The 71,327-nt window shown below is 38.0% G+C and overlaps 4 protein-coding genes, 1 long non-coding RNA gene and 5 other non-coding genes across 16 annotated transcripts in view; 3 read left to right on the top strand and 7 right to left on the bottom strand.

Moving 5' to 3' along the window:
* Positions 1–20,605, bottom strand: part of LOC140941499 (uncharacterized) — a 27,319-nt gene extending 6,714 nt beyond the window's left edge. Inside the window, exons 1-5 of one of the 7 annotated variants that reach the window (XM_073390505.1) lie at positions 20,435–20,605; positions 19,475–19,546; positions 6,328–6,580; positions 3,243–3,553; positions 2,544–2,638 (exon numbers count right to left, since the gene is read on the bottom strand). In XM_073390505.1, coding sequence (XP_073246606.1) covers positions 2,544–2,638; positions 3,243–3,553; positions 6,328–6,553 — 632 coding nt within the window. In that variant the 5' untranslated portion in view covers positions 6,554–6,580; positions 19,475–19,546; positions 20,435–20,605. Of the gene's footprint in view, positions 1–2,543; positions 2,639–3,242; positions 3,554–6,327; positions 6,581–6,683; positions 6,821–9,041; positions 9,097–10,906; positions 11,068–12,438; positions 12,530–13,245; positions 13,378–19,474; positions 19,547–20,434 lie in introns of those variants that run through there. The other 6 variants (XM_073390503.1, XM_073390501.1, XM_073390504.1 and 3 more) reach the window with 6 other exon arrangements.
* Positions 20,606–25,001: 4,396 nt separating this feature from the next.
* Positions 25,002–30,647, bottom strand: LOC140941089 (uncharacterized). Its single transcript, XM_073390055.1, has 4 exons — positions 30,342–30,647; positions 27,331–27,450; positions 26,477–26,599; positions 25,002–25,332 (listed from the first exon to the last, which is right to left on the bottom strand). Exons 2-4 carry the CDS (start codon positions 27,445–27,447, stop codon positions 25,225–25,227), a joined length of 348 nt encoding a protein of 115 aa, XP_073246156.1. The 5' UTR covers positions 27,448–27,450; positions 30,342–30,647; the 3' UTR covers positions 25,002–25,224.
* Positions 30,648–32,781: 2,134 nt separating this feature from the next.
* Positions 32,782–42,264, bottom strand: LOC140941347 (CD151 antigen-like). The gene is made up of 7 exons (XM_073390328.1): positions 42,071–42,264; positions 40,757–40,948; positions 40,024–40,098; positions 38,181–38,276; positions 36,720–36,869; positions 35,272–35,355; positions 32,782–33,940 (listed from the first exon to the last, which is right to left on the bottom strand). Exons 1-7 carry the CDS (start codon positions 42,146–42,148, stop codon positions 33,887–33,889), a joined length of 729 nt encoding a protein of 242 aa, XP_073246429.1. The 5' UTR covers positions 42,149–42,264; the 3' UTR covers positions 32,782–33,886.
* A 1,160-nt stretch (positions 42,265–43,424) lies between these two features.
* Positions 43,425–43,496, top strand: Trnah-gug (transfer RNA histidin (anticodon GUG)). The gene has a single exon. It is a non-coding gene; the product is annotated as a tRNA-His (tRNA).
* Positions 43,497–43,916: 420 nt separating this feature from the next.
* Trnah-gug (transfer RNA histidin (anticodon GUG)) lies at positions 43,917–43,988 on the top strand. The gene has a single exon. It is a non-coding gene; the product is annotated as a tRNA-His (tRNA).
* A 143-nt stretch (positions 43,989–44,131) lies between these two features.
* On the bottom strand, positions 44,132–45,663 carry LOC140940213 (uncharacterized). The gene is made up of 3 exons (XR_012166309.1): positions 45,593–45,663; positions 44,906–44,995; positions 44,132–44,244 (listed from the first exon to the last, which is right to left on the bottom strand). It is a non-coding gene; the product is annotated as an uncharacterized lncRNA (long non-coding RNA).
* A 3,433-nt stretch (positions 45,664–49,096) lies between these two features.
* Trnah-gug (transfer RNA histidin (anticodon GUG)) lies at positions 49,097–49,168 on the bottom strand. The gene has a single exon. It is a non-coding gene; the product is annotated as a tRNA-His (tRNA).
* Positions 49,169–49,711: 543 nt separating this feature from the next.
* On the bottom strand, positions 49,712–49,783 carry Trnah-gug (transfer RNA histidin (anticodon GUG)). The gene has a single exon. It is a non-coding gene; the product is annotated as a tRNA-His (tRNA).
* A 394-nt stretch (positions 49,784–50,177) lies between these two features.
* Trnah-gug (transfer RNA histidin (anticodon GUG)) lies at positions 50,178–50,249 on the bottom strand. Its single transcript has one exon. It is a non-coding gene; the product is annotated as a tRNA-His (tRNA).
* A 2,202-nt stretch (positions 50,250–52,451) lies between these two features.
* Positions 52,452–60,497, top strand: LOC140940761 (CD151 antigen-like). The gene is made up of 7 exons (XM_073389724.1): positions 52,452–52,700; positions 55,352–55,543; positions 55,831–55,905; positions 57,110–57,205; positions 58,185–58,340; positions 59,350–59,433; positions 60,358–60,497. Exons 1-7 carry the CDS (start codon positions 52,581–52,583, stop codon positions 60,409–60,411), a joined length of 777 nt encoding a protein of 258 aa, XP_073245825.1. The 5' UTR covers positions 52,452–52,580; the 3' UTR covers positions 60,412–60,497.
* Positions 60,498–71,327: the final 10,830 nt, after the last annotated feature.

Below are 71,327 nucleotides of genomic sequence, written 5' to 3'. Positions count from 1 at the left end.
CGTAAAGAATTGGTAAAACTATCCTCCCCTCCTCTCCAATTCACTTTTAACAAGAAGAAAATGAAAAGCTTCGAAAAAGTGAAACTTGTATATTTGAGGATGTTGGTACGTTAACAAAAATTAATGTATAGGTAACCGTAAAAGCCAAAGCATTATCTTGCTGGATTTTTGAAAACGTACCGAACGAAAATTGCAGTCTTTTCACTGAGAAAGAGACAAAAAACCGAAGGGAAAATGAGCCTAAGAATCCTCCTAGAAAAGAACAAGGAAAGGAAAAATAGAAAGAGCGAGGAGAAAGAAACGAGGAGAAGAAAGAAGAACAACGGCTGCACTCTTAGTTTTTATGTTGACTTCTTTGGAGATAGTTGTTGAAAGAAAAAAGGGAGGGAGGGGAGAGCTCTATTTTGGCTGTAACGTTATTCAAAAATCCAGCTCTGATATATATTTTTCTTACCCTTGCGGCTAACAGAAATCTGATAAAAAAGATATCTTTTAAAAGCTAATGATTAAGTAACGGCTTTCATTTTTCAGATTTAAAGCCTTACGACTAAATTTGTTGTAGTCTTACAGCCAACAGTTCATTCTATTACTCTGAAAGCCTCATGTTGTTTTGTGGATCCTTGAGTGGAACATGGGCTTCCTGTGCAAAAGCCAACTGTGTTTAATATTTATCCCTTTTGAAAAAAGAAACACTTCGTTTTTATCTGCGAAAACTAGGTAGCAGTTATTCTTTCTTCTTTCACTTTTCCATAAAAGTAACAAACACATTTTGTGCATTTTGTGTTTAACCGTATAATTTCAACTAACGTGGTTGCCCTGTGTTAAAAGCTCAAAATGTTTAACGCTTAATTTTGACATGTTGCGCCGAACGGATTTTGGCGGATTTTTAGTACGTTACTACATAGGCCACCCTTACTTAAATGACGTTGAAAACGATTCTGTTGCAATTAGTTTGATGTTGAGCCTCGAAAATGCCTAGATTGACAGGACTAAAGCTTTTGAAGGGAGAATTTGTCTCAAAGGAGTAATATCTTTTCCAGTGAAGGCCATATTGATTTTCATCGAGTGCCAGAATGGGAAAAAGTTAAGAAAAATAATGATAATTTAAATAATAAAGGGAAAAACAATCTTGACTTCAAACGAGAATTTCTAAAAGGAAGTTAAAACAAGATTGGGCATTGATTTAAGGTTACAATTAACAATTGCGGTTAACCTGCCTGTTTTCAAAAAAATGGTTCTTTGAAAGCTTATTGTAACATCTCGTGGAAAAAATCTATCACACAAAAGGAATACCAGACTTAAAAATTTTCGAGATAGTCACGAAGGTTAGTGAATATTGATTTAAGGGTTTGCTTATCAAAATCGTAAATGAATTGTCTGCCCTTTCCCATTTACCACATCTGATCTCTATATACTGTAGCTTTGAACTGAATTACTACAATTTGCGAGAGATAACTGTTATATCAGTCATTCCAACAGTGTCGGTAACCCGGCCGGAGGGGGGGGGGGGGGGGGTACTCCCATATAAAAGTGACGGGAATGCTCGTCGGAAAATTAAAATTGAACCCCTACGGGAGACCAATGTGTGTGTGGCACAAGCCTGAAACTGACCCCTAAAACAGACATCTTAATAAGAGTTAAGGATCTAAAAAAAAAAGGGCTTGTTGTGTTCTTTTTTAAAAATGAGATTTCTCTGAAGTCAGTGTCACGGCAGTTTTGTACATTTCTTTATGCACAGCTCTAAGCGATGCCTGAATGGGCAAATATAGTGACTTTTCGCCCCAAACACCCTAAGTGAGACCAAAATCTGCAATTACAACCCTAAGAGAGACGACGAGCATCCCTGTCACTTTTATATTGAAATCCTCCCCCCCCCCCCCCGGGTCGGTAATTATTTTACAAGTCACCCCTTTTAGCACAAGTAAATATAAATGTACGTTTTTAGTCAAACCTCCAAAACTTGTCAAGGAAACGAAGCTTATGGGGTAACTGCTTAGCCTGAGGCCTTCCTTAGGAAATATGCAGGTGAGGGGAGGGGGAGGGCTAAATAGGCTTAGGCATGGCATTTGAACACTTCCTCTGTTTCCTCTCTGGGGATTTTGACCTCAAATTTTGCTCCAAACTGAGGCGAAGGGATATTTTATCCAAATTTTACTATTTTCCATTTCCGAGGGTACGGAATTTAGCCAAAATTTTGCAAACAAAAAAAAAATTCACATGCCACACCTTTGCTCGTACTCAGCACCCCCCCCCCCCCCCACCCCCCCCTTGTCCGTCCAAACATTTATACCTGCATAAGGAGACAGGAGCTTAAGGGCTTAAGGTCGGAGGGAGTAATAGCTCTCTACCCTCTTCGCTTCTCTCCTAGCCCTTTATCCCAGAAGCGCCTTATACTCAGTCGCAGGCTCGCAATTACCCAAACCGTGTAACAAACCTTGTAACTTTGCTATTACTTGGTTCTGATTCTGGGTTTGAACGTCTAGTGATATACCTTAGTGGAGCATTAAAAAAAACAAAACAAACAAGAACATACTACAACTTACCCTACTGTGGTCATAGATATGAATGCCCACCAAAAACCTTCCCAAGTTCCTTTAGAAAATGAAGAAGGAAAATTCTCTGAATTTTTCCTTGCCTCCTAAAAAACATGTCCAAAAACGATCAGTTACTTTCAGCTGTTTGTCATAAATTATTTTAAATCATCTTAACGTTAGAAACTAGTAAATATATCGGTCGACGTATACGCCTATAGTATACGGCTTAGACTTGCAATCCAGAGGACCCGAGTTCCATTTCCGCCCTGACGGTAAGACCAGGCTTGCATGTCAATAGCCAACATGTTTGATGTTTGTTTCCGGTCAATTGGGATTCTTAACCTTGTTTTGTTTTTGTTTCGGTAGTTTTCTCGCCCTCACTAACCATGCATTAAGCTTCAAATACTGCCGAGGGTAATTCAAAGAATTATTATGACTATCAGTCATTTGCACAAAACTTAGACTTTCATTGATTCGAGAGCTTAAATTATCGCTTTGGAATATTTTTCACGACCTTAAGACCTCAAATTAAGGCTGGGGTCTCTTTAACTATTCTTGTCTCATGGTTCTGGAATAAACCTCACTTTAAAACTGCACCTATGATATGACCAAATGGGATCTAAAAGTCAATGTTCAGTTCAAAAGACCAAGATATAATACGCCCTAATATTGTTAGGAGCCAAAGGCCGTTTTATTTATTCAACCTACCAATGACCACACAATCATCCCAGCGATCAATGACAAAAAGAGCGTTAGCACAAGAACAGGCCACGTTGCTAAAAGGGATTTCCACATTCCCATCGATTGGTTACTTTTACTGTTCTTAACAACTACGAACGCTATCCCCGTATTTGGCACAATAGGAACAAGATTTGTTGGTTTGTTGGTATTGCAGTCAGCTTCAAGATTGACGATAGTTGGGAGAAATAAATCTGAATCTGAATCAGCTGTGTCAGAATCGTTGTAAACCAAATTGACCCTTTTTCGGCAACACTCAGTCAAAAAGAACTCAAGAAAATCTGCGAAAAAAAATGAAATTAATGAAAATTAATTCAAATTAGTTTTGTGTTTTTTCTGTATGACCATAGTTTTGTTTCAACACTTGTTTACGAACTGAGCATATTTAACAATCTATCTATTGCAAATCGGCCACGACTGGGGCGAAATCACTGCTCGCTAATAACTATTATTTATAATGACGAACATAAACCTACCTCGCCTCGTTAATAACAACAACAACAACAACAATAATAATAACAACAAAAATAATAATAACATTTTTATAGCGCCTATCCAGTAATAGATCTAGGCCCTTAACAAAGTGAAAAAAATAGAATTAAAATTGATTAAAATAAATTTAAATTTAAATAAAACACGCATAAAATCAAATTAATCTTCCTAATGACTAAAACAAAAATTCTTAAAAAGGTAGGTTTTAAGTTAAGATTCTAATGTCACCCTAGAATCATCAATAAAATGTGGTAAGCTTTTCCTTTAACTTGTGAGGGGTTTGGGGACTTTTCAGCGTATCGCGAAGGTTCTCCAAGAAATAATGAGAGATAAGTCAAAGGTGGATCTTATTTACCAAAGAGAGTCACTGATGAAAATTTAAGGGTGGAAAGTCTTCTTACATTTTCTCTAAAAAAGTACAATAAGGTCTAAACTAAAACGCCAGATAGATACATTTGTAAAACAACTAATGAGTAGGATTGATCGATTGTCTGCTGGAACCCAACAGAGGCACGCAATATGCTACTAAATTATTGTTTGCATGAAATTAAAATGCCTAAAAAGCCTTCTTGACGAAACAAACATAAAAAAAGCTGAGGTTACATTTATGCTTGAATTCGCTTAGCTACTTACAATAAAAGGAATAATAAAAGGTTTGTTTCGTCAAGTTGTAATATGTATACGTTTTGTGTGATGTAAATTTAGCTCAAATAATAAATTTAAAAAAATAAAAAATAAAAAAAATAAAAAGTCTTCTTGTCTTTCGACCACTATATTTTATGGACAGAGTTGAAAATTGGAAATTTTGACACTAGATATACAGAAGTTGTAAAAGGGTTTTTTGCAATGATTGAGGCGACGCAAGTCATAATTAAACTGATCTTTGTCAAAAGTGGTATTGCACAGACCACAGATTCCCCATCTGTCTTTGTACGTGGTGCACTCTAACTCTACAACTTGTCGAAAAATGATCTAAAAGTTTAACATCAAACACGACGCAGTGTTTCATCACTTATAAACCACTGAGAAAGAACTGAAACTACGACGCTAGCAATAGCCATTGATGACCATCGAGGTGGTTGATTTTGCAGTTAAACACCCAGTTTCAAGAAAACAAAATTTAACGAGGACATAAGACCCCAAAAAGAGTATTTCATCAGATATCAAAACACGCCACGCAGTCTAATTTGCTTTGTTTTTTACTTTTTATTGTTAGTAACCAATTTGAGAGGTTTGTGGTAAACTAAAAATGCAAAAACTGCCGCAAGTTTCCTTTTATGGTTCCAAATGTTTGATAAATACGTCCCAAAAACTTTCGCTAATAAAGATTCATTTTTGCCAAAATTGAATTTAAAATCCAATATGCATGATTTCCCGTGTCTATAAAAATCATTCTTTTTTCAAATTTGAAAAGGGAAAAATAAACTGTCAGTAGTCTTTATTTCTGTGCTTAGTTTGCTTTACCAGTTACATTTAAGTTGAGCGTGTCGCAATGGACATCTTTTTAAAAAATTACGATCGCAAACATTAGGTGCCTAGACTTGTATTAAATTTACAGTATGAGGATTCACAAAACATCTTTATTTTATATGAAAACGGAAAACACGATGGTTACAGTATGAGCAAAAATCCAGTGCATGTCGCCCCTAAAATATCAACGAATATGTCCGGGCTAAGAATAATTACCTCCCTTTTGTTTTAACTAACAAAATATATCTTTCATAATCGTCATCGAAAGCACAAAAGCATCCTCCATTACAGTAAATGTACTGCTCTGTCTGCAACTGAAAACCCTATAAATACTGAAATAACGCGATCACTGTTTTTTGGGCTTCAAACAGAGTCAATAAGCGCATGCACTCACCACAGATTTTAGATAGATAAAAAAGCTTAAAAAATTTAAAATCGTGTTACCTTTCACGAAAAGCGAGCTGCGGGGAAACATTTTGTCTGATTCTTACTTAATTTAGAAAGTAAACCCCCCTGTGTAGTGTGACCATTCAAATGAAACATGTTGAGTGGTACTTTTTCACTGGGGCACCCAACGACGATTTTCTCCTAAATTGTTGTTGAAATATTGAAAATTTTTAGGCTATCCAGAGTGCTTTTGGATCTCCAGAAATGCATTCTAAGCGGCGCTATAAAATTTATATCTGTTCGGTCGTTCTAGACAAATGTGAGTCTTTTCGAAATTACAAGGGCTTCAGTATTATTTTCCCGAAAATTTTAGATACAATTTAACGTATTAAATAAGTGAGAATTTTCCTGATTCCCCTCTCCATCACATTTTTGAATCCGAAAATTTTAGGTTTCCATTTTTCTACGAAAAAGAGCCTAGCTTTGGGAGAAAAATGTGAAAAATTAAACTTCAAAAACTCGTACGGAATTTGTTACATAAGCTTCGAAGATTGTACATGCATGAATGGAACGATCATCTAGAAATTTTTAGCTGTCCTCAAGTAATAGAAAATTCTAGTCAACATTTGTTTCTCCTCACAGATATTTTACAGAAAAAAGTCGTTAGGTGCCCCTGTTTTTCAGTGTTAAATTTCAAATACTTAACCTGGAAGAATACCACTATAATTACTGGAAATGTTGGATGTTTTATTCACGTAGGGTGGACGAGAGTGATGTGCCTTCCAAACAACAGTCATCTTCTCAGGACAGTCGAGATTCCCATTCCAATCCTTGCGCTCATCTGCTCCTGAAGTGTTTGTGAAAAATCCAAAGAGAGCCAGTACGGCAACAGCAGTCAAACTGCCAGACTTCAAACATCCACAGAAAGCCATTGCTGATGGTTTCAACACTATCACAATCTATGGAATAAAGGAAAAAACGAAATGTAGTTACAAAAGCAACAAAACATTTGTTGCATTTCGTGGCATTTTAAAAACCACGTATGTCGGCCTCATCACTTACGGAAAGTTCTTATTGCCAAGGCGAACGGCCTGATGTAAGTCAATTTATACATTTAATAAGACATTCAATTAGTGGTACTCCAAAATTTATGACGATTTCAGAGAATGTGTTTTTTCATTCAGGCATAATTACAGTTTACAGAACTGGGGGCACAAATGCACAATTTTTTTATACCCCTTAATTGTGTACCCTGATGTGAGCGGAAGGGAGTACTTCCGATAAAAACAATAATCCAAAATACAAATTAAAACGAACTACGCCTGCACTAAAATTGATTTTTGGATTTTTGAAATTGGATACTGTAAGAGCTAAGCAGAAATCATTCGGTTTTCTTGGTGTACTCTAGAAATAGCTGGGGGAAGGAGAGAGAATATATAACAGGGACTCTTATCTGCTGTTCTATTGTTTACGGCTAAAATACATGCTATGAAATCAGAAATCATTCGGTCTTCTCAGGGTAAAAATTGAATACATTTATGAGTTTTATTTCTTGACTTCATATTTCGTAACAGGTCACCTGTTCTTGAAATGCCAGGGGAGGGGGGCTAGAGAAGAATATGTACAGGGAATATCTAATTGCTGTCCAATTTACAGGTAAACAACACGCCATTTTGAATGAAAAATAAAGATGAATTAATTTCCGAAAAAAGGGAAGAAAGTAGACAGAAAAAAAAAATTCTAAATGATGATTTATTTTGGGCAATAAAAACGGTTGTTAAAGGCAAAAATAGTCGATAAAAAGCAAACTATTGTGGAAAAAGAATCTGTCTACTATGACACTGTGGATGAGAAGATAAAAACTTTGGTTTTCGCTCGGTTGTCTTTATGACAAATGTTTTTGAAGTACAATGTTATGACCTTACACATCTGTCAGGGCAGTTTTGGTGCGACCATTTAACTACATTGAAATTCATTTACCAAAATCCATTGCGTTTTAAGCCCCTCTCAATGATAAAAACTAATTCTACTAACAATAGCCCTTATTTGCACAAGAACGAAACAACTAAAGAATATAATCCCTCGGCGAAATAGCCGGTTGTAGGATTGTGTTTACAAGATTGGAAAACCTTGAAGGGGTCAAGATGTCAACCAGACTGTTAAGGAGTCAGTTAATTCCACTCTTTTTCCTTTCTCGTTTTGCGTCAATATATTTATTCCTTTTACGGTTTACATTGTCCTTTCCCCTTTTTTCTTGTTTTCTGTGAACATGCGCTCAAAGCGTTTAAAGCTACTTCACTAACTGGACCCTTTCCAACTGATGTTGGGCAGGAACGAACTTTGGAGCTGTAAAGTATAGTGTAAGCTTTAGTTGCGTTAGTATAAGCGTGTTTGTGTCCCATTCATTATGGTATTTTGGAGTTCATAGTTGACTGAAACGAGTGAATCGATTTACTTCCGTAAAAGGATTGAAAAACAATCGTATCGAGCACTAGCCCGACCACGCGGGCATCTCATTACATATGTGTATCAGTCACTAAATGATCAAAACAAATGGATCGATAAATTGTTGTCTTAAACGAAAAATTGCAAAATGAAGAAATAGATAACTTAAGAACATAAAACTCTTTACCTTGCTGTTATGGCAATGCTAATTTTCGAAAGGCACGCATGCAGCATTTTTGAAATCTGCCACTATGTTATGTTATGTACACAAAGAGAGTCTACTTTATCATTTACATAATGCTCACAATTGGAGTTCTGTATATATTCCGCCCTGCAGAGAAGCAAACAAAAATGGGCCCTGAAAAGCTTGAGCTTAAATTTAAAGTGAATCAATTTCTCTTCGACTTTTGAAAGGTGAAAACCAAATATCTGTCGTATAAAGCCAGAGCATTTTTAACTTGTTATATTGTGTGCTTAAAGAGATGCATTGTGTCTGCCAAAAAATAAATAAAATGAAATAAATACACGTTCCTCTTGACGCTCGATTTTTTCTTAATATTTGCTATAAAAATTAATAACATAAAGAGTTGCCTTATGTTCAAAAAGATAATAATTATTTGTGAAAAAAGATAATTTGTAAACCTATGCATGACTGATTCTATGGAAACATGTCGAGCAATAGAAATCCAGAATCCCCGCAGTTTCTGGATTGTATCAACCAAACAAACAGTGGTTACATGACTGCTAGGACAATATTTCACTAAATAGACGACTGTGCCTCGAAGCGTAAGAGCAGTTACAACACAAAGTCACTGACGCTTAATATCAACTTTGTATTGCAAGATAATTTGCTCAGTGAAAATTTTCCTCTCAGTGGCAATTTTTCAAGGAAAATAGCGATATATATTTTCAAGCGAGGATACTCTAGCTGGTTTTTATAATTTTACCGAAGGGATACAAATGTTTTATACTCACGTTGACTCGAAGGAATACGATCTAACTTACACGCAGACGATGAATAAGTCAATAATCATTCAAAGTCAAATTGTCTTGGCGGTGTAGCCGGAACAAATTGCTGCAAGTATTCATCTTTTCCTGGCAATTTACATTTGACACCTGTCAATCAAGTGTAAAACTTTGAACCAATCCTTAGTGCGTATATAATGTCTGTATTATTGGAATGCCGTAAACCTTTTTCTATATCATTTCATTTAATTTTGCGGCGTCAATAAGACAATAATGTTTCATTTGCCGTTTATTTGTCTGTTATTGTTGTTGACTCCGGCCTGCTTCTTTTTATTGCATTAAATGCGAATGTTGGGTTGCGTCCTCTTGGAAATAAGTATTCGTCTTCACTACCTGTATAACGACAACAACGATAATAATAATAATAATAATAATAATAATAATAACAATAATAATAATAATAATAATAATAATATTTAATATTCATATAGCGCAAATTAACATACAAGAGGATATGATCAAATACGCTTAAATACCTGTTCAAATATAGAAACAAGCCTTTCCTTTTTTTTTTTTCTCGAGAGACGACTTTTAGTAGCAGTAGAATTTCTGGTCGTCTGTTACACAGCCAAATCAAATAAAAAATAAAGACAACAAAAACTAAATTCCCATTTTTTTCTTGATAGCAATGCACTACCGTTGAATTATGCTTCATATCAAAATATAATTACACGTATGAACATCGTTTAATTTCGTTTTTTCATAAGTGAACTTAAAAATAAGAGCTTTAAGGCATCCGTGAAAGAAAAAAAAAACCTAGAGTTTAACTTTGAGAGACCTCTTTTTAATGTTTTAATTCATCCTTTGCATGCAAAATATTTGGCATGATTAAGCCGACATAACAGGGGTACCCAACGACGATTTCCTCCAAAATACCCTTGAAAGCAGTTTTTAGGCTATCCAGAGTACTTTTAGATCTCTAGAAATGCATCCTAGGTGGCGCTATAAAATTTGTATCTGTTCGGTCATCCTAGGGGAAAAAACTTTTCGAAATTTTAAGGGCTTCAGTATTATTTTCCCAAAAATTTTAGATGTAATTTAACGTATTACGAAAGTAAGAATTTTTCTGATTCCTCTTTTCATCACTTTGAATCCGAAAAGTTTAGTTTTCCTTTTTCCTACGAAAAATAGCCCAACCTTGGGTGTGAAATGTGAAAAATTAAAATTCAGAAAATCGTAGGGAATTTATAAGATGAGCTTCGAAAGTTGTAGGTGAATGGAACAGTCATCTAGAAATTTTTAGCCGTCTTCACGTAAAAGAAAATTCTAGGCAATATTTGCCTCTCCGAACAGATATTTTACAGAAAACAGTCATTGGGTGCCCCTAACATAATAAGGTTTTATTTTTTTTCCTTTAATCTTACTGGTATGTTAGATGCAAATAATGTACCGGCTAAAGACAGGAGCATGACTGGTTTTAAATGCAATAAATATCTTAAAGTTCAAGTCATGAAAACCCAAGGTCTTCGAACGTCGATGTGTAAGTTCTGTTTTGTGAGTTGCTGCGGGAAGCCGCCAAGGTTGTTTTTTTTAGCTTACTTCGAATCCATAAATCGTATAATGACACATTCTTATCACATTGCCTAGGGAGGAAACGATAAAATAATACTTTTCTACAACAATCCTACGATCCTTATTTTAATTCAGACAGAAATTTTTCTGGATGTTTTCCTTGTTGTATAAAAAACCTCCACACGAGAATCTCCATGTGTTTGAATTTAAGGCATTTCCACGCACGAAACACAAGATACAAATATCCCCAGTTTGTCTCCAAAATGTCTATCTCAGAAAATAATTAATTTAAATCCACTTACCACAATTAATGCCGTCTTACTCTATATACAGTCAGATGAATACCACATCTTTAACGCTACCAAAACACAAACAGAAAGATACAAATAATCACATCTTTCGATGGCAACTTATATAGCTTTTTAGCCCTGACAGTTTGCATGCTCTTTTACATTTTTATAGAATCGATAACGTAAAGATGCTGTTAAGTATTTCCTTTTGGCATCACGTAAAACATCTTATGAGAATTCGAATCCATCGCCTTAAGCAAGAAAAAAAATTGAGCAAAGTGCAATAGATACGTAAGCATATTATCATATATTTTTCTTGATAGCTTACATACTATGAGGATCACGCTGGCTCGCTATCTTATAATCATGCAATGGACAGTGAGTAGTTAGCCAATCACAGGCAGAACTCTTGATAGTATGCTAGTTGTTTTCTACTTATCTTCAATATATATGCAAATGTAACAGCCAAAAATGCTTCCGTCAGGTAGTTAGGTTCACTATATTCTCGTATGTACTAAGAGAGCCTATTCCATTTCCTGCATGATATCTTTTTAATGAAGGCCACGCAGAGGCACCTTTCTACATGACATGTCAAACATAGAATTTTGTTCGCCTAATAGCGCAAGAATTACTAATTAAAACGACTTATATAGCGGAGCTCCGTTGAACCGTACTCAGCGTGGCCATACACCTAATAAAATCCAGGTAAATCGATCAACTCAAAAGATTGTCCCGGCCAGTAAATACTGCGCTGCCGTCAATTATATAATTACGATCACAAGCAACGAACCTTGAAACACAGAAAGGCACAAAATGGATCGAAATCCACCAATCACAAACCACGACCTTTTAAACTCGTTGAAGAACACTTCTGTTACCTAAGAGGTCTGCTAAGATAATTAACGGCATTGAAGAACGCAAGCGTGACTTGGCTTTTGAATTTCAGAATTCGCGTGTTTTTGAAAAGCACATCAAAGTCAGGAAATATTACGCCACATGACGATGAAGGTTAAAGTATACCTGACATAAACTGCGATTAATTCATATCATATATTAGAATTATAACTGAATACTTTACACAATAAAGTATAAACGAATGTTAGGGTTGATTCCATTAACCCAGTAACGACGGAGACGATTGTTTAGCCCGCACACTTTATTGTTAAATCCCCGGTTTAAGTGAAAGACCTAACTTGTTCTGTATAGTAAGTTTCTATGGCTTGTTATTAAGTGACTGTCGTTCTCCTTTTCTTTCTATTTTTCTTTTCCATCTCGTTTCTTTCTTTTTTTTCCATTTCAAAAATCACTTATTGAACAATTGTTTACTATAATCAATTAAGTATTTATAGACCGATTGTCTTTTTAGTCTCTAACTCAAAGCACGAAGAATAATTTGGCAATAAAAAGTCAATAATGTCTCAGTGTAATTGGCGCACCATCCAGCCCAGTGCCAGTGATGGCAACTGAATCCCTATTCTTATTTAAGCGGTCGCCTCCCTTGTAATAGCAAATCGAATCAGTACTTATTCCAGTTTATTGCTTACCAAGGTCCCAATTGGTCTTATAAATGAAGAACCAGTCTAGAAAATGCCTATCTTGTTGCGGCGCTTTTACATTTGACATCAACGATTAAACGGAAGCTTCAATGAAACTGAATTTATCTCGTTGGCTTTCGTTATTTGCTCAGTTTGTTTTGTTAATTTCCTAAAAGCTCAGGGTCAAATTGCTTGCTTGTAGTCAGCCGGAAATGTTATGAATTTTGATTTAAAAAGTCTTTTCACTAAAAAGACATAACCAGCTGCAGTAGAATTAAATTACTTGTAATTTTTTTTTTTTTTTTTTTTTTTTTATGGTTTAAAATCTTCTTAAGCCGAAACGGACTGGACAATAAAGTGTAGGCCAACCTACATAAAAGAAAGAGGGCGGTCTTTTGAGAGAACTCGTCATTTATACAACAGACAGATGTTCTCTACTTCGCTAAGGAGAACAAGCATTTATAAAAAACTTTACACCGGGAGAGAAACAGAGATGTTTAGGTCCTAGGATACCCGCTGCAAAGGGTTACGTTTAGTGCCGCTCTTCGAAAACCCTCCACCAGAGCCGAAACCGTTTTTAACCTTGGTGATCGGATTCTGAATTATTCGCGTAACTTGAAATAATAAAGTGAAACGAAATTAATAATAAATAAAATAGCTTTTGCGGAAAAACTCGCTTCTAAACAGTTATTGCTGACTGCTATTTAGCTCGTCTCTGCTAATGGAAAACTCCACGACAATAGCTTTTTCACCATACGTAACACCTTTTTTGCACACTTACTTTAAAACAGATAGAGAAAAATATTCGTTACTTACAACAAAGTGCTCATGCGAATAAACTGAGAAGAACGTGGATGATAAAAACTATACGAAGCGAAGGACAGGAGTTAAGCCTAAATTTGGCCTCGATTGTCTACGACGCAACTGAAACCAACCTCGACTTTTCTTCAACCAATTTGGCACAAGATGTCAGTCAAACAAACATAAAAAAAAAAGAAAGAAATATTACGAAAACATCTTATTAGGTAATTGCAATGTAAAGTTCCTTTGACAAAGGCGTGTCTCGTCACCTGGAGCGATATGGATTCCGTTTCCCTTGGAGTTCAATGTCATCGTGGACATCACATACTTTTTTTATTTTAAATTTTTTGGCTCAAAAATTTCTCCCGAGAAGCCAGAAAAAAAGTTAACTTTGGCTTTTAATCTGTTAAACATAAAAAAAATAGATTCAAGGCAAGTGAATAAGCCATGTACGTTGTGTTCACCGGAACTTTATAATTACCTCTTCCTGTTATCTTCTCGATAGCCTTTACTGGCAATCTTATACCTCAAACAGTCTCGGGCGACTGAACCGTATCTATTCAACTTGTCTATTAATTTCGTACTCATAAAAAAGTGTGAAAAAATAGCTAAAAATTAATTATTTTCGATACAAATAGTGGGGTCAAGCCCACCATGAGGGTGTCCAGCTCTTTCAACTAAATCATGAGCGATTGAATTCGAATTTTGATTACGTGCTCTGCGCAAATTGATGATGCTACGGAAAATGCCCACATGGACAGCTTTTGTTAATATGTGTCTTGTCGTCCATGTTGACTTGAAGTAAACTCTGTTGTCCGCCAATAAATGTTAGCTTTTTCTATTCATTTATCAATAACATGATTTCTCATGTAGTAGTATAAAGAAGTTAATTTAACTTATCGAAACTACCGTATTGAAATAAAGGAAATTCCTTCATTCATTCATCCATCCAATGCTGCTTAATTGACCACTCCAGGAAATACCATAACATACCATAATGCTCTTTGTTTGACATCCCAAAATTTTGCATAAGCATTGTTTTCAGTTTCTCTCGGGAGTTAAAATGGCCCCAAGAGAAACTGAAAACAATGCCTATGTAAAATTTTTGGGGGGCCAAACAAAGAGCATTATGGTGTGTTATGGTATTTTCTGTAGTGGTCAATAGCAGGTAAAAAAAAACTCGACATTTTTCGATTTCAAAGCGTTTTGTTCATTGTTGTCATAGTGATATCCATTTACTCTGCACTTAATGATGCGACTAAGTTTAAAACCTGAGAAACCAAGATTATAAACCAAAGAGTTCAGGGATCGGATGTCTAAACACTGGTTAAATTCGACAACAAAAAATCTTACGACACCTGGTAGTATAGTACACCTGGTATGGACAGCTAGTAGTATAGCACACCTGGTATGGACACCTGTTTACACTGGGCCAAAGAGTGGCACAGAAACGTATCAATATATGACGATCCACTTTCAAGATCCGCGCTGCGTAGCTTTGCTCAAAAACAGCGCCGCAATCAGCGTTCTCTGTGTGCACAGAAGCCCCTTATGGTTTTTGTGCCTAGGTCTGAAATGTCATCCGTCTCTTCGCCCAGCCGCCCAACGTGCGTAGAGGGTTTGGTACCACCCATTCGAGGGTGGGACAAAAAGACGGATAGCATTTCAGACTATTCGTGTCTGCGCAAGAGCTACCTGGTTTTTTGTCCAAAAAGGAACTGGATAAGTAAAAGACAAAATTGAAGAAAAACCTTCAAACTGAAACTCGCGGCGAAGAGAGGAAGAAAGTTAATAAAGCAGAACAAGTACTTTCTGTTCGCTCCATGACCTACCATTGTTGTAAGTGTCAAGGCATATACCTAGACCTGTCCCTATCGTTTAAGGAACACATAACTCGGCTTAAAAATAAGATAACTGATCTGAACTTGCTTCTACCTATAACATCGACTTATGTACTTTGCCATGCTAATGTTTTGTCATTCATTGTAAATTAAATAGTTCACAACAAAAACAACATAAATAAAAAAGGAAAACAAAATGATTCAAGCGATTTACGATAATAGAACGTATTTTGACTTATACTAAAGCTTGCTTTCCCGCTCTGTTTATGTTTGCTTGATAAATAAAGTTGTCGATTTTAACTCTGTAGTCTTCTGCTTTCTTACTAATATTTACCTACTTGTCTATCTACAGTCCAGTCAAAAAAGAAAAAGTTATGTGCAGCAGATTTTGAGAAAAAGCAAATCAACACAAAGGGCACCACTCGAATTTGTTTGAGTGCTTCGAACCTGTGCACCAAAATTAATGATTAGAATAAAATTTCACATCGCGTCGCTTTACTGAAAGTCTTTAATCCAATGTAAGTATTCAATTTAGCCATTATTGCATTGCTTTTTATTGTATTATATGGATGTGACATGTTTTGTAATATTAGACTGGAGAAAAATATGTCGCAGAAATATGACTGAAAAAAAAGTATGCAGCAGGTTTTGAGAAAAAGCAAATCAACACAAAAGACACAAGTGTTTGAGTGCTTCGACATTGCGCGCCAAACTTATTAATGAATAAAATTTCACTGCGTCGCTTTACTGAATGTTCTAAATAAAATGAAAATATTCAATGAAGCTATTACTGCATTTGCATGGACGTGAGATGTGCTACTGATATTGGACTACAAAAATATTTACCAGATATTAGACTGAAAAGAAAATTGTATCAGGCTTTTGAGAAAAAGCAATTTTAACACAAAGAGCACCGCTCGGTAATTTGGCCGGACTGCTTCGACCCTGCGTCAAAATTAATGAATAAAATTTCACATTGTCGTTTTACTTTAATCAGTAAATCCAGTGAAAATATTCAATCAAGCCATTACTTAATATACTGCACTGCCTTTATTGCATATGGGCGTAAGATGTGCTTTGATATTGGACTGAAAAAAAAGCTTAGGCATTTGCATATAGTTGGTACGTGTCTACTCAACTAACGCCTGTATTGCCAGCTTAAGCGGTGTGTTGATGGAAATGGTTGAAACAGTTCTCGCCGATATTAAAGTCAAACCTTTTCGGGTGAAACAGGCTAGAATACATAACAGCATACTGATTTAGTTTAGGGCGACATCTGACACAGGATCTAACGTATTGTAATTATCAATTTAAATTGACCATTTTTGCGAGTGCTTCCCTGTAACATTAAATCATTTTGTTGAGGGTGTTGTCGATTTTCGCCATGTTTTAATTAGAGTTTCGATTATAGTCAATTCGAAATGACCAAGCCCTTTAGCACGAAAGTTTTTTTTGCTTTGCAGGGTATACAGTCGAACCTCCACTAACCGCCACCTCTCCACAACGGCCACTTTTTTTTGTCCTGCCGGAAAGTCCATACGTCTCTTTCTTGTTTCATACGACTCTTTCTTAAACCTTCCTACAACGGCCACCTCTCTACAACGGCAACGGCCACTGAAGTATGTCCCCATTTGCCAAAATAACCTCTCGACAACGGCCAGTTTTTTTCAGCGACTGATGAAAAAGTCAGGAATGGTCACGAAATTTGAACCGTAAGGCACGTTGATGATTAATTGCGGCATCGTATTTTGATAGTGTTCCATTATTTTGCTGCAGTAAGTTGTCTACGATACTTGTTCGTTTTGTCGCGTAAACATTTTGATTCAAAACAATATTCACGTTTTTTATGTACCTTATCTCTCTGTATATTATTTATGATTGGATTAACATCATGGTATGCAGTGAGTATGAACTTGCACAATAACCGATGCTGTACTCCCTTAATGAATTTGTCATATGACAGCCCCATCTCCCCATAATGGCCACCTCTAGCCTCCACAACGGCCACTCTCTTCTGTCCCCAAGGTGACCGTTGTAGAGAGGTTCGACTGTAATTTGATATCTGTTTCGCTCGCTTGTGATTCTTAGCAAACTTTTTATCCGCTCATATAATACTTCACGCAGAAATCAAAAACTAAAAAGTCACGCTTCCTCGACTTACCGATGTTGATCACCCTCCGCTGTCGCGCAAATTTACGTTTCTCACTGATTATCAGCAGATTTCAGTAATGAAGGCATCAACTTATTGCTGTACTCTTTTTCAATCTGTCATTGCAAATACTAGTGGGCATTTCATTTTTATAACTCTTCGATGGAGAAGAAGTCGGAATAGAGAGTCGGGATTCGGTAGTCGGATTCAACAACTTTAAGATCAGAAGAAGAAAAGCTTCTGATGAAAAAGCAATTCCATCTGGTTTATTTCTATTATTTAATTATTTGTATTTATTAATTACGTTGATTCGCTCATCCCCCGAAAACCAATATCATAAATTGTAATTCACGACAGAAATCGAAGGACTTATTAAGAATGTCTTAGTTACTACGTAAGCAATTAAAAAATGCTATCGTATTGGAGCTTAATTTCCCTTTCCAGAGCAGATGTCTTGGTTAGGCTTTCAAAGAGTACAGTCTTAACGCACGCAAATTTTCCGCACAAGAATCTCGCATTACTCTTAAACTCCAGATGATTCGACATTAATTCTACAAACTGATTCTTATTCACAAGGCCCGCGACAAGTTGGATTTTACTGAAAATTACATTCGTGTTATTAGACTACATACGAAGGATTTCTCATGCTTAATAAATAAATTGTGTTAAAAGTAATCACTTTGCTACTTTTGACATTGTTCCATTTGTTATAAGGATAAAAAAGAACGAAAAACTCGCATTGTTTGATATAAGGAACGGTGTATATGACATCATATATTATAACCTTAGCAGCTTATTGGCGCAAGATTAATAAGCCAAAAAAGTGTCTGAAACACATTTCAACAGCTGCTACATAGAAGAGTTGCTAGTTTTGCAAAAAAAAAAAAGGAATATAAATTTTTATGTGGCATTTTTTTTTCCAAATTGCCGAAATCCCGCAAGGCCGCACTCTAGAATAATCGCTGCATTTTTAGCTATGTTAAACGGGTACCATTTTTTCAATGGAAGGTATACCAAAAGGGGGGACTTTTCTGTCAAAAATGGTATATGGGGTTGGACTTGGGGTGGAGCTCCCTATATGAAACTTTGTTGAGTAGCTCCCTTGGGGGAAGGTGGTCTATGAGGCTAGTTTGTCATCTTGGCTATTTTTGTTTATTATATAACATAAAATGATTCCATGTTGCTGTGCAATGGATTACAGAAGACATCAAAATATGGTTATAATATCAATGACACAATCACCTGATACGGTGTTTAGTTCTTACCAAATTTTGATGTCATCTATGACTTATTACTGAACACAGGCACTGCAACATTGAATCTGTTTTTTAAACAGATAAACATATTTTTAAATTTCAACCTAGTAATCCAACAGGCCTAAGTAGATCAGAAATTCAGAAATAAATATGTTAACAATTAGTAACACTGGATTTTTACTACCCATCACACTACATAAAAAACGAAAAAAAAATTCAAAGGGAGCTTCTCAGTGGAGAAAACTCAAGCAAGGGGATGGGGGAAGGGATGTCTCACCTCCACAGATAGAGAATAGACCCTTCCATGGTTTTCGTCAACTTTTGATAAGACTGCTGGAAAGAGGGCCATAAAATATGGTAACAATATACTAAGTTTAAAGGTGACATGTCCAAAGACAGAGAAGATATTGCTTGAAAAAGTTGCAAAATTTTACAAACATTTGTATGGTTGATGGCACAAACTTGTACCCCACCATACAAACACTTTAAAATTCTGCACCTTTGGAATTGTGGAGCTATTTCTTTGTTAGTTTTCAACTAAAAACTATCAAAATTCACAACTTTCCGGATTTTAAGGCATTGTTTTCTGCTGTGTTGACAGATTTTTGCTAAATGGTCCCAGTCAAGAGTTGAAAAAACTGTGGAAGGGTCCGTTGACCCAGCAGAAACATTAGACAAGTTAGTCTCCAACTCCTAGAATGGCCAGCCACATGACTTAAACACACTAGACCTGCCTTGGAGCTCTAAAGTGGTGTTTTAAGCTGACTATGACTGCTTTTTACCGCCTGCTATGACTTAAAAACCCCCCAACCCTCTTATGAGGTGTTTTTGGCCAGACCCCTCGGAACATTTGTTCCTTGGTAACCCCCTTCAGAAATTAACACCAATTTATTCTTAGAAGTCCTCAGAAAAAGTATTTTCCTCATTCTGTACCCCTCAGAAAATGTGGAAAAGGAAAAGAGGATTTATAATACTCTTAACAGAACAATTGTACTCACCACCCATCTATGACTAGTATTCACTCCCTCAGAAAACCCTCAGGCGATAGCGAGCCCTTCAGAAGATCTCATCTACAGGGGAGAGGGGATAGAATACAATAAAAGAGAAACATCATATTCAAGATCGTACCTTGGTTAAAGGCCAGGAAGTCAAATCGTTCGGGCCTTTCGCGCTACAAAATCAGCCTCAAACATGCCAATTATGTATTGCGAAGTGCGTTGAGGTACCTCCATGGAAAAAAAGCCAAAGTTTGCCTATGAAAAGGTACCACACTTCACACGGACATCTTCTGTCATCATGAAAACTGTGAAAATCATCGCAGTCTTTTGCACCAATGACTGGCTTTTTGTTTTTCTTTGAAATGTATAGCGTGAAGCCGCGAGTGGGTAGCAGGCTGAGAGAATCATCATAACGACTTGCAAAGTTGTGAGCCGCCATCTTGCTTGATTTTCAAACTTCGTTAGTACTGTTGGCCAGTTGTGTCCCTTTAAGGTTCATGTTTACTCCACAAGGTATAGCACGCAAAAGAGCGACAAAACACTTACCCCCCACCCGTAAGATATTTTTGTTTTGTTTTGTTTCTTTCCATTTTTTTTTTACCCTGGGGAATTAAAATGGAACTTTCAAGTGTCTCCATAATTAATCCGACAGAAAAATCGAATTAAGGAAAATAGATGTGAAATAAACTAAGGAGCGGCTGTAGGGTCACGAAAACTAAGTCCCTCGAAAACTAAGACCTAAGACCAAGAGACTATAGTCTCTTGCCTAAGACCTAAGACCCGTCTTAGTTTTCGAGATTACGAAAACTAAGACCCCCAAAAATCGAATCTGCTGAAATATGAAGTCAAATTGTAACCGAAATAGGTCTAATCTGCAAACATCAATTTTGACTTTCTTTGTTGACTGCATGTTGTCCGCGTTTAACTTAGCCGCACTGATGCAAAAGTTTTTTTACTTACCTCTTCCTTAGCTTCACTTGTTGCCTTATATCATGAGTTCATCGGCAGTTGTTCTCTTCGTTCAGTCCGATCGACTTCATAACACTAAAAGCGTTTTTCTACGACCCAGCAATCGAACCTCTGTTGTAGCTTCTGCCGGTAGTCAATACGGTATTTATTAACCACTCAGTAGGGTTTATTACGGCAACCGTATGAGCACTGAAGGCAATTTTTATCGTGCCGGAAATTCATGTCGGACACATTTGTTTTTCCAACCCAGGCAAAACAAACATTATTGTTCTTTATTGAAGCCTGGTAATTAATTTTGCCGGAAAACTTTTCTTATACTGACATAAATATTAATGAAACTAGTTCAATGGTTAACAAAGAATAACAGTAAAATTAAAATAATCTTGATGAATGGTTTCCCATACTATGTAACTACTTTAACTCAATTACATTTTACGGATATTTTCTGAATTAGCCTAAGGTACATGCAATCATTAAAGCCTGGCTTCCCAAGCAAGACGGTCCCCGATACTTTTTTCCATGCCACCCCGGTCGGGACAATTTTCACGCGCACGTGAAAGATTCTAAAATTAAGAGTGTAATTTGTAATTCGGTTCAATTCTAAGTCGATTTTATTCTCCGCTGATTTTCCTCAAGCAAAGAGGCGGACCAGCTAATTTTCCTGAAGCAAAGAGGCGGACCAGCTGATTTTCCTCAAGCAAAGAGGCCGACCATATGGGCTCCTGGGTAGGCCTTTCTCGATTATGCTAGCATTTTTTTCGGCATTTTTTGGGAAAACGAGCATTTTTTTTCGTTTTTTCTTGAAAAAGAATTGCTAGCATTTTCTGTCATTTTCCATGACTGTGATCCAGATTTCAGCACTCAGAAGGATACTTGTTACTTGTGTGTGTAGATTGTCTGTTTCCGTTACATGACGTACAGTCACGTACTATTGGGTATTAACACCAACGGAAAAAAAGGTATGGGTGGTCAGCGGGTAATTCTTTCTCTTGTTCAGCCAAGATGGCGTCGGCCACGAACATATGAGTTAGAAGTTGAACAGAATTGTGCTGGTCTAGGTTGTGTGTACCCAGCGCATGGTAGTGCTTCAAATATGACTGTTTAGTGGCTGTTGGCTGGAAAAGTTTTAATTCTGACCCCAAGTTTTATAAACAAACAATTATTAAGTATCACCTGTTGTTGATATGAGCATATAATGTAAGAGTTTGTACGTTTTGTTTGAAATAAAACAAAGCATTTTTTGGAATTCAAGTGGCATTTTTTAAAGAAATCAGGCATTATTTTAGCATTTTTTGGGCTTTATGCGAGAATTTCTAGTAGCATTAAATGCCAGATTTACTAGCATAATCGAGAAAGGCCTACTCCTGGGCGGACTCATTAAGTCGTAGCGTGCAAATTGGCCGTTTACGGGCAGACAAATTGAAGCGTTGGTGTGCGAAACCTGCCTTAAGGCATTTCGTCCCTTAAAAGTATTGCCATATTACCAATATCCTGACATATGTTTTAGGCTATGTTAAGACTATACAGGATAGTTTTTGCGCTGCCACGAAAAAAAAACTACCGGATAGGGCTTCTGTTCACACAAACAACAGGTGCACCCAACGACAATTTTCGGAAGAATATCTGTTCGGAAGACGATTGGAGATCTAGAATTTTCGAAACATTTGTTGTAAAATTTCTTGCTTGCCTGCCTCTCCTAGGATTTTCGAACATGTAAAAAATGGTATAATTGCCTATTTTTAACGGATTTTTACCCTAAAAAAGTCACCTAGAATTTTCGGGAGCCTTTTTCTGGCTGAAATTTTCGAAAAAGTAAGTTTTGATCCCTATTATTTTTGGATCACTAGACTTTCAGCTAGGAAATCCGAACAGATGAAAAATTTTTAGGGGATAAAAATATGCCTATATCTACCGTTTAAATACTAAAATACGTTTAACAATGCTATGTTTAAGTGGTTTTGAACTATATTCTCGTTGGGTGCCCCTGAAACAGGCACGGTTGTGGCAGCGCAAAGCTGCGCCGCGCCGATCTCGTATTAGTGGAGCGTCACACATCGGATTAAGATACCGGATACTGTTTTGTGCCATACTCTGGTGCGGTGTGAACACCTCTTCAGCCTGTCGCAGAAGTAAATAAGTTGGAGTGAAGACTGGAACCCACTGAGACGGAAGTAAATATTCTGGAGTTGGGACTGGGATTTAATGAACCAAACCTTCTCGGTCAACTACGCCAGCACGATGTTCCATATGTGTGAACGGCTTGCGCTGCCTCAAGCTGTTTCTGCACATACTCTACCGGATATCTGGTATTATGTAAATGTAGCCTTGGCTTTAACGAAAACGAGTTACCTTAGCCGAGCGTAGGAACATAAATCTGTGCGGAATTTGCAAATAGCATAATCCCAGAGGGCATATATCGTAAATTTGCTAACATCATAATTAAAAGAGTGGAATTGTTATGAAGTTCGTCAAATTCCTTTGTCCGGTCGATCAGAGGAGCACGCGCAATCCTAATCTTAAGGTTGCTATTGCGCATGCGCGGCACTGGTTTTCACTTAAGGGTTTTCACATGACGTCACCAAAAATTGAAAGTAAGAAACTATCGATTCTTCTGAGTTTCCACTTTCATTAGGTCAGTACAGCACCTAAAAACCTTTATTCACAGCAATTTTCGGTTCCAAAGGGTTCCTCGTTTTGCGATAGGAGGCGCTTGAATTTCCAGGCTTTTGCGTGACGCGGGCGGCCGGGAAAGCTCGTATGTGGGTTAAAAACGTTACTGATTCAGTTTTTAGATTTTGCTATCTAAACATTCCTTGGCTTAGAATAAATATTACTTTCATCTTTATGAGTTTCTCAAGAGACGAATTCATGCGTAAGTAGGAAAACTCAAAAACAGATGTTTCGATTGGTTTCCGGCGGCCATAATTGTGACCCTCAAAACATTGCGTCTCCCTACAAAGCCTTGTAAATTGAGGTAAACGCTTTTCCGAATATCCCGCATATGAATTATCGTACAGACCTGATTCTCGGTGAGGCGCTTTGTATCTTCTTTCATTTCCCAGTTTCTGGACTTGCTGTATTGACTAGTTTGCATTTTTATACGTTTTCACCTCCACGTGAAACCTACCCAAAGCACAGTGTTGGAGCCGAGGGAGTATTTGACCTTCGATCGATCTTGCCCGCACTCCATAACCATTGGTTGGTATATGTTTTTGTGGAGCTTTTGTGGACGGTGCACAACACACTGACAACGATCAGAAGCGTTCCTATCAGTTCGATGTTATTGACCAATAAAAACGTCGCGTTCATTTATTCAGTCACAATTTCAAAAGGTACAGAAAACAAAGGATTGTGCACTATCAGGGGGCTTTCAACATAAACTGCAACACTGTCACTTTTATCTCTGATGTTTGCCGTCTTTCATAACCAGTCTCCTCTACTAACTTCATGCTCACCTGTATATTCAACGAGATGAAGTGCTCTGGTTGACTACAGTATCAGAGCTAAGCCTTAAATTTTCTCACATAAATACATTAACGGGTTAATTATTTTGTATGCTGATGGTGGCACGAACATGGATTTTAAAAGTCTATAAGTTCATTAAGATTAAGAAGGGAAAGCTAACTCCAAAAAGATGAATCCTCTTTCCCATATATTCCATTAGATTTTCTTGACCATAAAATCAGTTACATACACTCATTCTCTCATTGCATAATGGAAAAACTGTTTTTGTGGTTCACTAAGACGGATTTAGATTTGTGGGCTTATTACCCTAGCCTGCGAATGAATGTAAGGCCGAGGTCAATCCTGTCAGTACACACCTCCTTTGTTTTCTTATGGAAATTATATACGCTTGAAAAATTCCAATTGGCATAGGAACACAACATGATTTTCAGAAGAAAGGAGGTGGGATTGTACCAAAGCAAGACCAACTTCATCCTCGTTTCCATCTATCTATAATTATAAAATGGGCTCCCATAAAATCTGATTTGCGAGCACATGATGTTTTTGGTGGTTCTGGAGGCGAAGTGCTATGCTCTAAGGTTGCACGCATATAAACGTACGGCAAAATGTTAACCAAAAGATAAACCTCCAACCTGAAATTTTCTTGTAAAGCTAAACATTAATTACAATATAAATTCAACAATTGTCACTGAAAACGAATTTCAAGGGAGCTGAACGAATATTTAACATTCGAAGGCAGGTTCGCCTGTACTTACCGCTAGCTAAGGGTTTGCTCTCTCAGGGTATCATCCCAGAATATCTTTCCTTTTTTTATCACTTTTTCTCTTTCTTGTAAAGTTCATAACAAGGAAGATTCTTAAGTCCACAGAATCGCTAGTGATGCAAATATAATCTGTTTTGCAATTTCCTTCACCAACTCATAACTGTCGCAAAAAATTTAAACTTGAATTCAGCGCGTGGTTAGGAAAATGTTTCCTGGTTGGCTCTGGAAATCGCTCGTGCCAACGTGTCGAGAGACCAAATTGAAGAGGATATTGGTTAAAATCGAACTATTCAATACCGTCCGATAGGAAGAGAGAATGAGCTATTGACGGTGGCTAATTTTGTAGCTTTATTTTGCAATGTTTATTATTATAAATTGCAATGTGTTAAATTATCTCTTTACAAATTACTTAAGCGCCAAGCGAGGAGCTAGACCTTTTCCTCTTTATTTCTAATCGTTTTAAATCAAACAGATCATATTACAATTCTAATTATGACAATTACCGAAATAAAATGCAGTTATTCCTTGAACGCCTTCGGTTGAGCCTTTTTACTTATGCAATTTTACTTTTAACACACTCATTTTCTTCACAAACCAGACGCTTTGTTTTACACGGGCAGTCAGTGTCGGTTACACAGAAGGATTTGTAAACGCTGGGACACTACAGAAACAAAAATTAAATTAAAAATTGTGTCAATAACAAAATACTCGAATCTGATTGGTTCTTAACAGCCCACATTTACTGGTTAATTTTGCTATTGCAACACGAAAATCTCCACTCCGATTTGACCTGTCCGATTAACAGGAGCTTGTGATCGAACAGGACAAATCGAGCAATTAAATATCAGTCAATTAAAATCAAGTAGTAAATGTTACTAGCCAATGAAATTTAACTACATAGCTAGTGATAACCAATCAAAATCAGGGAAAATATACTGAGTGAGCAGGATGTTCAGCTTCAGCTTGAATAGAGAAATTGACGACGCATACTTTGATTCTCGTATTTTGTTAAAATGCGTCTGTGACATTTTAAAAAGTTCATGCGCCGGACCTCAGCACACCGGCCGATTTCACCCAAAGTTGTAAGCGATGTTTTTCTTTAGAAGCTGTAAGCTGATGATGTAATGAAATTCTTGTATTTACATTTAAAAATATATCCCAATACTATTCATGAGACTCTACGCGCTCGGCCGATTTGAAATTACTCGCCCGATTGCCCCCTGAATTATAGTTCACTCAGTCCTACTGCCATTACTAACTAACAATATTTATAACCGACAATGTTATGTCATCAAAGAAGTAAAATTAAGAAATCGACGTCCAACAATAAAGGCAAAATATGGACACAAATGATTAAAAATTTTATGAACTTTCCCTAGCCTATTTCCACACCATAATTATCTTACTCAATATCCAAAATCAAATATCCGTTTTGTCTACTGTTTGCATGCTAGTCAGTGAGTACAACCCATTAGCCGCTGGTCAAATTAAAGCGGAAATTTATCATCATTGTCGGTAAAATATCGTTTCCTTAAGGCCGGAAGGGTTTTCATACTTAAAATAGGTTTTAAAAACGATAAGTTGAGTTAATGAAAAAGCACTATTGCCTTAAGGGTCAACTTCAAGTCATAACCATTAACATATAAAAACAATCTGGCCGCTCTCGGATGAGAATCCTGATGCATCATTTCTGTACAAATATTTCAGCGACGTTTAAAAATCGGCTATCTGGTGAAAATTGTCGATAAATTTCCAAAAGGTTTTGCAAATTCGAGAAAGCAATTACAGACTATCATTGATCTTACCGGAATGTTACGAAAAATAAAGTCGAGGCCGAGAGGAACTGGAACACAGCGGCCTTTTCTGCAATATTCCGAATGTTTCTGACACTGGCAGAAACTAGTAGAATTACAACGCCCTCCGCAAGCCTAAAGGAAGAGAGGGTTTGAAACAGATAAGTCAATCAAGAATTGTTAAATGAAAAACATGAAAAACAGCACCCTACACAGATAAAGCACAATTCAGGGTACTTCAGAGTTTAGAGTATTTAGCGTGGTTTCCATTGTTTTCATCTTTAGAGAGCTTTATATTTGAGGACTAGAACGACTAAGAGTACGAGATCTAACTTCAAGTTTCTTCACGTATTCCCAAAAAACAGACACCCCGGAAAGCTTCATTGTAGTTTTGATTCACCAAAAAAGTTAGCACTGTTATCTTTATTGCAGCAAGGAGCCCAAAAGTCTGACCGCTTTTTCTTTTGTTCAGATTTAATCCAATCAGAAGGCAACTGAAAACTGTCCTCTACTTCTGATTGGTTAATGTCTGCACGAAAGAATGTGAGTTAATTAAAGAGGTCACACTTTTGGGCTCCTTGCTGTAAAGGAGGTTGAGCCCGCTCCCGATCGCAAAATGGTAAAACTTGTAACATTCGAGAACTTATTTCCGCCACTACGACATTTCGCTTAAACTCGTAATGGTATGACGACGGCTATCACGTTTTCCTGGCCAAAATGACGCTGGTTAACGCGCGAGCAATACTCAGTAGCGGCATCACCTCTTGTTTTCAGTGTACTTGGTCTTTGCTGTAGAGTACTGTAGAGCCACCTGAGGAATTTACTGGGATAGTAACTTGGAGTAACGCAAGTTTAGGAAAACTCACCGGCACACCCTTTGTCATCTGTAGGTCATCGTAGTCAAGCATTACTCGTCTTGACATAGCCACACAGCAAACAGCTAGGACCACCAAAGGAAATACAACTTTTGCAATCGTCGCCATGCTCTCAAAAAGAGAAAAAGAAAAGTGCAATAAATTTCCCAAATAAATGTAGCCTGCAGTGCAGGCGTTTTCTTTGAGCGCGCAATTTGCTCGCGAAAGTGCCATGTTGAAACTTCCCGAAGAGAGGAGGAGATAGGGCGAGTCAAAGGGAGCGGGGAGGGGGCGGGGAGAGTATTTTTTCTCCCCTCCCCCTCCCCGCTTTCCTTCTTTCGCCCTCACACCAACCGTAAGGGTTACTATTTGAACTCCTCCCAGTCTTTCACTGTCATAAAATCAAAGATGGCGGCTACAACATATTACGAACACGAACAAGGTTTCGCCCACCCTAAATACGCCTGCGCTGTAGGCTAAAATAAATGTTTGTACGAAGAAATGGTTTCAAAAACGAGCAACACTGTTATCGAGTTTTAAAAACGAAATAAATTCCGCTCTAGACTGATCTCCATACATTTCTCTGAAAAATTAAGAAATTGGTTGAGAGAATTTGTTTTTAGATAAAAAGCATTTTCTCTAAACTGACCGCTTCCTTAATTCTCATAACCTCTTCGCTTGATTATGTATTGATATTGTTGGGAGTGAATTGATGTTGGCCACTCTTGGGACTAGCCCGCGCCACAGACGGAACTAAACTTTTGGTCAAGTCCGTCTGCGAAACATCGCCGTAATCCTTGTTCTGGGTCCCCGACTGTGTACCGGGATTTGAGAACGTGCCATGATTATTGGCTTGTTAAAACTTCCATTGTCGATTTGCCGATCAAGTAGAAGGGAATTCGGAACGCATTTCCGGTAATTCGTTGATTCCCTGGGGCCAAAACAAGGTTATCGGCAGACGCTACAAACCGGGGTTAGATTACGTCTTCAACACAGGCTATCATAGGACTAAAAGGCTTAAATGCAGTGGCGGATCCAGGGGAGGGGCTCGGGGTGCCCGGGCCCCAAAGGGCCTAAAAAATTTTTTTGGAGACCGCCCCCCTCCTTATCTCAAGGTCTGGATCCGGCACTGTAATGTTGCAGCTGGCCCTCGCATAGTCTATACATGCGATGCAGTGTCTGTGACGCAGGCTGTCTGCGATGTCAAAGAGGTTGCATTGTGCAATTTGGCGTAGAGGATTAGGCGGGGTTATCATGGTTAGTTATATGTAATAGTTTGCACGAACGTTTAAAACCGATAGCTTCCTCTGTCGGCAGCTGCAGATCAGAACCTTCTTTTCATACTTTTATCATTCCATATTCAATCATAATGAATTGAATCAATTTTGACCAAAAGGCACGCGTCTTTCAGAGAAAACGTAAGTCTCCTTGGAAAGGTTTCAGCCCGCTCAACAGAACTGAAGAACTGACTAAATCAACCGACATTTTAGTAACCTCCGGGCTGGCTAGCCGCGTTTGATTATTTACAAAGGTGAGAAAGGATGCTTAAGTCAATCGAATTAATCCACATGAACATCCCCACAAAGACACTTCTAAAATATGAGTTTCATTAAATATTTTCTTCACGGATAATGCAATTAATGAATTCATTAAAAACCAAAAACCTGTTTAGTAAATAGACCACTCATACCCCTTTTCTGTTTGGGCTAACGAAAGTTTTCGAGGTTTATCATCAAATACAGACTTAAAAGTCGTGTCTTCGTCCTCAGGATTCTGCGATCTGCTTACAGAAAATTACGAAAAAAGTAAACCTTTGCGCTTCAAATTTCTCCGAAACGCAAGAGTGTTGGTGGGTGTAGAGGAATAAGCTAAGCGGAGGCGTGGCCCGGTCTTTATCCAAAAATGGTGTTGAAATTTGAAATTCTAAGTGAAATTTGTCTTCTGTAGAAACTAACCCTGTCTAAGTTCTTTAACGGCCGCGATAAAAAGGATCATTATACCTCCCCTCTCTTCCTGAATTTCCTGGAACTCCCATTAAAAAATGCAAAGAAAACCGTTGATAGTGCAATGTAAACATGTAAATGAAATCAAATACGTCAAGTAGACAACATGGCTTTGAGTAGTTATGTATAAATACACTCCCATACTTGAAGGAGTGCATCACTTCTTTCCGGAAATTTTTTATCTGATTTTACTTATCGGCGGAGGAGGGATTATCGCCCTAAGGATAACGTTCCAAGTAAAACGAGCCGATCAAAACAGCCGGCCATGTTCTTAAAGCACGCTGACATGGTGACATGCGCAGTTCAGACACAGATTAACCTACTCTTTCCCTGTTTTCTACTTAGGAGGCGTTTAAATTTTACGTTTGTCATAGCTTTTTCCCTCTTGACGATGCCCATGAGGGCCACAACTGCCAACAGAATTAATCTGCCAAAATATGAACGTGAAATTACCTTTACCACCGGCACAATTTGAACGTGAAAGACGATCGAAAAAGGATAGCAAATTACCCCTAGTTCAATTCTGTCATCAGTCATCGTGAATCAACAAGTATGGTCCAAAAAAAAATTGAAAGGCCGCATGAGACTTCAAACATTACAAAATTAGGAAGGATATCTTTTCCCTTAATACGAGCTCTGCAATTAAATATTTTGGTTACGCCTTAACTGACGTTTAGTACGGGCACCTCAACAAAAAGAGATCCGGGGGAGAAATAAGTACCGACTGAGTTTTATTCTTCTTTGCGTTGTTCCCTGCGTTCAAAGTTTTTATATAGAGAGGGCGTTTATAAAAATGCTTAAATCTTTCTACTGAACAATAGACCTCCCATATGTATATAATGTACTTTTTTAACAAGAGGTTGCAATATTGTAGGGAGAACTCCAATTTCAAATAAGGCAGACGACCCCTCAAAAAATAAATCATTTCAGTGATATAAGAAGTAGAGAAAGTCTTTCGATTGGATTTTGATCGAGGAATGTGCGACTGAATCTGTCAACGCATACGGGAACTGAACTTACCCACGAATTTCCACCAAACTTCAACCTTCAACTCCTCGTGGTCAATTTTGAATTTCAACCTGGCAAATTTTCTTATGCTGATTTTGAATACATTGTTTTCCATGAATGACAATGATGGAAGCAAATTCATTTCCTTCAGGATTATGTGTAATGTAAAGACGGAAACCTACTTGAAAAGATAGGATATCCTCATTCATATGCCTTTTTGTGTGACAATTGTTCACCTTCAATGTTTTCAATTACTTTTTTCCTTATCGTTCCACAATAACGCATCCAGCTTGCCTCTGTGCGTACACATCAGACAAAACAGTCCAAAGTATTTTTTAACTGCCTTATTGAGGTGGCTTTTCAACTAATGTTCATCTTTAACTTAAGCACTTAACGTTGAGAAATCAGTTAAAAGGAGGACGTCACCTTTATCTGATTGAACGAGGGTAAAAATTAACAAATTTTAATTTCAAATCCCCTAAAACAGTAACTTTTTCGTGCTCATCTTATGTTAATCCTACACTTTGAGACATTTTAAGCAGTCGGTTAATTCAGTTTGTGGATAAGTCATTTTGTACAGCCAAAACATTTTTTGGTGTTTGTCGCTTTCTATAGTAAACGGATCGGCAGGTGGAGATAAACAAATTTATACAGTCTTACTAAAAGGGTGGTATTTTTGAGATAATAGGTGTTAGGGCAGAAGAAAAAAAAAACAAAAACATACGACAGAACCTTGTATATAAACGGCCAATTGCTAACAACTGTAATGACAAATAAACTCAATCAAATTTTAGTAATTCTTCACTAAAATTTTGGTTTAAACAAGATATAAAACTTTGGCTTCCCAACCAGCACTTTTGACTGCTGTTGTTAAAGGCTTCCAAGGAGAACAAGAAAACTTCGCAAGACTCTAGGGCCTAGAGAATCCTGAATGCCTAAAACCTAAAGGTTGATTAAATAGCAAATAATAATAATAATAATAATAATAATAATAATAATAATAATAATAATAATAATAATTCTAAAAACTAGAACCATTTTAGTACACCAACAAAATATATGCCTTGAAACTATCTTCTTTTTTACAAAATTAAAAAAAAGGTTAAAGCAAAAACTTGGCGAGATGTGCTGGTCAAAATTAAATGATACTCCTCAGGGAACTTACAACACAAAATCTCGATATTCAATAACATATGATAACTGCCGGGGCAAGTTCCAGGCCAAACCATCTCTACCTCGAAGGAAAGATCAAAAGCGAAAACCCAACGAAGGATGAGTGAGCTTTACAGGTGGAGAAAGAGCTAATCCACCGAGGCAACCCTTCGAAAGTCAGTAACGGAATGGAGAGAAATACAGTTTTAAATTTTACAGCGATAACGTTCCCTAGTTTAAAATTGTTTTAATTCATTCACTTTTTTGCCGGTAATTACCGCACAAATTTGTCAGCCAGTTATTATTATTATTACTATTATTATTATTAACATCATTATCACTGATATCATTATCATTATCATCATCATGATCATTGTGGTGCCAATCATAATTGGCACAATAGTTACTGTGCGCAATTTCCAGATCCGTTTCAACTCCCGCTTCAGGTCTTGGTAGTTCTCAATTTTCTCTTTCTCTTTGTCTTTCACTCGGGTGTCAACTAGACAAGCAACATCAATAATCAGACACTTGCGTTCCATCTTATCCAATGACACAATATCACGCTCGATTGTTAATGTTGTTGTATTATTATGCTCCACGTTCTTAGACATAATGAATGACATTGGCATCGACAAAAAGCAGCAACGTTATATAATCAAGAAAATGATAAATATAGCCATTAGAGCAACATATTACATCTTTTGTTGTAGAAATAGGAACTGGGATAGCCCAGACTTAATGCAATTTTGTATTTTTTTTTTGGCTTTTGTTTTGTTTTTGTTTTTTTTTCTTTTTAATAATCCAATCTCAAGCAGCATTTGTAAATTGCCTATACGTAGCGAGATTTACAATTGTACATTCAAAAACACAAACAAAGTTTCCATTATTATTATCATTATTATTATTATTATTATGACTTAATTTAAAATTCTGGACTGCCTGCAAGAGTTATTGACCACATCTGAGCCGCAAGGAATGTATTTGCGAAATCGTTATTGACACAGTGATTGTTATTTTTATGATTTACATAATTCATAATGTTATATTTCTCACTTCAAATATTTCTGTAAATTATGTACATATTTTTTAAAGTTGAATAAAATTATTATTATTATTATTATTATTATTATTATTATTATTATTATTATTATTATTATTATTATTATTATTATTATTATTAAGGGATAATTAATGACCGGCCGAGAGTCTCAAAACTGAAACTCTTAAGAACATTTAAAGGGGACGGAAATGAATCAAGATTAACTTACAATTATGTATTACTGGCGCAACTTGTTATTAGCGAAGTTCTATTGCATTCAGCCAAAGATCTGAATGCAATGAACGGCAAATGAGAAATAACAAAAGGATCTATGATAAAAAGAATTTTATTAATTACAAATTTGGTTTTGACTGTCAACCATTGATAGCGCGGTCGTGTTACTTGTCTTTTATGAAGGTTGTTGTTTGTTTATACTTTGTAGTTTTCAAAAAGGAAACAGCAATGAAAATTTACACACCAGTTGACAACTTTGGAGCTTTAAGTTAAATATTGTCACAGGGACATACTACTGTGCAAGATATTTTAACCTAACATTGCTCTTGTCTACACTTAACAAAAGCTTAAAAACTATAGCAAAAACAGCGCTCGGAAAACGAGGCAAAACGTCCCATGAAATAAACAAAATAATCCTTTTTAAGGTGTAGTCAACACCACACAGCTGCCAAAGATAGCGATAGCAAACCTCTTTCAAGCTAAAATATCAACACAAACAATACAAATACTAAAAAGGCAATACTTGAAGGCTAAAATAAAATACAGCCCAGTCAAAATGTTTTATACAATGGTAAGTAGAATAACCAGACGAGAAGGCAGCAAAAAAAAAAAAAAATTGAGTAGGCGACAAATATTCCGCTGAAAGCGGAAAAATTGCTGGCTGCCATCTCATTTTGAGTGGGCTGAAAATCGACGCTATTTTCAGTACTTTACGTCTTTAGCAAAAAGAAATCCAGTGTAATTTATTTAAAAAAAGAAAGAAAATACAAACTTGAAACATCCGACTTTTTTTCATAATTAGCATACGGTTATGAATGAATAGATTTGTTACCAGCTAGATTCTAAGGAAAAAAATCAAGTATACTTACCATTGCCTGCACTGGCCTTGTTAGCTTTTGTTCGAAACCATAATATTAAAAAATTATAGCAAATAGAAAGTCTTTGTCTTTGTTGTTGTTGTTGTTGTTGTTGCTGCTGTTAATACATTATGTATTCCGTTCAACTTATTCCCTGGGTAAGCAACGCAAACCTAAGGATATATTTTACAAAATTTCAATTTAAAAATTAGCGTTACAGTGTACATATAAGTGTCCATCCCTGCAAATAAACTGAGTTGCGTCTGATACTCGAGTTAATATTCTTCCACAAAACGGAGAATGCAGACTGTCACTAGGATGCCGATCAACTGTGGATGAAAAGAAAAGAACGTTTAATAATATACCGCCTCCTAAAAATACAGTTAAGCCTAACGTTAACAAGTGTAAGCATTTGTCAAGAGTTAGTGGTGGCCGCTTAAAAGATTCGAACCGGTCGCGCAGTAGGTGGTCTCGACTGGGAACAGGTGATTTCGACTTGAATGTACATCACCTTTCCTTCGCTTGCTCGATTTTGGAGTGTTGGAGAATTAAGTAAGATATTACCCTGCGAGCAAACTCTCCGGGGCGCTCTGGCGGCGGGGCGGGAAAAGGAACAAGAGCTTGAACTACGTGTTTTGGAATTTGAATTCCACCTCAAATTCCCCTGTACCTCCCCGTTGAGTGAGCTGTCAATTTCCGCCAATCAGCGCGAAGCAGAAACGAGCGCTAATGTAAACAAACTTTTAAAAACACGTGCCAAGGGTAATGACGTCATTACTAATGTCTTCTCCACCAATCAGCATTTCGCTTCGACTTTTTCGATGCACGTATTAAAATTCCAGAGACGTATTTGCAAGCGCTCCTTCCTTTTCCCGCCGCCGCCAGAGCGCCCAGGAGAGCTTGCTCGCAGGCTAGTAAGATCTTGTTTTCAGCATGCGCTGCATGTTGCTAGGATACAGTTTCAAACCCAGGCCTAATAGCCGGTGTTTACACTCGGTTCTGGCTGCGATGACCTCAAATGCGGAGACTCTGCTTGCAGAGTAACGTACATGTACGTGAAGGAAAATTTATTGCTTGCAATTTCTGAGTAACCATAAGACTTTTACTGGGAAAATCTTGGTGCTTTCAGTAGACGTTCGCTTACGAAAGGTGGTCGAACAGGGCGGTTTGACAGTGCGCACACTCGTGAAATATTTTTCAACACTCGAGGAGAAATTTCATATCTCCAAGCTGCTATGTAATGTCCTGTTTTTCAAACAATCATCAATGAAACACACAAAAAAACATTGCCCTTTATAATATTCCTGCTGCAAAAGGCGCGACTTCTTATGTAACCATAGCGACGGTGATCTTTTCACTGTTATTATCAAATGTGAAGATATCACATTTTCGCGCGAAATGTATTATAATAAAATCAATTTTCAAACAACTTTCCCGGCATCCTGTAGTCGTTTCACCCGGAATGAAATTGATAGGAGGAGCTCTCCCACACTTCTGCAACAGTTTTATTGTTGGTGAATAATACAAAGCATTAATCATGCCGGAAGAATAGATTACGTAGACTGCACGAGTGGCTGTGAGGCCGGAATCGGCCGGGCCCACTAGCGAAACCACCAGTTTCCGTTACTATACATGTAAGTGTACTGTACATACAATATACCTGAATACCAGCAACGCCAATTCCAACAATTGCAAGAATAGTAAAATGTTTGTGAAAGAACTCCTCTACCTCGGTTAAACATCCCTGAAAACGCAAATAAAATTCAATCAATCCCAAAAGTTTAGACTAACAAACTTTGATATCTTCTTAATTTCTGCCGGAATGGTGGCTTGACACGGAGACACACGCGCATCTTATTTTTCAACGCGAGAACCAATTACTGCTCTTGCTCGCGCGAGCACTAAGTAACAGTTAACGATTCCAGTTTGCAATAAATAAACCCTATTCCTCTGCTTACGGTAATGTCAGACTGGATGAAATCTACGAAATTCAACTGGTTAAATTGTACGTCACGAATTGGTGCGAGGACACACTGACTCGGATTTTTAGTTAAATGTGCAAAATGTACTGTATTCAATTCGCTTCACATGACAGCTTGTGTGGTACGGATATGTCCCTAAGTGTGACCCGGCGGCTTGCCTGAAATGAATGTACTTGTAATCGTTGGAAATAAGTAATCGTAATATTACATGTACCCATGAGTTATACGACGCTAAGTCCTATTACCAGTATTAGGGAGCTTAGGCAACGACGACGGCGTCTTTAACGAGTACGGCAAAAAAGCAATAGGTTTAGACTAGTAACAACCAAAGGTTAGGGAGCCTGGGCGACAACGACCGAAGGTCCAAACGCTTTTGCTCCATCGCTGTGCTTCGCGTAAGTTTCAGGTGACAGATGGTCAGAACACGCGCGATCAGATTACGAGGGGTAGAAGGTCGAAAGGCGCATCATCAAATTGCGTTTTGTGCATTCCATTCATTCCTAGTGGACGTCCAAATGAATGCTGGTTACATACATGCGACGCATGCATAATAACAGCCTGGAGATTAGGATTGTGGGCTCCTCTTTTCGCCCGCAATTAGGACAGCAACAACTTTGCATGTGCATCACGCTTTTTGGTACATTTCTTTGCCGTCAGAGAACGACTAAGACGTAAAAATGCCTAATTTAACGTTTTATTGAGGACGTGGACACAAGCCAACGACTTTGTTTTTCTCTTCCAGGACTTCGATATAGTCTATGAGAATTCAACCCAGAAAATTGCCAATATTTGACTAACTGAACGAGATGGAATAAGCGCGATAAAGTTTGAAGCAGGACGAACTAACTTTTTAAATGACGTTTTCGTAGCCGTCACCCTCGTTGGTGCTAAAGCTTCCTATTATCACTCACAATGATAAAGACTCAGTGACTCAGTTATGGGATAAACACGAAAAATAGCCCGGATTACAAGAGCACAACATATAATTGTATTGAACTTGGAAAAATAAAGTACCCGTCTTGCCCGCTCAGATAGCCCATCACAATACAAGATTCCCTTCATCTTACCCACTAGCGGATTATGCCATGTAATAAATAGTATTACATGAACGGACTTTGTGCGTTACCTTATCGTTGATATTTGAAGGATGATCTCTCTTCCCACATCCATCTGTCCGTGTTTTACAGCAGGAATCGGGAACAAGCCTATCCGATTCACCCTGCCGCCAAGCTGTGTCATTCCAGCTGCTTCCTCCAGTAGAGCCACAGCACTTTTTCTAAAATAAATTAACAGAACAGTGTGTATTAACAAAATGTGGTTTTATCATCATTTTTGCAAAATAGATTTGCCAGGGCGTATATGGATAGCCTGTTCCAGGCTCTCAGATGGTAGGGATGACGAGCAAGCGTAAGGCACGCGAAAAGGGGCGGTGCCTCGCATGGGACGTTAGTCCCATTGCACCTACCCCTTTTGGGTTGTTGCTTCTTTTTTTTTTTCTTTTTTTTTGTGTTGTATTACAAATTTATATTGTATATCACTAGAGGAGCACCCAATAAAGCTGTGAAAAAAAAAAATATATATATATATATAAGCGCGTGATCTGGGAAAAGGGGGCGTAGGGATGACGCGTAAGTGTAAGGCACATGTATAAAGTGCACGTTCCCAGTCCATTCTCACAGGACTTTAAGGCTTGAACTGTTTGCTACACTAACCTATCTACATTTCTTCAGTTCACTTGTCTCATTAATAACCAATTATTACATAAAACAAAAATATCGCTTTATGTAAATGACCTTTAACTTCGCTGAGCAATGACTTACAGTATATTCTGTATTGGACAGCCAAAAATCGTTAAAAAAAAAAAACAATTCCCAGGCCACTACATACATTCAAAGTTGAAGAAAATTCAAAAACCTTTCAGGGCTTGCACAGAAATTTAACGACCTTTCAAGGAAAAATGGAATCCAAGGACTTTTCAAGGACTTTCCCTAAAATTCAAGGATTTTTCAAGACTGTGTGAACCCTGTGTAGAGTGAGAGAAGAAATTTGGCAGTGACCAACTCTAAACTTACATGTGCGTTTTTACTTTTATTGTTTCCTCTCATTGTCAAATGTGGTTGATGTGTGGCAGGGACCAGATTCTATGAGCAGTGTAGGTTTTACAAAGTGGAGAAGGGAGTTGTTTCTGTTTCTGAGTTAAAGAAAATGACTGAAGGATGGCGTTGACCAGCTCTATATCCGCATTTGCTCAGGGAGAGATTTACTTCTTAATACGGAAAGACAGAGAAATAAGACGGCAGAAACCAACTTACAGTAGGATGTCCATTAATACAAATGTAGGTAGGTGTCTGTCATACAAAGATGTTCATCAAAATGAAAGTTGAAAGTCCATTTGACTGTTTACTCATTCTGTAATCTCACCAAAATGTGCAGTACAATAAGACAATAGCAACAAAGGTGAAGCAAAAAAACTTCAAAATCAAAGCCAGGAATGTTGTTGTAGAGTGATTTGGTAAAATCCGAGTTCTTCTCGCTCTAATGTAAGCAGGGAAATTAATGCAAGATGTATAATGACGTAGTCTCTCACCTCCTCCTGTACTTTGTCAATAGATTTTGTCACATCATCGTTCACACCATATTGATTCATTTTGTCCTTAATCGTTATCCTTATCTCATCTTTTATCTAATGAAAACGGAAAACAAACAAAATTTTATTACATGTACTCATGAAAGGTTATCTGCAAGTTAGGATCCAGGCTTGGTGGGAGGGACCATCATTGTTTTAACGGATGGGGTGGGGGGGGGGGATTGAAAATTTTCACATGCAAACACTTTTTTTGAAATGTGGCTCCTGCTGCAAACAACTTTTTTGTCTCTGTCTTCCCACAAAAACTGTTTTTTACTTGCATACAATTTATTTCAGTGTTTACAGCCTGTGCAAACAAATTATTTCAAAATTTTCCAACCCCTCCCCTCCCCATCAAAACAATAATGGTCTATCCCTAACATAAATTATTGTGATCATATTAAGTGAAATAAAACGCACTGTATTAACGCATACACCTTTTTCACTCTCAATGGAAAATCAATACATGTAACAATAACAGAAGATGAGATGAGGAGTTTTGATGATTTATTCCAAGTACCTGTTCACTGTACATGTACATGAAAGAATGTGAGATATATATGTAACATACCAGTTACCCTCTACAACCTACAAATATTTGTACCAAGTCATGGCTGCCACAGACAGAGGTTTCTGAAATTCCCTGACTTTTCCCTGATCAACTGAATTAACAATTTCACAAATAAGTCCTAATAATGGACTCAACCCGCCCCTCATAGCACCTTTTCACCTATTTATTTAGGCTTTCAGCAAATCACATGCAGTGTCAGACATGAATTGATAGTTCCTTAACATGACGTGCAAGAACGAAAACCCATCACCAGCTTGTTGTTCAACTTCATGAACAACATGCTACCAAATTGAATAAAAAAATATATTCATGTGCATAAAAATAAAAAATATTATGTCAAAAGAATGTTAAATGTTAGAAAACGATGAAAGCAGAGGGAAAAGAATAAAATTAATATGTACTCTTAAGAATTAATTTCTCTTTTCCCTGACTTCTTTCAAAGACTTTAATTTTCCCTAACTCAAAGTAAAATTCCCTGACTTTTCCCTGACCTTGCAGAATTTTTTTTCCTCACCATTTCCTGAACTGTGGCAGCCATGCAAGTACATTTTAAAAGATTAATTAACAGCAGAAACTTTTAAAATGTCTATTGCATCAATCACATGTTAAATTTAACCTTTGCCAAAGGGTCTTGCATCACAAAGTTTTTAACCTTTAAAAATTGTAATAAACAACACTGTAGTAGACATTTTACATGTACATATGTAGGAGATTCATACTACAGTGTAAAACTTAAGAAAGGTTTAAAATACACTGATCACTAATTAACAGCCTAAGTGACAGTGTATTGCTACTAGTCCTGCCAACTGACACCACTATACATTTAGAAACATTGAGATCAGTAACGTCATTGAAGTGACTACTGTGAAGCAAAATTAATACATTTTGTAAATGAGTAATGCCAATCATACATGTACTAGTTTGAACAATTACATATTCTTTTACATCTTTAATTAGCAAAAATCTCAATCTTAATCATGTCTGGGTGAATGTTTCACCCAATGCAAGGGAATCCGGAATCCAAAAACCCAGAAATTCTGGTTCGTGAAATCTGAAATTATCCGGGAATATTTCACTTGTGGTAGCTCAAGGAATCTGGGATCCTACTAATGATTGGAATCCAGAATCCAATGACAAGAGACCGGAATCCAGTGCCTGAAATCTAGAATCCAAGACTGTCTTGAATTCCCTTACACGAGGCAAAATGTTGGTAAAGCAGAATACATAATGTACCTTATTAGAATATACGAAAGCCAAAATTCCAATTGTCAACTCCAGAATAAAGACCAGGATCACCATCACTAAAAACTGAAAGAAATGGAAATTTACAAACAACAAAAAAATAAAAAAAAATTAGATTTACATGTAAGTTACACTACCACTATAATTGCAATACAATAATTGTTAATGAAGTTAATACCATTTCACAGTAAACCTCCCAGCACAGATTTCGCTCGGTTGAGTGATGACAATCCATAGATACAGTGTACCATTCCTGCCTATGGGTTGTCCCATGGGTTGTAATAGCCAATTGCCCACAATACTTATTTCCAACTTGGCCTTGCATGTGAACCTGGCATTTGTTTTGTGCACAGTGTTACATCAACAAGCAAGGGTTCTTGACAATCATGGAAATTGTCCTTAAAATACTTAATTATCATGCTATACCATAACAAAGGCCCAAAGACACTTTTTACAAAAATTTCTCTTCTACAGGCAGTACATATTTTGTATCTATTGAAACCCCACATTATTTCAATCAAGAATTACAGTTTTGGTATTCATTATGTGGACACCAAGGCACAATCAACAAATCTTGCATTATTTTTACATTTTCTGTTGAACACATTTATCTTGGAAACTGGCGCTTTTACAGGTGTACCCCATTGATCCTAAAGCATGTGCAAAGATGGTGGGTATTGTGAATAAGGTTTACATTTTTAGCGACAGAGATGCATGTACTCACAGAGATCAAGAAAAACCTGTTCTCCTTAATAGCTCCTAAACATCCCACAATTGCAACGATGATGACCACCACGCCTGCCGCAATCATTAGACCTGGCACAATCACATAGATATCGCTGTCCAGCAAACTTTTGTAATCACTTTTGAAGACCATTATCCATATTCCAACACCCAAAATTCCGACACCTGCAAGCTGAAGGAATGTTATAGGAATTAATTTTTTTTGGTCCCCTTGGGTTATGAGTTATAACTGGCTGTGTACTTGTCTATGTATACTTCAACTTATCCACAAGTTTATTATTAAGCTTAGAAATTGGATAATACTGTTCAAATTGGCACAATTACTGGTCACACATGACGGCGGAAAGTTGACCTGGGTAGGTGAGTTATCCCTAGCTGGGTGTTTACAAGGCAGGTAGGGTAACCCCCTAGCACTAGGGTAACCCTACCTGCCTTGTAAGCATGTCGTGTGAGAAAAGAAGAAATAGTGCGAGTGCTAGGGTAACCCTCCTAGTGCTAGGGTCCTTGTAAACAGAAGCCCAAAATATGCACATACTGTACTTTTCTCAAAATCTTGCCAAAACAAAATATCAGTGTTTGAACAGGGACTCAAACAAATAAATTAACCCATTAGATAAATGTTCAGAGGTTTGGTTGACCCAGTGGGAAAACAATATGAAAGCTAACTGTAAAAGCTAAGAGCACATCAAAGTATCCTGTAAAAGCTTTAAAATCATACTAATGGTAGAATATTCTCGATAATTTTAGCAAAAAATATTTTACATAATAATACCTACTTGAGCTGAAAAGGCCCTACCAACAGGAAACTATTTATCTTTGTGAAAGTATGACGAAGATTTAAGTATAAACGTGCATTGTACTACACTGTAAGCTCATTAAAATTCCATAACTTTGACAGAACTCGTCATTAATTCCATGGTTAAAGCTACATTCTAATCGCTCTAAAACTAAAGGTGCCTCAATGTTTCGCTTTAAGGGCATAAAACAAAGAAATAAAGAAGTCATAGAAAGTTGGAAAAGCTTTAAGTGAAATGAATATATTATACTCTAAAGTCGAAAGGCGACAGCTGATAAACTGGTGAAAATTTTACGAACATGATGTTGTGCGACCACATTTATGACAGAAAGAGATCACCGTAACTTTGAAATTAATAATCTGTCTTGGCACACGATGAAACCACGAAAATGTAGTGAAAATAGGTATTTATCCTGCCCTCTTAAATAACACTTTCACCGTTCTCTCAAAACAAAAGTTGGGATTCGTCTGGAAGCTTTTCGCGAGGCTTTCACTCACCCAAAAGATGAAATTAAACACGAAAAACAGTGTCTTCATGCAAACAATATTGCAGAATCCTTCATCTCTGGCCTTCATCGTTTCCGTCGGCGTTAAAAACAGAACAGAAATACCACACGAAGAACAGAAGATCACGGTCGGCAATTTCGAGAAAGAACAATCGATCGATGCTCAACGATATAAACATCGGAAGTGGGTAGGCGTGCGTGCCGCCAAATCATCTATCGACCAATCAATTCACGCTTTTAACACCACGTGATGGAAGCGTGGAACGGAAACGTTTGGGTGTTGGATGGCGGACTTCATACGGAAAATGAATAATGTGAAAAATCCCAGTGGGTTCAAGAAGATTCGTGAGACTTCGAAACTCCTTCTGACATGCAACAAAAAATATTACTTGTTCTAAAGACAGAATACTGGATGACACATCTAGATTTAACCGGCTTAAAAAACTAGTTAATTGGAGCAAGAGATAGTCTAATGACTCAACACGTTGTTTAGTAGTAGACGTCGTCGCGCCTTCAGCGCTCTCTCGCGGTCGACTTATGGCAAGTCTAGTTGTTTAGTTGAGACAGTACAGTACGATACCACGCTCTTGTTAAATTGATCAGTAATCACGAAGATGGTACCTAAAAATTACAAAAAACTGAGAAATTTTTTTCTCGTTCCTGTTACGACATATGTTACGTTAAACACTCATTAAAATCGCTTTTTACGTAGATCGAAGGTAAGTTTCGGCGAAGGGTGGCTAATTTCGAGTTTGCCGTTACTTTCGGTGGGGCCGTTACACTTTCGGGATTCAACCACAGGTAGCCCAAGCTCGAAATATGAGCATCGGCGAGCATCGGCATTCAAAATATAAGGATTTGTATGGGAAAAATAACCTATCAGTGCTGACCTATCGTTTCTGTAACCCACGAAAATGAAAGGATTTCAATAAAAAACAGCTTAACTTACTTAAAATGTGTGTTACGTCTCTCCTGTGTGGTCCAGGGCCGATTTGTGGCCGTTTTATGGGTTTTTAAGTAAACGGTTTTCTCTCTAAACCTTTGATAGACAGATGCTCGCCGATGCTCATATTTCGAGCTTGGGCTACCTGTGATTCAACAGGGAGGTAAAAAATTAAAGTGCTAGTTAACGTTACTTTTTTCGGGGATCCGTTAGTTTCGGGATTTTACGGTAAACATTTGAATTTCAAAATATAAGAGTATCATACTAGACCATAAAGGCGTCTTCGTCTTATCATTTGAATAAAAAAGTACTTTGGATTGTTTTTTTTTTCCACGTGATCCTGCCCCTCATCTCATGAGGTAAATAGTAATAGTTCTTCATTTCAACCCTGTACCTGTAGTTAGCCGTGATCGTCTAGTGGTTAGGACACTGCGTTGTGGCCGCAGTAACCCAGGTTCAAATCCTGGTCACGGCACCTTTTTTCCGTTTTTTTTCTTTATTCTATTTTTCTCATAATTATTTTTTTTATTATCATTTCTTTACTTTGGTTTCTGTTTTTGACAATTAGAATCAAAGACGTTCCCGTAAATTAAGGTGCAAAAACTGCTCTGTCCCGGAGTATTTTTTATTTCAACTTACTGGAAGATCTGAACAAACAAGCCAAATATACAGTACTAACGTAACAAAAAATAAAACTAAAGTTCTCGTCCAACCGGCCATTAGTAAAAGCTCCGCTATTTTAAGCTTAATGGTAATCTCTCTATCTTCAGTATCTATTCATATATAGAACGGGCGTTTCCTTTTCTAAGTGCATTGCAGTTTCACTGCGGTGCACTTCGGGAGTACTCTCAAATGAAAATTTAAAACCAATGAATTTCTACACATTTCTATCCTCGCCGTGATCGTCTAGAGGTTAGGACACTGCGTTGTGGCCGCAGTAACCCAGGTTCAAATCCTGGTCACGGCACTAACGTCCTTTTGTATTTCTCACAATATGAAAAGTATAATATTAAGTCAAACCGTCCAGTATCAGTGTGTGCTCCTATTTAAGATTTCAGCCTCCTTTATAATGCAAAAATGAAGCAATATTATGAACGGCTTTAGTATGAAGCCTAGCAATGTCTTTCGAACACTTTTAACTGATGAAGCCTCTGTAGTTCCCGCTTCCCTCAGGATGGTAAGGTAAGAAGCACGGCAAAATAGGACGCGATTATTCCAACAAGCTGAAACAAAGTAAAAGTTAAAGGTTATTAGTTCGTGAGGCTAGTATGGAAACACGGTCAGTCACAAATACGCTTAGACCTGACTCACTGCAGGAACATAAGTTCAAATGGATGCGTGGCAATTGACACTGCAGCTAAAATTCAAATCAGATCAAGAATTTTTCTCCCTTTCTTCCTTTTACTTTATTTTCCCCTTTCTTCAGTCTTTCTTCCCTCCTCAATTTTTTAACTTTCGTGTGAGTTTAGTTTACTGGATGTAAATTATTTTTGGAGCAAATTTAATGTTGTATATTAATGTTAGGGTTACATGTATTTTTGTTATATGAACATCAGAATCTTGAGCTCAGTCACTTAACTCGTCACCTGGCTGTTTTCTTAGACTTCTTAGACGGAGGAGTTTCCTTTACATTTTACATATCGCTGATGGTAACAAAATGAGATCTCATTAAGGATGGGTACATGGTATCTTAGCTAATGCTCTTAATTTGTCCTGGGGTATCAGCTGTAATTTTGATACTGTATTTTGAAACTTTCCCATGCAAGTCACCCTGAATAACCCTTTGCATGCTACACCAGACTAACTAAACTTGAGTCGCGTTTTAAAACCATTAAATTCCCGTAGCAGACTTCCCAGATAGATAAGAGTTATTTGGTGTCATACCGTGAGAAAGAAAGATTTATTGATCACCGCCAGTCCACCCGCGGAGAAGCCAATACCATCGCCCTGCACATGCGCAAGGAACAGCATCAACTGTGGACAAAGAAAAAGTTATGAAAAGATCGCTTATTTTGTTAATGTCAGTTATGCATGACGTTAGTCTCTCTTTTGAAACTCTGTGCACACTCCAATTAACAAATCGACAGCAATTTTCCGGCATGGTCTATACTCTTATCGACCACAGTAGAAATAACGTCAACACGTTCAAAGCTCAAGTGGGTCCACAAGCCTCAGGCCAGTGGTTTCACTGCAAAGTATTAAACATTTTTTAAAGATGTTTTTGGAATTGCATATCTTGGATGAAGCAGGATAAAGTGTTAGTTAAGGCCCGATTAAACCGCAGTGCTCGAACTCAACGTACTCATTAGCACCAATTACTGCTTAAAGAATAAGGTACAAATTGCTAAAGCACCTACAGTTCGAGTCCAGATGTTATCAGCCATTTATCATCAGGAACTGACATTATGATTAAAATTTATCAATAAGAATTGACTTAAGCTTTTTCTTAAAGCGTTTGAGAGAGAGGAATGGCTTGATGTCATCACTTATATCATTCCAAACTTAAGCACCCTGGAAACTTATGTTAAAAACGTCCATAAAAAATTCTGTAAAAAAGATATATGTACTCACTTCTGAGTTGTCTTCGACGACCTTTGCAGAAACTTGGCACATTTGTAATGTTTCATAAAAACTGTGAGCCTAAAATAAGAATATATAGTTTTTGATTAAAAGCAAATTCTTAACTTTCTCTTATTGACTCGAGCAGTTTTAATTAAAATGAAATATATATTAAATGAATAAAATAGGTACCACGGCATGCAAGCACGATTAGCTTTTGGTTTTGGTACAGTTACTCTAATTTGCTGTAAGATTGTTACGCAATTGAATGTACTATTGTAGCAAATACTTCGCTTCTTTCAACACTAAATTAACAATCGCAACTCAAACAAATACATTTCTACATGCAGCTCTCCAGGGGCGGATCTGGGGGGGGGGGGAGGGTGCAGGGGGTGCTCACCCCACCCCCGCCCCTGAGATGACCTACGGCTTTCTAATACAACTGGTATTCTGCAAAAAAAAAAAAAAACGCTTTGTAGTTTATTGGTGTTGAAGTGAAACATGAGACGAGATTGAAGAGTTTATGTTACACTCCATAGAAATGGTAGGTCCTTAGTGGTGCACCCCCGCTTAAGAAAAATCCTGAATCCGCCTCACTCTCACTATTATATATCATATATACCTTCTCGTTTACTCGACTTCCAAATAGGCACAGCACTCCCAGTATAGATGCTAGAGATATACTCCAACAAAGGTAAACAATAAACGAAACCTTTCCCGCTTCGCTGGACCAATTTTTGGTTGACTGGATGAGCTGGTATAAATTGACGCAGATCAGAGGTATATACAGTATGACCGTTACAAACAAGATAGGTGAAAACACCCTGTCAGCCATCTGAAGAAGCTTGCACAGTCGCATATGCTCTTGGCGCACAAAGGCAATGGTCAAAGGGCGTTCAGTACCGAGACTGGATTCAATTTTCTTTTTTAACGTTTCAAACATTCTTTCCAGAACCAAGCACGTTGCACAGTACAGCTGCACTGGTAGACTCCAGGAAAAGGAACCGTATATCGCGGGTGCGAGCTCGATTACTCTCACTGCTGAGTGACCATTCCACGGTTTGTATCTAGAGATTATGCCGCCATTATAGAGTGAAAAGAGGGCGATACAAACAAAATTCATCACAGCAACAAAACATGCAGTCACTAAACCTTGCAGAGTTTTGCGTTTCACTCCATCGAGATCAGTTGTGGTCATCATGGCGCCAGAGATAAACTGGGAAAATCGGGTATTTTTTCTTTTCACGAGTGGCAGTACCACGGAACAAATAGTGGCGTTGGAAGCACACTGAATATAATAAGTAATTGGGATTAACAAGAATAGGAAAACATTCATGGACGCCAAACCTTGGTAAAAAAGAGTTATCAGCCCCAAAACAACCAGCAACCACTCGGCTAAAACAACAAACGAGCTGTAGAAACGCGAAATGCAGTAAGCCGAGTTTCCCCAGTTCGAATTCAAGTCTCGCGGCTCGGTCAAAGTTGTTTCGCCAAAGAAATCTCCTGCTAGCTTCATTACGAACAAAGTTGGACCGAAGGTTTGCGATAGCTGTTCGGAAAGTTCGTTTCTCGTCTGCTGGTCTCTGTTATTGCTTAAATTAAGCTCGCTCCTGTCTTTTCGGCTTTCCTCTAGCTCGCGTTCTGGATACACTTGTTGAGGCATCTTCCCACAAACAAGTTTGGCCACAGGTTCATGATCAGCTGCTGATCAGTCCTTTTTCTCAGTACTCAAATTTTTCACTCGTCCGAGCAGCTGTTGCGTTGCAATGCAAACTCCATTAACCCAGGGCTAGCTAAATCAAACACGCTGGAAGCAATATAAACTAATGAAAATAACTGTCTGAGATCTACATGAACCTATTCATTCAATGTATTCAACTTTCCTTTTTATTTCTATAATGCATTATTGTGAAAACATTCAGTTGGAAATTAATAATTACATAGCGAACTTCTTATTAACAATTGTATTCGTGCTTGCCATTTCGATTTTAGTAGTTTCCCCTTATTTGATTTGATATTTGACGTTACTGTATTAAAACTGACCATCATAGAATGAAATGTTCACGAAACGCTGTTTTGGTCTACGTTTTTGGGTGATACTTAACAAACTCGCGTTGCAATTTTTCATTACCGGGAAATTAAAAACACAGTAATTAGAAATTGGCTCGTTCGAAGTCCTTCATAATGTTTAGAAAATATGAGAAATTCCCTGCCGGGCTTAACTGCAAATATGCTATCAGCAGAGGAAAGTTTAATTTGTTGACCTACATTATTTTATATTCATTTTCGTTTCAGCACTTCAGGTGGTTACAGGTGTACATTGTAATAATAATATATAGATTTATCCAGGGTTCAATAAAGCGAAGCTCTCCTCTGTATTTGTAGTCTACTAAAACAAAATATGAAATCGTGTAATGCTGAAGATTCAGTGGAGACAACGACAACGGTAAAAAACAACAAGAATAGGTCTCACTGGCCAAAAAAAAAATATGCACGTACATTGTACGTACATTGCTCGTACATTTCTTTGTCGTTGTTTGCACGACAACAACGTGAGACTTCCAGAAACTTCCTAGTTACAAGTTTTATGGATGTTGTGTGTATGTGTTCCTGTTCACGTTTTTCATTTTCACCTTACTGGCCGCTAGCATTCCTCATTTTCTCACCACCGCTAAAAAATTTTAACGTTTTTCTTCCAAAGAAATTGGACCCCGTTGCTTTTTTATTCCTCGCTCTGGCTCTTTCTCAAGTTTCCACTTTAACGTAGATATTAAAATTTAGTTGAAAGAAAGAATCGGCTTTGTTGTTTTTGTTTTCCTTTAAGAGTCCGGGTGGCCATGTGATTTACCGCCGAAACTCGCGGGGTGCTTGAAATACAAGATTTCACCTTGGCCAACTTATTACAGGAACCGGGGTGAACGTACGTAACCAGGTTTTCTTACTAATGGTGCTCCGCTGCGCGCGCTTCGCTACTAACAGTCATTGTTAAGGAGAACTAAACTATGGTCATCTTTTATTATTTTTATTTATTTTATCAGCCAATGGATGAAAAGAACAAAAAATGGACTCTTCGTTTTCCCGCCAAAGAAAACCCTAAAATGGAGAAGGCATTGTTCGATTGACCAATCGCGCTGCAGTATGACGTCAAAGCAATTTCTAGAAAGTTCTTTGGGCATGACGTTTTTTCAGCCGAGCGTTCGCTTAACCAACCAAAAGCCACGCGCGTTTGTATCCGTTCGATAAACCAATCAAATCGCTTTATTTCCGTTCGTTTGTTGTTTTTGTTTTGTTCGCGCGTTTTCACTTCAAGGTCATACGAAAATCGCTCTATGAAGTGAAATGAAACAAGGACATATTTGTCTTGGACTCGGCGTTGGATTTGTGGCTCCTTGGACATCCTTGGACGGTCCGAAACTAACCATTTTGTAATGTTCTCATTTATGGCAAAAGAGAAAGTCCTTTGTTTATGATAAGGCAATTTTAGTCGATACAGAACATAAAAAAAGAACAACACCGTGCCGTGACCAGGATTTGAACCTGGGTTACTGCGGCCACAACGCAGTGTCCTAACCACTAGACGATCACGGCGATGGAATTGAGATAGAAATTTATTGGTTTTTACTTTTCAGCAAAGACCACCCGTCATTTACCTGCTGAGAGCTAACACTAAGAAATCGCATCGCCGTCAAATTGTAAAGTCGTTTTTCTTTTTAATTTTTGTGCCAATAATATAGCACTTTGAAATGGAAACACCCGTAGAAATATTTAAAAACTGTTACTGAAGATAGATATATATATACAGGCAGGTTCCCATTATTCTTACCACTGCTCAAAATAGTGGCATTCTTGCTAATGATATTTTCAGCATAATTTTTGCTGCTTCACCAGCAACATGGTCGCCGTGACGTCACGTGCAATCGTGGACCTGTACCTGAACCTGCCCCGTAGCAACCCTTTCCCTCCATTTGATATTGTTTTCAGATACTAAGCAATAAGAAATAAAAAGTACTCGCCTTTTTGCACCTTTAATAGAAAAGTCTATAGTTCCATTGTCACAAGAGGATATCCTAAGTAAAAATACATATTAAAAGGAAAATAAAATTAAAAAAACAAATAGAAACGGAAAAAAAGTGCCGTGACCAGGATTTGAACCTGGGTTACTGCGGCCACAACGCAGTGTCCTAACCACTAGACGATCACGGCGACGATGGAATTGAGATAGAAATTCATTGGTTTTATTTTCAGAAATGACCACCCGTCATTTACCTGCTGAGAGAATAGATACTGAAGGTAGAAAGATTCCCATAAAGCTCAAAATAGTGAAGTCTGTACTCCTAATGGCCGGTAGGAAAAGATTTGAAGTATAATTTTTGTCATGTTATTATTAGTGCTGTATATCTGGCTTGTTTGTCTGGATCGCGCACCTTTCTGCTATGGTTGAGATGATCTCTTTCTTCCAGTAAGTTGAAATAGTAAAAAGAACTTAGCCTTTGCCTCTTCGTACCTTAATTTATGGAAACGTTTTTGATTCTATTGTCATAAATAGAATCCTAAACAAATAAAGAAAAGAAGAAGAAAAACAAAAAAGAAAGAAAAGTGCCGTGACCAGGATTTGAACCTGGGTTACTGCGGCCACAACGCAGTGTCCTAACCACTAGACGATCACGGCGAACGATATGTGCCAGGTTAAGATTTAACAAATTTGAAAGAAGTTACCTCTCGTCCTCGGGCAGGGAATGGAGGGGGAGGGGTTGGGTGGAGATTTGCTATCATTCGACCATCAAGCCTCTAAGTGGAAGCTCTTGTTACTAATCGGTCTTGGATGAATTCTTCTCTAATCAAGGGTGTCTAACCTTAAGGAAAATGGCGGGTTTGGGTCGAAAATGAAAAGGCTTCACGATCTTGAAATGTTTTTGATAACTGATCACAACCACGATCATTTACTAATTATAGGCTTTGCAATAAGGCTTAGAGAGTGATGAACACTGTGCTGAACATTTTGCGCGTTTCCATTTCCGCGATAAGGACGATTAGTGTAAATTATACAGTTACCGTATGTGCTTATGTGATACACTCTTTTATCTTATAAGAATGTTGTTTTTCCGGTCCGGGCAGAATATAATATTCTTATTTTCCTACCGATTTTAGGCTAAAAATATATGTATTGGGGTATAAATTACAGTTAATGGCCATGGTACCTTGTTTTTCTTTTGGTGGCTAGTTTTGCCTTTGAGAGAAAGAAATGATTTCAAGGTTAAGTTGAAAACACATAATTGTATTGCATTAACAGATTTTCAACACATAAAGTTATATCCTTTTCAGCCTCGGGCTTATTCTTATCATAATAAGATTTTGCAAAATTAAATTTCAGCCTCGATATTCTAATTCTTATAGAGAAAAAAAAGTGTAACGCAACATAGCGTATGGAGATGAGGAGTCGAGTCTGTTTAATTAACCCTTTAAACCCTAAATCAAAATTTGAATCCTCATGTGTTGCCCCTATTCATTTCCAACACTGAGTAGCGGGCAGAAGTTGATAAAATATCAAGCAAATTCATCTTGTGTGATCATGTCCGTAATTCCAATGACCACTCGGTTTTGCAAAGCACTGATATTACGAACAAGGAGGAATTTAAGTTTTTGGACGCACACAGCCGTCTAAGATTTTCGAAGCCTGCGAATACAGCCGCTTCTCCGTACGCTGCCGGCCGCCTGCTAGAGCCGGAATAGCCTGTTCCAGGCGTTCGGATAGTGGAGTGCGGCTCTTTGCGCCGTCCCCACGATCTGAGCGCCTGGAACAGGCTAGAGCCGGGAACGAGCGAAACGTCTAGCCTGTATCAGTGCCCCCCCCTCCCCTCAGACACATTTTCGATCGTCGCTCCTCTCTATTCTGGTGGAGAGAAGCGACTGTCGGAATTACGTCTTCGTTAGCAGGCAGGTATAGACTGCAAAACAGTCGGGTTTTTTTCTCAAAATCAGTAAAAAAATCGGTAAAGCGTGGCTTAAGAGTCTTACGCGCGCAGCCTCACACACCCGTACCCAGTCTCACTTTCCGTTTTCAGCCTCGTTCCAGACCTTTTGTTGGACTGCTCGCGCTTACCTAAATACGCAAAAATACGGACTCTTTTGCAGTCTAAGGCACGCATGGCCTACCAAAACAAGGCTTCTTGTAAACCACAAAAATAAAAACCTTGACCTACCTGCCTGCATGCCAGGTTGGCGTCGTTGATAAACATCTTCAATTCAACTGCTCTGTCGGGGTGCAATACAGTTCTTCTGAATTATTTCGAGAATTTGAGAAACAAATATTTCGCTGATCTGTACATGCGAAGAGGACGGGCTGAGGTTATGTCGGTAACGATAAATTAGACCCTTACGTTGATGGGTTCAATTCTCTCTGTTCTTCTGGCCATATGAACCCTTGGTACGGGTATGGCTGATGATACTGGCTATTCAGACAAAGTATAGACGAGGTTAGCAGACAAAGGAAGCCGCATCGCTACAATAGCCTACATTCCGGAAACCATATACTGTTTTGGAGACATGTTATCTCTCTTATTTTATAGGATTATGGAGTATCATACCACTTCAAATGATGACTATAGCTTGTGTATATTGTGTGTCATGAACTATGTTCAGTGGTAGTGGGAATTTACACCTTGATCAATGATAGTCTTAAACCTATCTTGCATCGGTTTTGTCAAAAAAGTAAGGAAAAACTGCTCTAAAGTGAGTCGAATCGGTTTCCTTTGGGATATTTAGTTTACTTCTTTTAGTAAATATCCCTCGCATGGAGACAATTATAACGTCATTTCTTTTGCAGTATTGTTAGTTAGGAATCAAGTCTGTTTTCTCCCAAATAGCTTGAATCCAAAGTCTTGAAAATCACCCATCGGGGGTCTTGTTACATTCTGTTAGTTGAACAGTGTCACGACTCGTTCCATGTAATCCCGGGAATCTCTCCAACGCCTTTGACTGTTATTTTCGTTTCCGAGCCATCATGGTGCCCGCAGACTATTCTGAATGGAGAAACCTATCACTAAAGAAGAAGAAAACAAGAAGATGTTGTAGTGTGAGATGTCTGAAAGTTCCAATGCACATGTTCACCTTTTTTTATTGGGTAAGAATTACACGTATGTACATAAGCAAACACGACTTTAATTCACCATGATTTGAGCACCATTCTACGATAATTGATTGGAACCATCTCAAGAATGTCGATAAGAAACTGCCCATTTTATTAACAAAAATGCTAGAGTTAGTTAAGGATCTCTTGAGTCTTATTCCAACTTAAAAAGCTACCCCTGACGTGGGTGATATATAGTAATTGGTTATGTTGTATATTTTCATACCTGATAATACGGAACAACCAATTATTATGTGACATGTGAATCAATCAAATGTTCTTCGTCTAATGATTTATAACAAAACAGGACCAGGGTAAAAGGCTCCTGAGAAAAAAAAATATAAAATTTGTTATTTATAGTTTTAACCAATTTTGGAAGACAACTAATAATATTTCGGTTTTTCATATTTGTTAATCATTGGCACCCAGAGGTTGCATTTGTCTATTATTTTCTGTTGATTCATCAATAAATCGCTTTTTCATCAAACGGCCGACGCGTACCTGATCTCCCTCTAGACATTTTAAAGGTATCAACATAAAAAGAAAACATACGATAATAAGATGATGACTCGAATCAGGAATATTCTCCGTAAATATTTAATCAATGTAATCGGATAGAAACACATCAAAGATAGCTTAGCTAATTCCAGTTTGATCATCTTATTTTTCTGTGTGTTCTTGAAAATCAAAACATATGAAATATAAAATAGAACTGTGTTATTTCGCACAGATGTCATGCTGTTGCGTGATCGTAGTATCGCTCTCACGTGCAACATGAACAACAACATGCCGCAACTAGAAACCTGTCACGATCATGTTGCAAATGCTATTTTCGTTCGTTGTCGGTTATTAATAAGTGACTCACTTGTTAATTAAATCAGGAAAGACGAAACCGGAAAACTTATATTGTTTTTCTGTCACAACTGTGAAGTGCTTTCCGTGGCAACAAACTCACCCTGTAGCCGAACATACAACCACCTTGAACAGTAATTTTGGCCTCGGGTAAAAGTGGCACGCGTAATACGCGACTGGTGAAAACACTAGTCAAGAGCCGTCAGATAGGCACCTTTTGCATGCCACACGCGGTTACGCCGCCAAAAAACTACAGCATTTGCCTGCTAGTCCCGCCAGCTACGCAGGCTATGGGAGAGCAACGCAGAGACTAATATAATGGGTGTAAACAAATAATCCGTGAGACTAGAGACACTTAATTCGATTGATAATTAGATGACCTTCCGCGCCACTTTCCCAACTTACACACTCGTCGAATTTTGCGAGCACGTTAGAGAAGAGAGCGTGCGAGAACGAGCGAGAAGAGCGAAAAAAAAAGAATAAGAAAACTTTACCCACTTCCCCCTACCGAGCTCCTTGGGCTGGGGTCAGTAAATTCCCCGCGGTTTTTATGTTCTTACGCACCCTTGACGATCTGATCTAAAGATGGGATAATGAAGCTACTCTGAAAACTTCTAGACACCGAGACGTCCCTGCGAAGAGACGATCACACAATCATCCACCAAAACAATTTGTGGTGTTAGGGACGAAGCTTAAGCTACCATATGGTCTCCCACAATTTACCGCTATGAAATCTGGATGTTTCCCGAGGTCTTGCGTCAACTCAGCGCAGGCGTAATGAAACCTCCATTCTTTGTGTTATTGAACTGTTAGCGGTGTTGCCGAAAAGCGGATATTTAATTAGCTTTTATCTAGTTGTTGAATAATAAGAGTCATTACACACTTGTACCAAACTTAAACATAGTGTTTATCCCTCTGTTCATCATAAATGGACCACCAATCACAAGCGCATGAAATTAAGAGAGTGGTATAGCAGCATTGTTCTGTTGCAGTTTCGAACAATTATTGATTGTGATAGTTCATTTGCATGCAATAGCTTCGCGTTTTGTCGACTTTCAAACGACCAAAACGGTATTTATGCGGTATTACGGGTTTCTGACATAATAGATGTTCCCTTTAATTTTCAGTTGACTCAATAACTGGCCCTAAGATTCTTAGTCCCTGTTAATCGAGAACTAGGGCGATATTTTCTCAATACAAGTTATGTATTGAGCGCTTATGAATCAGTATCATTTTGGAGGGAAAACGCGATAGCCATCGTCATTCTATTACGGGTTTTAGTGAGAATGGCGTGTAGTGGCGGAAACAAGTTTATAAATGTTAGAAGTTTCATCATTTTCCGTTCGGGAGAGGGCTTAAATTCCTTCAATAAAAATAACCTTGCTAACTTTTCCGATGGAAAAAATGTTTCCGGAGTGTCCATTTTTTTGAGAACGCGCGAAAAAAAATTAAAATTAAATCTCGTCCTTGTTGTCTTCTTCGACGTCCTCGAACTGGCCAAAGGTTCCTAAAGGTACACTTAAAACTTGCATAGCGTTTTTTAATTATCTACATCTTGCTTTCACTGCATACTCAGCTGCTATTGGGAACGATTCGGAAACAATTCGAATTTATGAGCCTGTCGCAATGTCGCAACGCAGCGGAACACAACGCAAGCGCAAAAGATACCTTTAGTGACCGAGAACCTGTGGCCAAATATGATTACACCTCAAGTAATTAAGTCTTCGAGCAAAAGGTCCATATTACTTCTTTGAGAAACGGGTCTGCAGTAAAGTAGCATTTGTCTTTTTCAGCTAAGTGGAATAGCGCTGGTGATAATAGGAACCTGGACGCTACTATTCGAAAGTGAGTACAATGTACTTTTGGGAAGTTCTTGGTTCCTTATTATCGTTGGACTTATGATTGGAACAGGAGGACTTATCATAATTGTCTCAGTCTGTGGTTGCTATGGAATCGTCAAAGAGCACAGATACTTCCTGACCTCAGTAAGTACAGAAAGTTGTTTGCCTCATAATCAGTATATACCACGTGACATTGCTTTGATCCATCCCATCAATCCTTGCGCGCATAAAATGGCTATACTTCGAAGATGGTCTACAATTACAAATTATGATCTATTTATCCCTGTAAGCTTTCATTCGAGCAAATGAAGGCGATCTGGAACCACCATGTGCGGCCCCATCTGATGAGGGTCAAACGGTGATAGCTGTCCTTTGGGATTAAAACGTTTATAAGCTTCATTTCTTTTAATCGTTTTTAAATTATGTTGCAGTTTTTGATCCTGCTAACGCTTATCTTTTTCATCGAATGTGCAGTCGGAATTGTGGCTTTTTTACACAGAGATCAGGTAAGGATTGGCTCACACTTGCTCATGCGCTGTGGTGTTCTGTTTGCTTAAACGACGGTTTCCAGTTTAAAAATACAATCAAAACTTCACATGCGTTGTGAGGTCATCTTCTTACTGTCTCATGCATGCGCGTAACCCAACTTCACGCGAACACCTTACCAGCAACAGCGCGGGGAATTAAAGAAAAAACGTCTGAGAAGAGGCTGGGAGTGAAAAGATTTCACTTTATGTACGTTCCTAAGGATCTGAAGTGGAAGATAGGGGGTAGGGGAGAGGAGATATTAGTTGGGGGGAGGGAGGAGAGGCTGCACTATTGCTATCCTGCGAAAACAGCCGTTTCTCCTCGCACCTCACCGCTGGGGACGTTTTGCAAGGAAGAACGTCTGCGACTCAGCGACAGAAATCCCATACTGATGACGTAAATCAATGTTTACATAATAAATCCAGTAGTCATGGGGTTCCAAATGCAAATTTGTTCAATTAATTTACGTTTCTCCTGGTCCTGATTTTGGTAAAAAATTGTGTTCATCTGTGAACGAGCTCCAGCAAAACTCAAATGCCTCTTCTACAGAAGAATATTTTCCACAAATATTGACTTTTTTGTTATGGATTCCCCGCGTTTACATTTGACCTTTGTGGCCTTTTGTCTTTTGTCGGTCATTCGTAAACAATAGCTACAACAATGTAACTACTCCATCGTCCAATCAGCGCTTATGACCGGATTCCGGACAGATTTTACGTCATCAGTATGGAATTTCTGTAGCTGGGTCGCAGACTTTCCTCCTCGCGAAACGTCCCTAGCGGCGAAGAGCGAGTGGAAACCGCTGTTTTCGCAGGCTATTATTACAGATATCGTGGTCCAATTTTATCCTTGGTTTAATTTAATTTTGTTTTGTTTCAAACTCATTCACACTATGTCTCTCCGCGCCAGAAGCAGCCTCCCTTTATTGTCTGCTGTTCTGGTCGCCAGTTTTACTCTGAAATAGGAAAGACCGTTTAATTTGTCTTGTTAACACCAAATAGGAACGTTTCCGATGGAAAACGTAATAGTGTTGGCATGGCCAAGGAGAAGGCGTTTTATGTGTAAGAATAATCAAAAGGCTGGAATCATCTGGAAGCCGACAGGCCGAAGTACTCGGTTTGCCCAATAATTAAACAAAATGTTATATTCCGTTCTCTTCAATTATATTCCTTTTAAAACTAGATTGAGGAAGAACTGGATAAAACGGCATTGACCAGAATGAATGAATACGGTTCATCAGATGACGTCACCAAATCCTTTGACAGTTTACACCAAAATGTAAGTCCAGAAAATCATGACCTGCGAGGTGTTAACTTAGGATGGATCGGGTGAGTGACCTGGTGAACTTCTCTCCATGGTACAAGCAGGGAGGAAGGGGGTTTTCTCTGTGGTTTAATGTTATGGCGAGACAAAATTTCTTGAAGACATACTGTGTTGAGCTTTACATGATGGGAACAATGGCGTAATTCGAAATAGCCACTAATCTTGCTGCCAGATAAGACCTCTCTGATGGCTTGGAACCGAAGCATTTTTGTGCCTAAAGGGAAGGTCTAAAATATGCTATTAAGAAAAAATTAATGCTTAAGTGCTGTTTTGCATACAAAAAAGTGTCAACCTCGTCCCCAGGGCTTTTCCCTTAAAAAATGGGTGGGCGCCCTACCCATTTTTTAAGGGAAAAGCCCTGGGGACGAGGTTGAAAAAAGTGTTTGAAAAAAAAAAAACACATCTTTTCGAAAGGTGGCTTAAATTCATGTTATCAAGACGGTATAAAGGGGGCATCATTTCCATGTCCATAGCAACCGAAGGTCATCAGAAGAAAGGTTCTGACTCGAAATCGTTAAAAAAAATCATAAGTAGTTTGAGTATGATCGTCCGAGTCGTGATGAACGTAGTCCTGAATAGGACTGTTGTTGTTGACAGAGACTGACGTTTCGACAACCTGTGCGGTAGAAAACGTACTCACTGTCAACAACAACAGTCCTATTCACGACTACGTTCACTCGGACCATAATCATGATGACTCCTGGGTTCAAACCTTTCACACAAAAAAATCAATTAAAAAAGCAATCTTGGGTATTGCTTCAACCCCACCCCTTAGACGACCAAGGGTTGAGGAATGTAAAATACTAGCCTCTCCTTTGTTCACCGTTAATTTTGGGTTCGCCTGAGGTCCAGTAGTATTCTGATACATGCCTTGTTCACATGGGAGCAATTTTCTCTCATAGCATGTTGTGTCCTGTTAACGTTCTTCTTGTAGCTGAAATGCTGCGGCGGTTTTTCATATGCATCTTGGAACACCACTTCGTGGAAACAGATGCCAGAAAATGAGAATTTGTCCGTTCCGAACTCGTGCTGCAAGACAATAACACCAGCATGCGGGAGGAGAGATCACCCATCCAACATTTACCGCAAGGTTAGGGTTTGTCGTTACATTTGAAATGACAATGATAGTGATGATGATGATAATCATCATCATCATCACTATCATTGTCATTTCAAATGATAATCATAATTTCATATGATAATCATCATCATCATCATCATCGTCATCATCATCATCACTGGTGCTTAACTTGTACTAAATTAAAGATGTTTTCACTAATAAAGTAAACGGTTTTAGCTATCTTTTTGCAGTCCTTTTCAAGTGATCTCTTTTATTTTGTCATCTAACGTGACCAAGACGTTTTGGATCAATTCAGGGGTGCGTTCGATTGGGAAATCTGGAATTAGGTTTGAAAATTCAGATTTCGGATTTGCAATCGAATGTAAAAATTGAAACCGGATTTCATCGCTGAGATATACGCTTTTGGATTTCCTTTTAACCGTTCGATTGAGAAATCCGAAAAAGGATTTGAAAAACTGCCCTAAAGAATAGCGGTCTTGCACGCGCACGCATAATTAGTAAAAAGAAGACCGCTGTTTACGAGAATAGTTTTGCAAATCCTTCTGCGGATTTCCCAATCGAACGATAAAAAAGGAAATCCATAAAATCCGGATTTGGATGTCTTGATTGAAATCCACCCTGAGGCATTCGCTTGCAAAATCCGAAATGCGGATTTCCCAATCGAACGCAACCCCGGTTTCTGAGAAAATGACCACCTATCCCTCCCTTAAGTTAATATTAAAACTTACTTAACACTTAAAGCAAATTTTGGCTTGGGGGAGGGGTAGGTGGGCAGTTTCCCAAAAACGTTGTTTCTTTAATTTGTCCTAGATAACATATAGTAACGGGCTTTCTTTATTACCTAATAATAGTAACCAGAAGGTCATCGGTTCGGCTCTGTCGGGAGTTCTCGGATTTTTCCTCTGAGCCGCCAGTGTCACTGACTGATTTAACTTCTTTCTCATTTATTCACCTAGATGAAAATTCGCCATCACATTTCTATCATAACTTAATAATGTATTCATATTTTGTTCTGCAGGGATGCATTTCACAGCTAAGCGAGTATTTCCGCAGAAATGTGTTTATTTTGGGATTGATAGCAATACTTCTAAGTGCTTTTCAAGTAAGTAAAAAACTGAAAACTTCATGGAAAAGCTTTCAGATCAACGCATGACAATATGGCTGTGGATAAATAATTATTGCGTCTGAAGGGCGCACCCCTGATCGCGTTTTTTATAGAACTGTTTTTTGTTTTCGGCGCACCACTTTGGCTGTTCCACGCGTTTCTTTTCGAGAGTGTTTTCTTGACTGGGAGCAGACATCTAATTTATGCTTCGCTTTGAAGTTCGCCACGGTACTTCCCTGTAAGGCCATAGACAGTAGAAAATCTTTTGAGAAGATTTGACTTAAAGTTTTTTTGTTTCACTTATTCCACAAAAATAGACATCCAGGAAAGCTTCATATTTTTTACTTATATTTGTTCATTAAAACAGTTTACACCGAAATTTTATTGAAGGAGGTTAAGCCCTCTCCCGATCAGAAAATGATAACTTCTGGCATTTTATAACTTGTTCCGTTACCACGACATTTTTGCCAAAACCCGTTGTAGAATAACGACAGATATCACGTTTTCCCGCCAAAATAAAGCCGGGTTACGTGCGCATACTAATAAATATTGAGATAATAATCATCGTTCTCGTAGTCGTTCCCTTCTTAGAATTCACAATGTCTCTACGATCTAAGTATGGTCGGACGCAAGTAGACTACGATTTAACCCCCATTTATTTTTCTCCCTCAGGGATAGTAGCTCGAAATACGAGAGCGCGGGTGAAAATCGCCAGCCGCATGGAAAGTGACACGCGCAGGGAAGAGAGAAATCTCTCCTTCCTCAGCGCCCCGGTTCTCTTCGTGCGTGGTGATTTTCACGCGCGCTCACACATTTCGCACGCTCAACAATTCCTGGACAAATTAAGGGCCTATTTGTTGTCACCAACGGTCATTTGAGGAGCGTTTCCGTTGCACTCACGTTTTTTTTCTTTCCTCATAGCTGCTAGGAATCATTCTTTCCTCATTTATGGTGAAGTTAGTGAAGTACTACTGAGTGCATCCCAAGCCTCTTTATAACTCAGTGTTCCTGATCATGAACAGCTTTAGAGTTGGCGAACGTTTCCAAGACAGATACAATATCAAGTTACAATATGTTTAATCTTGTACCTATCTTACGCATACAGTGTTTGCTTTAAATTTTGGTAGCTACTATTGTTTGCGTGTTGCCAAGAGATACCGTTAATGGAAAAAGCAAGTCTCGTTTTCTCCGAAAGAGTCAAAATCCAGATATAATGATATCGGGATTTATAAACGGATTCTGCCTTAAATCTAATCTCTAGAATCCTTATTTGGTATGTTTTATTATAACTTAACCAGGATGAACTAGCGCAAAGCCCCCCTCCCAAAGAATTCTTGCTTTTTCTCAAAGCGTCTTCGAGGCAAAGCCTCTTCTCCTTGGTGCCTGTTCATTAACCCTTTAAACCCTAAGATCAAAATTTGAATTCTTATTTGCTGCCCCTATTTATTTCCTACAGAAGTAGTGGGGAGAAGTTGAGAAAATATCAAGCACATTCATCTTGTGTGACCATGTCCGTAATTCTCATGACCAGTCTCTTAAAGGGTTTAAGTACCTGCAGTAAGTGCCCATGGAGGTGTTCGGTTTATAGAGAGTCAAGGTAACGTGACACTCTTTAAACACCGGTCATCCCCCCTTAGCCATATATGACCTACAGTCCCTTTACCTTAGTGGCATTCGGTTGCTATAGTTACGAGATAAAACGCTTTAACTTACAATTTAGTCAAATCATTTAGAAGCAAAAATTCGACTTTTTCCATTAGGCGAAAACATGACAGCTATATAAAAGAGTATCCAATACCAGAACACAAACTACTTACTACACGATACACTCCCAAGTTAACCACACTTATTATGGTTACTTACTTTTGTGGAATTTACGTAAGCAAAACTACCGTATCGCGAAATTTTATAAAACGCTCTCTCAATTTACCGCCATTATCAACACTTTTCTACGGTGGTTTGATTACAAACAGAAACTGTAAATAGTAAGATGACATTATACATAATAAATTGTTTACATATCAAAGTATGGATGATGGTTTTCCTTTTAATACCAGTGGCGGATTCTGATCTTTAGTAAGCGAACCCTTTCCCCGCCTTTCTGAGATAAGAGGGGGACCGGTTTCAAATCCATTTTTCTTGGCCCTTTGCGGGTCTCAGTTTGGTCTCAAAATAAGGTGGGGGCCCTGAGCCCTTGATCCACCACTGTTTACCACCACCCCCGTCCCCCCGTAAATGCATACTTTACGAGTTTCCTATTCAATATACAGTTGACATCTTGTGAATCGCTAAGCCCTGGACAGCAACAAAGAGTATCTTGGTTAACCAAATGGAATTGCTTGCATTACACATGTGTTGGTTGCAGCAGACTATCTGGCAATTCCAGCTTATATCTTCGCATTGTTTTGTAGAGCAACCCTCTGGTAGGGAGCAATACCTTGCATAAAGAGGAAGAACACGACCTGTCTTTGTTCCATTAGTCATCTCCCACCTATGCGCTGTTAATTTAAGGCAGACGTGATCGTTTGAACAAGCTACTTGCACGCTTGACTTGTCACAGTCATCCCAAGAAATTTTCGACTGACACTTTAAGCAGTACAGCTTTTTTGCACTTTCTGAAAGATACAAATACATGAAGTGCATATTATTCAGCCAATTCGGAGCGTGTTCTTGCCCCAGTAGTCTGCTATACAGCCGTTTTTAGTGTCGTCACGCAACGCTCCTCCTCACTAAGGAGCGTTGCGTGTCGACGCTAAAAACGGCTGTGTAGCATACTATTGCCCCAGGGGTTGGCGGGTGGGTACATAACTAACTTATACGCAAGGCAACCACTATGGGTAACATCACCAAATGAAACATACTATGGACTGTAAGGCAAGTGCAAAGATATACGAAGGCACTTTCCTCTCGCAAGTACGTGTGTGTGACTGAGGAGAATTAACTAGTTCCAAGCTTAGCTTGGCCATAGGCTCGCCGTGATAATCTATTTTGAAAGGTTACCCAATGGCTGTATCTCGTTCAATATAGGCCCGATAAACACCAAACTTGAGAATGTCGCTAATTTCAATGTGCTCTTTCTGACTGTTTGGGTCTCGTGTTGTTTATCCCATGATAAACTGACTCATAACCAGACCTTCTGATTTGAAAATAAGCAATGGCGTTACTACCTTCATTCGTTCATTCGCGATCAAAAAAATACCAACTTATTTCGAAAACCCTAATTTCAAGCATGCAGCGTTAAATTCCGGTAATAAGGTAAGAGGTACATTGGAATTTTAAGTTACAAAATATTTACAAATGATTTACAGTAGCTGTTGTCAGCAATTTACATCATATGTTTAAGACTGTAACTCGAAAACGTGGCGTTTCACCAATTTAGGCGCCAAGCATTTCCAACATTAATACTCTGATATCGCTAAAATTAGCAAAAAGATTCAACATAGTGATACATAAAAAAAATTGCACAAAATGTACCCTAGAAACATAGAAGAGAAATGCAACTAAAGTTGTTGCCTTTTTCAGTTCGAGAGAAAGAGGTCAATGTCGTTTTCATCAACTGCTTTGCTTGCTATTTTAAGCCGTCACGTTTTGTTGAAATCTAGCGGAGGTTCCTCGACATCTCCGAGACTCTTCGTCAATGGCTTTGCCGGCAAAAATACTTCCATTATCATCGTTGGAATCACTTTCACATTCCTCACATTCAGTCACTGTCTCAAGTTCCAAAGGAAAAATGATGAGAGAATCGGAATTCTTAAAGGGACTGGTTCACGATAATGCGCATGCGCGCCGTTTTTCTCTTCAGAATAAATTTGTTGGGTCAACACTAAATTCGAAATCGCCATTACCGGTACAATCTTTGAAAATCCTACGTTTTATTCGGACATCCGTCGCTTTGGCTGGTCTAGTTATACTTCGTTTGTGGTGATTAACGTGTGGTTGTGTCGTTTGACTGGTTACGTTTTAAGAAGACGCAAAAAATAATGTTTTGATCATGAGGTTTAAAAGAGCATCGTGGCCGTCCGGCAACAGGACGTTCTCAAGAGTCTTTGGAGATAGAGATGTTTAGCCTATCGATCTGGTATGGTTCAAGGAGTAGTGTGTGGCCTACGAAAAGAATACAGGACACTTGGAAAGTGGTTAAAGGCATGATTTCGTTCAACGTTGATTTGATTTTTGACTCCGACCTGTAGTTATACCGCAACAGGCCGCGCGATCTTCACCGATCTGGTACACTTGAAATGTTCCTTGTATCTTTGCTTTACCATCGTATATGTCTAAGACTTGATGTTTTTAAAATAAATTATTGCCTGAATATTCTGTTTATAATCTAGTTTCTTTATGTGTGCTACTCGATAACATTTGTTTTGCGGAACACTGACCCGATGCAATGCGAATGAATTTGTTCATTTGCTGATAAGCAATTGAAATTTATGCTCAATTAAGGATAATCTTTATACTCATATGTTGTGTGCTTTTGTCACCGGTCAAGCGCTATTTGTAGGTATTTGCGGGTTTATATAAGGCGAACTGAGAGAACAGTAATAAGATGTTTGTTTACAAATTTTGTTTGCCGATCGGTGACCGCTTTGTTAGCGTGGATACGACCTCGTAAAAATACACGTTGGTAAATGTTTGTTTCAAAGCAGGACAGGGCTGTAAATTTTATTCTTATCGGTTGCAACATATATCTGAGGAGTAGCAAAGAATAAACTTGAATTATGGGGATAAATAAAATCAAACCAAATGCCCGGAAATACTCTCGCGTCGCGAACAATTAATTTGAATTTTGTAAATTTACTTGCGTGCATTTAACTCGCTTCCGATTGGTTGAAAAACAATCAGCTACTGTCAGAACTCACACATGCGCATTATCGTGAACCAGTCCCTTTAATCTGCCCAGGACAATTTCCCACGGCTACTTCGTGTGAATACGATAACGAGGAAGTCGAAGAAAAATCAGTTATGTGTCATGCTTCTTAAATGTTAGCTGGCAAAGATGTCGGTGTATTTAAATCTTATTTTTCACATTCAAATCTTTTTCTTGGTCAATTTTCGATATGTCGAATTTTCGATATGAAGAAAAATGGTCGATGGTCAATTTTCGATGTGAAGAAAAATCAGTTATGTGTCATGCTTCTTAAATGTTAGCTGGCAAAGATGTCGATGTATTTAAATCTTTTTTTTCACATTCAAATCTTTTTCTTGGTCAATTTTCGATATGTATTTTATTTGAAAGTTGAGGAATCCGGTATTCTGCCTAATTAGTCGCCTAAATGTTGTTTTGGAATCGCTGAAATCAAGAATTGTCCGGGCGTGTTTACTTCAACATTTTTAGGGGAAAACCCACTCACATGCAGACATGCCACACGTTCGATAACCGCTCTCGTGGGAACTTGAATGGACCAATCAGACACACTCTTACTGTTTTTTTGCTAAAACCAGTCGGAGACAATCTTGTTCCAGGGTTCCCCAGAGCTCTTCCCTCCTTGACCGTCATGCGCAGAATAGCTCTGGGGTCGAGAATGTCTTAAAAAATGATCCACGCGTAAGGTTTTTTCTCGCGGCTTCGCTGCGCGCGAGAAAAAACTTCTGACACCCAGGTCACACATCTGACAATTTCTCTCTCGATATGGAACCAACCACGTTCCCAGAGTCCTCTCCTACCCGTCCCTGGCGGTTGCCATGAAGCCAGATCCTTTACTGAAAATGGTATTTGATAACAGGAATTTCTTGATAACACGGTCTTCGTCCACGATTATAGCTCCCATGATAACACTAGTACACTCCACTTTTACATAAAAGATCTTGTCACGGTTTTCGACGCCATCTTAACGAGTAGGCAAACGCGTGAGAAGTTACAGTGTTTGTATGAGAATCTAACGTCAAATAATTTCCGTAAAACGGCTGTTCTGAAAAAAAATATATGAATTGTAAACTCAATTATAAGCTACACAGCAAAGGATTTTACTGACAAATTTTCAGGGCAGTTACTTTGCTTAAATTTCTCCAGACGCTTGCTTTAGATTTTCCATATATTTGTCTGCAATTTTTCCCGGCAAATTCTAGTCGGCAGGAAGATAAATTTTTCAGAGACAAATGTATAGCCGAAATTTTAAAAGGGGGCCCTAGCGCTTGTAGCTGCATGTAATGCCCTTCAATTTTTTTCATTCAATAGAATCGTTAGGAGTAAAGCTTTAGTTTACAAATCATATGTTCTTTTTTTTTTCCAGAACAGCCGTTTTACGGAAATTATTCGACATTAGATTCTAATACAAACACTGTAATTTCTCACGCGTTTGCCAGTACTCGTCCGGATGGTGTCGAAAAGGTCGAAAATGGCCTATGAGTAGTCCCCGGGGAGTAGTCCAACATTTCCTTAGGGCTTCCTTCCCCGTGGGTGAATATTTTCACGCACGCGATCGCTATGAGGGACTACTAGTGCTCTAAACTGCTTTAGCCTTCTGTTAATAAGTGATGTTTGTGACAGAACAACGAGAGAGGGCCTGTTCTGTTTGCTTCAATTCGTGGCTGATTACGTGTGTATTTGGGATCACGCCATTAAAAATCTTGACCTACGCCCCGGCTTAGAAGTTTTAAATTTCACAAAGCAAAAGCGAGGTAGGTCTTGATTCACGTTTGATTCACCGCAGTTTACGTATTCATGTGCACTGTATATATGTCTTTTCCCTCGCCTTGTGTTGCCAAAATAAAATAGTTCACTTATAAACTGAGAACAGTGACAACGAAGGCATCCGAATAAGCTGCTTGCAGGGACGCATTGCGGATTGCTACGATCAAAACTGACCGTCTCCAAATGTCATTTTCAAAAATTTGATGACAGAGTTGTCAATGGAAGTTCATGTCCGAGCTTTGCAGCTCTTTCCAACTTAATGTGATCCTTTCGATAAAGTTATCCATTTTCTCTCCTTTTCCCTTTCGATTCATAAATTATGTAAGTTACAACGAAAGCGAAAAAAGACAGATCATTAAAGTTTACATACGTATATACCTATAGTTTTACCTTCTTTCCGCTTGCCTTCCGCTGAAATTCTGTGGAAAGCTATAAAGTAAACCAACAGCATCTCTTTCCAATACGCCATCGCTAATTTTGAATTTCCGTTGATCGTTATGTCTGTAAAATACCTAGCTAGAAACTCTTACTGCAATGATTTGCTTTCCTTCGACTATTTGCGCAAACCGCCTTCAAATGGCAAATACCCACGGTTTCTGATCGAAGCTGACCGAAGTCACGTGCGACTAAGCTGGATCTAATTTCCCCTGGTTATGAGAATTTAATACGAGATAGACTGTCTACCTTGAATTCGTAAATCCCCGAAGATATAATTCTCCGTTATTAGGACAAAGTATATAGAAAATGGTATGAACCGTCTTCGCTTAACTCGCTGCTACGAATTAAAAAAAAAATTGAAAGCGGCCGTTTTTTGTTGTGATAACACTTTAACTTTCCCTGATGATGTCATAATTTCCAACACCTTTGCTGCCCTTCAAGAAACCTCTTCCAATCAGAGCACCAGCGATTCGCCGCCTTCCCCAAATGTGTCTGTCAATGACCATTCCCAGATTTCTTCTGATGATAACAATACAACCCCCTCTGAGGAAAACCCACCTGAGGGCGCTATCAATGATGATGTTGTTATCCTAATTGATTCAAATGGAAAATATATCGACACTGCTAGGTTCATTCCTGACAAAAAAACACGGCAAATGTTTTGTCCAACACTCTCTTCAGTAACAAAAACACTTACTGAATCCTTTCTTGGTCGGCCAAGTCATCTTATCATACATGTTGGAACAAACGATATCGAACGATCTTCACTCGACTCCTGTCTTACTCAATTCGAGACCATGGTTGAAATCGCCTCCCAAAAGTACCCGTCTTCTAAAGTGCTAATCTCCTCCCTTCTCAAGCGTCGAGATGCAACGGATCAACGCAGATCTGACTTAAATTCCAAACTTGGCACGGTTTGCGCTCCATACCCAAATGTTCATCTCGTGAACAACGAAAATATTCCAGAAGACTACCTGCACGATAATAAACATCTCAAAAGGCGCAAAATCGGTGCATTGGTAACTAACCTGAAAGATGTCATATTCAACAGATTAAGACTTCCAAGAAAAAGCATTGGATCAACAGACAAACTGATTCCCCCACTTATGCGATCCCCTCTTACGACCTTTCAGAATTCTCGTGGCCTAGGACCTCTCATGACCAATGCAAATCGTCTTCCCCACCAAGTCAACTACCCGTCACTTCCACCTATTCACCAATCCACTGCTCAATCAGTAATACCACAATCAGTTCCACAACCACAACCAGTAACACAATCAGTACCACAACCGTCTTATGCTGAAATGGCGAGGATGCCCCCTCCAGAAACAACCACCCAAGCTGGAATGAAACCCCAATCAATAAATATTAACACTGTTATGGAACTCTTGAGACTTTATGAATCTACACGTCATCAATGATACCCTATATCCTTTTCCTATTTTGATTTTCATCCATTACTTTATCTTACTTCATTTGAGTTGTTTTTTACTGCTATTCCTTAGTTGAGTGGTAGTTATAGAATATGTCCTCTCTTAGATCTAGCGTTTTATCTATAACTAGTTGGAATGTGAATGGTTTATCCGAAAATTTCTTTATGGGTAACAAATTATCAAATAGTGATTTTTTACATTTTTTCAATCATTGTGATATAATTGTATTGACTGAAACTTGGAGGTCAGATGAAATTTCTTTGCCGGGTTATGAATTTTTCACAAACCCCAGTAAAAAACATCATCGAAAGAAAAATGGCAGATCTTCAGGTGGAATTGCTCTTGGTTTTAGAACTACCTTCAAGAAAGGCATCCAATTAATCTCATATCATACTAATTTTTTGTGGTGCAAAATTGATAAAAACTATTTTGCTATAGATCAGGATATATTTTTATGTGCCATTTACGTGCCCCCTCGGGACTCGCCCTATTTTAACCCTGACATTTTTGATGATCTCGAAAACCACATTGCTTATTATAGTGCAGAAGGCTTTATTATGTTGACAGGTGATTTCAATGCTAGAACAGGCTCTGCTCTAGATTTCGTTGACATTGATCAAAATAATCATATACCCGGCGATAACCTCTTTCCTAAGCGCAACCTAAGAAAAAGGAGAAATTACGACACCCATATAAATGAACACGGTAAATCACTACTAGACATTTGCAAGTCATGTGACTTACGAATCGTAAATGGGAGGACGACAGGAGACTCCTTTGGTAACATTACTTATCATTCTCCAAAAGGAATCAGCACCGTAGACTACTTCGTTGTTAGTCATGAAATATTAAGCTTGACGGAAAATTTTATTGTTAAAGAACCAACAATTTTCTCGGATCACTCTCAACTTATCTGTTGGCTGAATATTTCCCCATCAATTTCCCCTCAAACAAATACTCCTCCGCAAGCAAAAGCATTTGATCTTCCTAAACAATTCATCTGGAATGAAACTTCAAGAGAACACTTTCTTAATATCTTAAAACAAGATAAATTCCTCTCACGATTAAATCTATTTGAAAATACTAATTTTGCCATGGACAGTGAAGGCATTGATTCTGCTACGGAACATTTTACAAACATTTTAAATGATATATGCGCCTGTTCTCTCAGATTAGCTTGTACACAAAAGAAACCAAAAAAGCATAAATTATGGTTTGATAAGGACTGTGCCCTTTTAAGGAAAAATTTAAGGGGACTATCTAACAAGAAACATAAAAAACCTTATGATGAAAGTCTCAGACACGACTATCACAGCATGCGTAAAAACTTTAAGAAATTGGTTAAACACAAAAAAGCAAAATTACTAGATTCTCAAGTTGAGGACCTCATACAAAACAAAGACAGTCAGAAATTCTGGACTTACCTCAAATCTTTAAAAGAAAAACAACGCTCCCCCTCTAACAAAAACGATATTCCAGCTGACAGTCTATTTAGCCATTTTAAACGCTTACATTCGGTTTCAGACCCCCCTTCTTTTTATACAGATCCTGTTTCCTTAAAGGAAGACATTTCCAGTTTAGAAGAAACGAAAAACATTCACAACTACTTAGATAGCCCTATTTCAATTAATGAAATAGAAACTACGGTCAAATCACTTAAGTCAAGGAAAGCTCCGGGACCTGACAAAATTCGTAATGAAATGTTGAAAGCCAGCGTACAATTCTTGAAAACCGCACTCCAAAAATTATTTAACCTTATACTCCAAAGTGGTTTTTACCCTAGCTCTTGGTGCGAAGGAATAATAACCCCTATTTATAAATCTGGAAACAAGCAAGACCCGGGAAATTATAGAGGTATATGTATAAATAGTTGTCTCGGAAAGCTTTTCACCTCAGTACTTAATACCAGACTGAAAAATTTTGTAATCGATCAAGACATATTGCATGAAGCTCAAATAGGTTTTTTACCGAATCATCGTACAACTGATCACATATTTACCTTAAGAACACTAATCGATAAATACGTCAATCAAACTACAAAAGGAAAATTATATACCTGCTTTATTGACTTCAAAAAGGCTTTTGATTCGGTTTGGCATGATGGCTTATTCTATAAACTCCTTCGGTACAACATTGGGGGAAAATTTTATGATTTAATAAAGCACCTTTATTCAAAAACTAAATGCTCCATAAAGTTTTCCGATTGTCAACGAACGGAATTCTTTAACTATTGCAAAGGGGTTAGACAAGGTTGTATCCTTTCTCCTATGCTTTTCAACCTATATCTAAATGAAATCCCTTTTTTACTTGACCGACAAGACACAGACCCTATTATTTTACCAAATGGAACTCATCTGAACTGTTTATTTTATGCAGATGATCTTGTTCTAATTTCCCATTCAGCCGAAGGACTTCAAAAAGCGCTTTCTGTGCTCGCTGAATATTGTAACAAATGGTTGCTATCTGTTAATTCAAAGAAAACTAAAGTTCTGATTTTTCAAAAGAAATGTAGAAAATCAGTCCTTAACAAATATTGTTTTAAGATAAACAATGACAAAATAGAAATTGTTAACAATTATACATACCTCGGTATCAATTTAGCTACAAATGGGAACTTCAATGTGTGTAAAATAAACTTAAAAGAAAAAACACGACGATCGTTTTTTGCGATACGACGCTACCTTGATTTCTTGAAACTACCAATTGACATAACCAATAAACTCATCAATTCGCTTTTCCTCCCCATTCTTTTATATGGATCTGAAATCTGGGGCATATATACTAAAGATGATTTTAACGCCTGGGAAAAAGACATAATTGAAAAAACGCATATATATTTTTGCAAACAGTCCTTAGGCGTAAATAAACAATGTCCAAACGTCGCTGCTAGAAATGAACTAGGTAGATTACCGCTGAAATTAACTATAGATACCTCAATTATTAAATTTTGGATTCATTTACAAAATATGCGAGATAAAAACATAGCAAAACAATGTCTACAACTCTCCCAGGAAATGGCCGATAACAACCAGCCAGGTTTGATGCAGAAAATAAAAACTATATGTAGCAAGTACAACGCAACCGCCATAACATTGAATGAAAACAACGAAAAAGTCTTCACCTCTTACATCAAGCAAAACATCAATAATGCTCTAACTGAGCATCAACTTACCCTCCTTAAAACAAATAGAAAATTGAATTTTTATACTACCTTTAAGAACGATAATAAAAAAGCAGAATTCTTAAATATGATTAAAAATCCACTTCACAAAACCTCACTCAATAAATTTCGACTAGGAAATCATCGATTACATATTGAAACAGGCAGACACACAGTACCTAAAACTCCCGAAAATTTAAGAATATGTTATCTATGTCAGACGAATGAA

The sequence above is a fragment of the Porites lutea genome, chromosome 6 (assembly GCF_958299795.1).
Source record: "Porites lutea chromosome 6, jaPorLute2.1, whole genome shotgun sequence".
Classification (NCBI taxonomy): Eukaryota; Metazoa; Cnidaria; class Anthozoa; order Scleractinia; family Poritidae; genus Porites; species Porites lutea.
Note: the sequence above shows the minus strand (reverse complement) of the source record. Positions and strands in the feature narration are given on the sequence as shown.

Excerpts from the sequence above, each read along its gene's own strand:
- LOC140941089 (XM_073390055.1), bottom strand. The coding sequence starts at position 27,447 with ATGGCGACGATTGCAAAAGTTGTATTTCCTTTGGTGGTCCTAGCTGTT. Across the intron at positions 26,600-27,330 it reads AGATGACAAAGGGTGTGCCG|GCTTGCGGAGGGCGTTGTAA; the intron begins GTGAGTTTTCCT and ends CTCTTCCTTTAG. Across the intron at positions 25,333-26,476 it reads TTATTTTTCGTAACATTCCG|TGTCCCAGCGTTTACAAATC; the intron begins GTAAGATCAATG and ends TTGTTTCTGTAG.
- LOC140940761 (XM_073389724.1), top strand. The coding sequence starts at position 52,581 with ATGGTGCCCGCAGACTATTCTGAATGGAGAAACCTATCACTAAAGAAG. Across the intron at positions 55,544-55,830 it reads ACAGATACTTCCTGACCTCA|TTTTTGATCCTGCTAACGCT; the intron begins GTAAGTACAGAA and ends ATTATGTTGCAG. Across the intron at positions 57,206-58,184 it reads TTGACAGTTTACACCAAAAT|CTGAAATGCTGCGGCGGTTT; the intron begins GTAAGTCCAGAA and ends TTCTTCTTGTAG.
- LOC140941347 (XM_073390328.1), bottom strand. The coding sequence starts at position 42,148 with ATGAAGGCCAGAGATGAAGGATTCTGCAATATTGTTTGCATGAAGACA. Across the intron at positions 40,949-42,070 it reads TGTTTAATTTCATCTTTTGG|CTTGCAGGTGTCGGAATTTT; the intron begins GTGAGTGAAAGC and ends ACATTCCTTCAG. Across the intron at positions 35,356-36,719 it reads CTTCAAATATCAACGATAAG|GGATGTTTAACCGAGGTAGA; the intron begins GTAACGCACAAA and ends TTGCGTTTTCAG.